Source organism: Homarus americanus, unplaced genomic scaffold, assembly GCF_018991925.1.
Source record: "Homarus americanus isolate GMGI-L3 unplaced genomic scaffold, GMGI_Hamer_2.0 scaffold19117, whole genome shotgun sequence".
Taxonomy (NCBI): Eukaryota; Metazoa; Arthropoda; class Malacostraca; order Decapoda; family Nephropidae; genus Homarus; species Homarus americanus.
Genome location: NW_024754704.1, coordinates 2391741 through 2463829, shown reverse-complemented (window position 1 = coordinate 2463829; position 72089 = coordinate 2391741). Strand labels below are relative to the sequence as shown.

The following is a 72089-nucleotide window of genomic DNA, read 5'->3' as shown; positions in this document are numbered from 1 at the left end:
ATGGCGGAGGGCACGTAGGTGTGGAACAGGTGGTATCCCAGACGACGACGCAGGTTGAACACCACCGCCAGGCACGTGAAGTTACCTGAGGAAGGGCAGAGAACCACCTGTACCAGCTACAAATCTGTTGAACTTCACCACCTGCTTGTGTTAACGGTAAAGTGTCAATAGTCTTGATCTATGTCTGTTTTTATCTTATTCCATCTATGTGTGTTCCTTTTTCCTATCTCTTCCTCTAGCTGTAAGATAAAATTTTATGTTTAAGTGTATCAACGCATACTCACATCTGGTGCAAGAGAGAATGTGTTACTGACCTGTGGAGTAAGTGAGGGTACAGTCCTCGGTGTTGTTGCGGGAGATGTCCAGTTGAGGCAGTTCTATGTCTGGGTTCACCACCAGAGGGTCCGTTTCATTCCACTTGAACACCAGGTCATGTGTGGTGTGGGATACTGTGGGCGCAACATCACACATTTAGTAGGGCACAACACACTATAAAACAGGATATAAATGAGTAAAATAAAACCAAAACACTACGTCAAACATCGCTGGTTATGAATGGAAAATGAAACCGAATGAAAAATTACTACAGTATGTGACAAGACTATGGGGAAGATTTGACATGGATGATAGGAAAACATCACAAGACATATATAAAATGCTATGGTGTTGAAGCTTGTTGTTAAGAAGCTTCAACCCAGTAACAATAAACCTCTCCCACAGTCATTAATAACCAACAAGGCTTCAACAAGTCAAAAAAATATATATATTCTTTCCTCTATTAAAGCCATGGGATATTAAACTGTACTGTCAAGCATTAAATTAGTTTTTTTTTAGCAACAATGGATGAAACAAAGGACACCAGGAGATGACTTACAGCTCTCAATCATCATGGAGCAGATCTGAGTGTCGTGTGGGTAGGCTTCAAACTTCATGGCGCAGGACAACACCAGAGTCAACCTGCCAGTGGGAAAAGTCACGTTACTATACTGGATACCAGTCTCTCTCTCTCTCTCTCTCTCTCTATTTCTCTTATTTTGTATTCGATTTACATAAAATGTCATAAATTACAGACAGCAAACCACTAACCACTTGTTATTAAAAATCGAACCTGAGAAAAGTGGCTAATTAAGAAATATAAGACAAATAAAAACAATATAAAAGCATTTTCTTGATGACGTAAAAGAACACTGCAACGCCACTTCCTTGTTTATATTTTTTATGTTCATTAAAAAATAACCTCCTCGCCCTAATAGCTAACAAATTACTGTATAAAGGAAGTACCTGCTCATATAATAATACATGAACTCCAAACTGCCCTCCTAGGTCATATTTAAGTACAATATAAATAGCACTTCTTTGGCCTTGTACTATGTATGAAAATAAAAGTATTTACATTAACCATATAAAAGAACACCATAACAAGCCTAATCAGAACATAACAAGGAACACCTACTTGGCCATGTAGAGTAGTGTCTTGTCGTGGTAGAGCCAGAGGTAGTGGTTTGGCACGGACATTTCGTGGAAGGTGACCCGCTTAGCGTTCTTGAAGAAGCAGTCGGGCCTCCAGATGTTGTGCAGCCACTCCACGTCCAGGATGCGGTACTCCTCCGTCATGTTCTCCGGCAGGCGCAGACGATGGTCCCGCCAACTCTGAGCCAGGAAGATGTCTGCCACGTATGTCTGTAACACAAGGTAAGTTATCACCATATAATTTTTTTTTGAAGAATTACGGAAAATATTAAACTCCAATCTGATCACACCAGAGTATCAGGAACCTTATATTATTTAAATTTTTGTTAGTGAGGTGAAATAAACACGGACAGCTTAATATTGTATTGAGACCGTCACCTACAGTCCATCCACCTTCTTCAATATGTCTGTAGATAAAAAACACACTTAAATTGTAAAGCTATTTCTCAGAATTCATCAATTTATCATCAGTCAGTATGCAAACCAGGATTCCCAAAGCCTCGTAAGTTATTAGTTTTTCCTTTAGCTGGATAACTGAAAACGTTACCTGGTTTATTCTAGGCTTGGCAAATGGATAGCCCTGGCCCATTGATATTTGTTATTATTCCCTCATGCCTAATTATAATACTAAAGTATCTAATTTTTCTTTTTCTGTACATTTTAAGTATTCCTCTTTAAGTTTTTGGTAACCTCAGCATTTCTTCATTTGTTTTCCTGTTGCAATGTAACTATTCCTAACATTTGCCTACAACACCACATTTCAAAGGCCTGTCACAACGTTTTGGTGTCTGCTGAAAGTGATCACCTTTCTGACCCATACAACAGCCATGGCCATATCCAGGGTATAGCCTTTTCAATCGCATTTTTCTTAAATTGAAGTCAATGTACTTTTTAATAGGTCTTGTTGATTATTAAATGCTGTTGCCTACCATATTTTTTTTAGGATTTATTTCTAATTTGGAAACAACCATTACTTTCGTCTTTACAGCATTAACTCTTAACCCATTGTAATTACGACTGTGTTTACTCACCTCTAATTAAGGGAAATATAATCAAGGTAAGAATCTTTAAACAAAAAACAATAGGAGCTAACACTAACCATTGACTCTTCGTTGATGGAGTCGACGGAGAGGACGGTGACGTGGAAGTAGACGATGGTGGCCTGGCCCTCGTACTTGGGGGGACGATTCTTGTCATACTTCTTGAGGTCGCGTGGCAGGATGTCGTGCAGCACCAGCCCAGTCTGCGCGCGCACCCTAACGAGAGACATCGAGTTGTTGTTAGCTGTGTTGATTCTAATGTAAGATTGAGGAAACACCTGTTTATTACCAAGTACAAAGGTTGAGGAGAAACCAAATTTATTGGGTTTTTTTGTGTTAGCGCAAATAAATGGCCAATTACCATTCCTGTTCTTTTCTAGTGGTTGTTTCACCTGAGAGATGTTGGTTACTGTGAAGGGAGAGTCGTGACCAGGGCGAGGAAGTATGTCACAGTGTTAATCGTTTATAGACAGAGTGTAAGGCTTCTCGCAGCAAGAATTTAAATTTTCGTGTTAAACGCACACGTGTGTCTTAAATACGGCATGAACTGATTAGGCGAGGAACACCTTCAAACGAAATAATTAAATTGGTAAATAACATGAGTAGTGTGTTATACCTCCTTCATGATATTGTTTACCTTTTTTGCTCCTAGTTGTCAGAAAGTTGACCACATGAACTAGCCAAACTTACCCAACCCTTGGATCGATTTGCTTTGCTGTGGTCCACCTTCTCTGCTGTCATCTTGAGGGGTGTTGTACCAATCGATGATACATTACTAGAAACTCAACATCACACGGCTCAGCCAATTACTGTTTCTTTGCCGAGCACTCTCTACCTGTATCGCAGTGGCCCTTGGAGGAGGAATGGAGTAGGGTGTCCATATAGTGTATCCTTGGGTGCTAACCAGAGATAATATATATATTTTTTTTATTTCACTTTTAATAACTAGTGTATATACTGTATTTAACCCAGGGTACTTCAGCATCAAAGGTCTTTTACCTTTGATGCTGAAGTACTTTAATGAATTATAACATCAACAATTCCCTGGTTGATTAATCACTGGCTGGGAGCTGCACTCGTCCTCACACATGAAGCCTTAACAAAACAAGTCACCTCATTGCACTTCACTACTTTCATTTAAATCTGACAATTTTCATTCATTTATTGTTCATTCGTTTTTCTGAAGGATTCAATACTTTTCACTCTTAAACATGCTGAACTAATGTGAACTTGAATGACGATTATATTGAATCAACATCCATCTGGCCATTCAATAGCACCAGATATGAACACTTTACCGTATAATGTCCTTTGGGGTGCTTATAAACGTCTAGTATATCACCCCTTGCCCGGCGATAATATAAACTAGACAACTGAGGCGTTCTAATCTTTCTTGGTAAGTGAGGTGCCCCACTACCTCTAGGCATTAAGATAAATCTATGGTAATAAAAATTAACATTTACTCAAAAAGCTGTCATTTTTATTTGTTTTTCTGCTGCTGAGATTAAAGTATTTAATTACAAATAATTAGTAACAACTCATGTAAGAATATACTGCTATCCAGTGTGAAGTTCCCTGTAATATTACCCAATGAACCATCTCTTATAGCTCTTCCCACAGAAATTAACAAACCAATCACATGTAGCTCCTCCCACTCTTACATGCCACTCCTCCCACTGTTTCATATCTACTACCAATCCTTGGCAGCTTCTACCACTCTTACACATGCCGCTCCTCCCACTCTTACATATCGGTCAATCATATGTAGCCCCTCAGACTGTTCCGTGTGAGCCAATTACACGTATCTCCTTCCACCTTTGCCATCGAACCACTAGCATGAACCACCGCCATCCACTGACCTTTACAGAAAAGCCTCGAAAAAAAAAGCACACATCGCTTTCACAAAAGGGCTTCACAGCAGCCTATGTAACCCACACACTTCCCCAGGTTTTTTCCAGCTCCACGTTCAGCTAATCACATTTTTCTTTGTTAGTCATGTAAGTGAAAACCTTGAGTCGCGGAGGCTCAGTGGGTTGTGCAAACAGATTAGCGGATACGACTATGGATATTTCCTCTCCCTGAATACTCCGGGTAAGGCTGCTAAGGCAAAACACTGTCGCGTTCGAGAATGAGTGAAATTGAATTATCTTCCAACGGATTGTTCATCCTTTCTGTCAACTTAACCACCTGCAATAAATATTTTAATTCCAAGTACAAGCCACATCGATACGTATAACAAATGATGAGACCGAATACCAAGATAAGACCTAAAGTTCTACAAAGAAAAGTTGACGGTATGAACGTCGACAGCCGCCACCAATAGTCTTAATAAGCCTCATCAAAATCTAACTACTGGAATTGGATTCCATCCCTATTGGACCCCAATCTTAATAAATCCCAATCCAAATGGTTAGGTTGGGTTGGGGTCAATAAGACGGACCCCTGCATTTTACCTGCAGCGCCAACACCACCACTATCACTGAGATAGTTTCCCTCCACCATCACCACTAGGGCGTGAAGTCCTACAACCTCCACCACTCACAACACCGCCTTTGATACCACTCCATTGCTCTTGACGTCACAGCCACATCAGCTGTTCCGGAACTAGGAATATGTACATGGCACCAATGTTCAAATAGTGCAAATATTCCTTGTGTGCTAAGTTGCCACAGGGCTGCCAACAACTGCAAACCTCATAACCTCGCTTGATCAACACCCTCAAGACAGCAGTGCCCTCACCTCATACTCTCCTCCTTGATGTTCTCGAGGGCCCTGGCGTAGTCTTCATAGTCGAAGGTGGGCATGTTGGCCTCCAGTTCCATTACCAGGTGGTAGGAGGAGCGACACACTGCCTCACCCAGGTAATTAAGTTGCTGCTCCGGGGAGGCCAAGGTCTTGGTACTACTCCCGGGGTTCTCGGCGGTGGGGCTGGCCGTGCCACACACCTCGTTGGACGCACAAGCCTCATTACTTCGTCCGCCGAGGTCGTACACATCAAAGCCGCTGTCCTTGTTGTAGGTACGCTCTAGGTTACGTGTTATGGAGGCCAAGTTATAGGTGGTGTAGCAGGTCGGGTAGTCCTGGGCGCAGTAGTCCAGGATGGCGTCGTTCAAATTCAGGAGCTGTGTCTTAACTTCCTTGCTCCTTGTCGTGTTAATCTCGTTCGCCTCGGTCGGGATGACAGTATATATGGTCAGTCCGCCTTGGGACATGGACAAGTGATCTAGAATGCGCTTCGTTCGCTCGAGTACAATGTTGTAGCTCTCGTAGTTAACACTCTTGAGATTGAAGTACACGATGAGCTGGCGCATGGGGTTGGACGTTTCCCTAATGAGGTCCTCCAAGCTATAATGGTCAATCAGTTGGAGAGTAACGTGTCTAGAGCAGTTTCTCAGGATGTCCATGATGGTATCATTCCCGACGTGACCGAAGATGACGAGGTTATGTTCCCGGGGAGAGTCGTCAGTTACTCGAGGCGGTATGATGGAAGGTTCGCCGTGTTCTTGGTGCTTTCTGTCGATGAAGGCAAACCCCCCGTGAAGTTTACTGCTTGTAAACATTCTGTATTTGTTACGGCGGATCAGAGGGAAGGATGTATAGGATTCTACGGGGTAACCAACTGTCCTACTGTCAAAGTCAGGCATGAAGGATCCACCCACTTTGTTATAAAGCTCCTCGTTGTGACTTCTCTCGTTGTCATACTCCAGTAGTTTGTGGCCCTTCGCCTTGGTCCTCTGCTGCTGGACGCCGAAAAGTGGAGATAGAATGTTCCCCATCATGTCCCCAGAATTCGGCTTTTTCATTCCCGTCTCGACCTTAGGCATTATGAAGGGTTTGATCTTCTTCACGACGCCTAAGATACCCCTCGGGGTACTGTCAAGTTCTTCCTTCCTCGCGGTGGGGAGGAAGGGACCGAAGGGCAACTTGGCAGGGATGAACGCGGGGTCGTGATAGTCATCGTCGCTGGTACCATTTTTTACCGTCGACGATGGCTCAGTAACTTCAATATCCTCCATGTCATAGTCTTCATATGATACGTCTTCGTCTGTCTCATTAACTCCTTCCGTCCCATTTCCTTTTGATTCTTCCGGTACATTTTCTTCATCTGGGTTTAAAGATATTTTCTCCTCGTCCTTTATACCATTTTGAATAGTAACAATGTTTTCTAATTCCAGAAAAGTCGTAGACTCATCCGTGTTCTCCCACCTAATGGGTGTAGTTGGAATACTGTCATAACCCACGGTGGTTGTGGTAACAACATTACGCCTGCTGGAGGTGGTGGAGTAAGACGGACGAGGGGTAGTAGTGGGGATAGGCGGTGCTTGAGGAATATCCACTTGTTCAGGAGACGATCTAGTTGGTCCTGGCTCCTCCACATAGTTGGTGAACTCCACCTCGACTCCTCCACTGAGATCATTTGATATGTTGTTTGCGTCAGCTTGGATGTCCAGCAAGGTTGCCTGGGAGCTAAATGATTCAGCGTTTACTTCAGTTCTCCTCTGGTAACCTTTAAAGTTCATTTTTCTGATGAAGGTTTCATCCACAGCATGTTTACCGGGATAAAACTTTGCTCTGGTGTTTTTCCCTCTTGGCTTGGCTGGGACAACAGGACCTTCCTCGTAGCCCCGAACTGTTAAATGAGGGGCGTTGGGTGTCTTGTGGTTTTTCTTGACCGTGTTGTGGGTAACTTTATCATATCTATACAGCACCGGTTTGCTCTCAGGTGGAGAAGACTGTGTTGGCGGCGGTATAAGTTGTCTTTGTCGGCCACCTTTACCGTGACGTGTAGTGTATACACTAACAGGGTCTATGTGATAGTCGTCCTCGATGATAATGTTACGGTCTCTCCATATATTGTCTGCTGCACCTGGAATGTGATTTTCTAACGAGTTGTCCAGCTCTTGATCTGAGAATGACGGAAAGAGATCATTGTATATGTTGGTGTCGTGTTCCAGTTGCTGGTGTGCTATTTGTGCTGCTTTGTGCCTGCGATGTCTGATTCTCTTGGTCCTCAAACTGTCGCGGAGGACAGTCTCAGTGTACAACTCCTGGCGACCCAACCTCCTGCCCTCACTGTTCACCCTTGTTGTGTCTCTCTTCACAACGCTAATAACCATTCTCTCTATATTTTCAATTACAGCTTCACTATAACTCTTGTCCTCTTCTCTTAAAACCTGCTTTGGTTCCTGGTTATCTGCCGGGGTCATATTAGTGACTGGTTCAGCCTCTTTCTCTGCAGCGCTCGTGTGTGGTTCTCTGCTAGACGATCTGCCTGCGTAGGGCCACTCGTTATTGGCTTCTAAACGACACCCAAAGGAGTAATGGTGAGATGATAAGGACGGCGCCGTGGTAGGCGTATCTCTGACCTGCACAGTTTTGTCTTCTTGTGAATTTCCTACTTGCTGAGGTTCATCTTCCTGCTGGACACGCCCTGGCTGCAGGAGAGAGGTGGGCGCTGAGTTGGTCCTGTCTGACCGAAGAGACTCTCTAGATGGTAGAGATTCCTCCTGAATTATGACAGTCTCTTCCTGCTGGAGACCTTGTCGTACAACACCTCTCTCCTGCTGGAGGGCCCCTTGTTGAGGAGAAATCGCCTGTTGGGGCACGTGAGGTGTCATGGGTTCCTTCACCAAGTCATGTGGCTGTGACCTGATCTGCTCTGCCCCCACAAACAAGGGTACCATCCCGCCCAAGCCGACGAAGACGCTGTAAAAAAGTAAAATGAGGTTACATTGGGTCATAGCAAGAAATATGCAACTTCTGATATCATGAGAGAGTGACTTTAAGACAGTTTTATTCTTAACACAATATGACCCAGATTTACCTCATTTTACTTTATAAGTTAAGGAAGTTGCATATTTGTATATGCTTTTGAGCTCAGGAGCGTCACTTGCCAGGGAGACATCTGTTGACTGTACGAACATGACGTAACACAGCTCGAGATTTTAATCCATGTTGAATTAATGCGTTCATTTAGGCGCACACACGCACACTTATTTACACACAAATGCTATAAATTCTTTCTTTCCTTGACACATCACACGCTACTGGACACAACTGTAACGACTGCCACGTGGAGTCAGGGTTTGGCCGCCACTACCCAAGACAACCTCGTGATTTGTTACACACCTAACCTAATCCAACCTAACCTAAATTATTTTAACCTTTCCTATTCTAACTTAACCCTGTCTAAACTAATCTAGATTAAATTAAGCTAACTTAACTTAACCTGACAACCTTAAACTTAAAACTAATCCATCCTCACTAAACCTTAACAAGCCTAACTCAATATAAGAAAACCTAAATAAGCCTAACCTAAACTAATCTGATCTAGCTTAACCAAACTTAGCCTGACCTGAACTAACCCAACTCAATCTAGTTTAAATAACCCTGACCTACTAGACAGTTTCCTAGTGAAGAAAATTGCCAGAAGACAATTTTATAGCGGGCATGACCAACAAAATATCTCCTTTTCAACTTTCACGTCTTGATTTGTCCTTTTAGGTTAGGTTAGGTTAGGTTAGGTTAGTTTAAGTTATGACAGGGTAGGTTAGGTTAGGTTATGATAGAGTAGGTGAGTTTAAGTTATGACAGGGTAAGTTAGGTTAGGTTATGACAGGTTAGGTTAGGTTATGGCAGGGTAGATTCGGTTAAGTTGTGACCGGGTAGGTTAAGTTAGGTTACTCAGTATTACAACGCAACACTACGAAAGTGATTAATTCTACGAGAGAGAGAGAGAGAGAGAGAGAGAGAGAGAGAGAGAGAGAGAGAGAGAGCCAGTACTTACGTCATGTTATCTTGTACAGGAGCAGCGGAGAGGAGCCAGAAGAGGCATAAGGAGCGTAGAAGCCAGGTCGAGGTGGCCAGCGGCTCCCCACACACCCTGAGGACATACACACATACACCTGTTAGTTAAATGTACACACCCTGAAGTACATACACACACACACCTGTTAGTTAAATGTACACACCCTGAAGTACATACACACACACACCTGTTAGTTAAATGTACACACCCTGAGGACATACACACATACACCTGTTAGTTAAATGTACACACCCTGAAGTACATACACACACACACCTGTTAGTTAAATGTACACACCCTGAAGTACATACACACACACACCTGACTATACCCATAAATGCTTCACTACACACAACAGAACAAGTTAAAATATAATCAGTTGCAGATAATGAACCTGTGTCCTTCTTACCTGTCTCGTGTACGTTATATATATTTAACCGACCGACGCTGTGAAGGAAGGAGGAAAACGATGTGGTGTTCCGCTTACGATTATTATTACGATTACATTACCTATTGGGGGCTACAAATTGAACCCACTACATCAAAATACTCATGAACTTTATACTATTACAGATTTATAGATATATTGACGTGATATAGGTAATGGTGATCCTTTCTTCTACCGGTAGTATATACTAAAGGTATTTATTATTTTCTTTACGTAACTGGAGTAATTTTTTTTTATGGTTAGTGGTAGTTATAGAGTAAATAGGGGAGGACACCTGTACATACCTGTGTGGACCTATATTATAAATTATTCTATCGGTCTATAATATATAAAGAAAAAGCCTTGATCTCTCTCTCTCTCTCTCTCTCTCTCTCTGTCATTTTAGTCCAGTTTTATTTCTAAATCTACGTACTTACGCAACTCATTTTCGTGATAAGATTAGAGTTCTCCCTTTCTCAAACAATATCAAAGGTAAGTTATTTTCTTGTTACTGAGCAGAGTATAGAATAAATTCATCTGTGTGTCACTACTGTGCACGTAGTCGTCAGAGAATGATAAATGGTTTGAGGGTCCAGCCAGGTGAAGAGGAAGACGAAAGAGAGAGAGAGAGAGAGAGAGAGAGAGAGAGAGAGAGAGAGAGAGAGAGACAACTTCCAGTCAGCACAGAAACCCTCCAACACACTAGCTACTTGTACACCAGGAAGAGGCGGGTTGTGTGGGTGGCTCACACTAGCTTAGTAGTACTCCCCCACAGGAACTATGTAAACCTGACAAGGAGAGTCTTCCACTCTCGTGTGTCTTGTGAGAGAGAGTACAGGATGAGTGTGAGGGACAACAAGATGTGTGTGTGTGTGTCGCGAATTTTTCAATTCCACTAAAATATTTTATGGCCAATCCCTCAAGGCGCAGCCCTCCTCCGCTCATCCGACGGTAACTTTCAGTATCTCGGCTCCCACCTGCCCACCACTGCGGACATTGATGAAGAGATTCAACAACGGATCAGATGTGTATCTCAAGCCTTTGGCTGAAAATAAACAGTTACATAATTTGGGAATGGGTCACTTGATTGACAAATAATATACAAGTAACATAAGTGATACAAATATGATATATAATAACTAGGTGGGGAGTAGGTTACACTACAGGGCATTTCAACATAGCGACAGTGCAAAAAGGTAAGATTGACTGGGAGTGAATACACTGGTTGATGAGGAGTTGTTTATGATTTTTACAATGGTTGGGACTGGGCTGTTCTTATAGCGATCAGTACGTGCTCGTATGGGCTGGATGCGGTTGTGGAATCGAACAGCAATTTGCAGACAAGGGATCTCGGGTGGAAGTAGGAGCCGGTGTCGAGGATGGTGCAGAAGCTTCTCACCAGCTTTGCAGATGAGGTCGTGGTGATGATCAGAGAGAGCCGAGAGGGTCAGTGTGTTAAGTGCTTCTTGATATGTGAAGTAGAAAGGGGAGAGAATAATCTTGCATGCCCTCTTTTGCACTTTTTCTCGGTGTTTACGTTGTGTGGCGTTTAGGGAGGAAGGCCAGGCAGGGGAAGTATAGGTAAGCTTGGGAAGTATGAATGTTGAGTAAACACTGAGGAGCTCGGGTGCAGGAACTCAGAGGGACTTGAGTCGGCGGAGGAGGTGGAGACGAAAACTGCAGGATTTGACAACTTCACTGACGTGTGTGTGTGTGTGTGTGTGTGTGTGTGTGTGTGTGTGTGTGTGTGTGTGTGTGTGCGTGTGAACAAATTACATAGAAGGAAATTTGGTATATAGAGAAAGAAATTTGGTCTTGTCTGTATATATGTTTGGGTGATCTCTTGCTAACTACAAAGACAAGAAAAAGGGCCTTGGAAAATCCCGGCATTAATATAAAACTTCTTAAATTGCAATTCATTTCCTACTGCAGTTGAATATGTAACAAGACTTGCAGTTCATAAAAGTAATATATTCAATGAGGTTTTTAACGTAAGGGATTAGAGATACCAAAGGCAGATAAAATAAAACTATAGACCCGTTAACCCGTGAGTGCATACGGGAGATCAACAGAGGAATAATTAAGATTAACTTCAAAGTGTGGGTAATCTGTAGAGGAATCATCAGGCTTAAATTCGAACTGTATGTCAGAGATGATAAAATAAAGAGATCCACCTTTGCGCTTTATATTGACGAGTTATCCAGGAGTTGGGACACATTGTGGAGTACAGGAGAAGTGAGAACCTTGCGAAGGCTTGAGCGTAATCCTGAGTCACGTGTCGTCAGACCTTGTGAAAAAATGTCCCACATGAGCCAAGTGTCGTTGTTTTCATCTCAGAGTTGAACAGCAGATAAAATACTGTTAGAATAAGAAAGTTGGGATCACTTGAAGATTAACTCCCACAGCTTACTCCACCGTTAGATTAATCACCCTAACCTAACTTAACCTAACACAACTTAACCTAACATAACCTAACCTAACCTAATTTAACCTAACCTAACCCTCCGGGTAGCATTAGAGTGTTTAATCATCATGTGAAATAAACCGGAGGACTAATCTTCAGGTGGTCCAAAAGTTAACTTACTACCACACATAAAGCTTTACCCTGGAAGTAAATGAGTTAGTGTTGTCAGCGATAAGAACAAATGAGAAACGTTAATGGCTGAGCTGTCGTGTTTAAAGGAGGATTTTTAACCTGAGTATGTCATGGGAGGTTCGGCGGGGGTCATAAACAGGACCAAGTCAGGAGGCGGCACCATCCACTTTAAGCAGAGCCCCAGATGTATAAATTAACGTTGTGCTTAAGGTTTGTTTATCCTCGGGCAGGAAAAACTATAAACCCGAGTGCATGGAGAGGGTTATTTTCGGTCTTTGGGAGTTCACTCGTACAATCAATTCTTTCTTCTTTTAATTTCCATTCTCTGGGTGATATATATATATTTTTTTTTTTATTCTTTTTTACGGGGATTAGCCAACCCTGACATAGGTCACGACCCACTTCAGGGCCTGGGGGCGAAAATATAATAATACAATATAAAACATACATACAAATAATAATAAAACAATAATAATAAACATTAATAATTACAAAAATGAAAATAAATAAATGAGGAGTGAGAAACGATATATGTATATGTTGTGTTGCCAATAGTAAGAGAAATAATTGAGACCCTGCAATTGTGTGTAAATGAGAGAAAGTCAGATGAGCAACCTGGAACTTGGTCACAATTTTGTGATGCCATATGGTAGCAGAGTCTACCATTAGACAACACATTATGCTTCCAATATCTTCCCAGGCGGTAGTACCTCCCTGTTTGGTAGCTGCCTACGACCTACTACCCCATTAGTATTTCTCCACTGTTTACAAAGACTTAGTTGTGTTATTATTATTGTTATAAATGATATATTATCACTGCAATTGATTTATACTGATAAATTACTCTTATTATTATCAACGGTATTATCAATATTATCATTATTATTATAATTACCGGTATTATTTAAACATTGAGCCACAAAAATGTGTTCTTGCTGCCCAGAAAAAAGTCACAGAAAAATTCACAATTCTGGCAAAGGAAAAGGCCATAGGATATAAATACATCTTCTGTATAGCCCAAACCAGTTAGGTTAAGGTTAAGGTAAGGTCGGGTAAGGAAAGGTTAGGTTTGTAACTTTCCTATATTCGTGTCCTCAAGGCTCCTGCAACAGACGAGGAACACCAACACTCGTACTTGGTGTTAATTTCGCAGGCTTCCACAACCTTCTAAATGACTTCTGTGGAAAATTCTGAAACTCATACAGGATGAAGCCTTTTGGTGGTCCGAGTTCTGTGATGTCTATGCTGATACTTGAAACCTAACCAACACATGAGTTTCATAACAAGGTGTTTTCTGTGTACAATTACTGTCTTATTATTTTCATCATTATTATAATTACTGCTTTATTATTGTTATTATAATTGTTATTATTTTGAATGTTTTTAATCACTCGAATACACACACACACACACACACACACACACACACACACACACACACACACACACACACACATATATATACACATATACACACACACACATACACATACTGCTTTTACTTTGCTATCACTCGGAAGCGAGTATGACGATCATCCAGCTACTACAGAATAATGAGTTTTTAATGATGTCATCTTGGTTGGTGAGCTCTGAGGTGGCTCGAGAGGCCGATACGCGATCGGCAGGATCGTCCGCAGATGTTGCACGTATGGAGAGCTACATCACACACACACACACACACACACACACCACAACACACACACACCACAACACGCACACACACACACACACACACACACACACCCACACACACACACACATCCACACCACAACACACACACATCCACACCTCAACACACACACACACCCACACCCACAACACACACCACCAACACCACAACACACACACACCACACACACCCACACACACACACCACACACACCACACCCCAACACACACACCCACACCACAACACACACACACACCCACACACACACACACACACCCACACCACAACACACACACACACACACCACAACACACACACATCCACACCACACACACACACATCCACACCACAACACACACATCCACACCCCACACCACACACACCCACACCACACACACACAACACACACACACACCCACACCACAACACACACACACCACACCACAACACACACACACCCACACCACAACACACACACACCCACACCACAAACCACACACACACCCACACCACACACACACACACACACACACACACACCACACACAACACACACACACCCACACCACAACACACACACCCACACACACAACACACACACACCCACACACAACACACACACACCCACACCACAACACACACACACCACACACACACACACAACACACCACACCACACACACACCCACACCACAACACACCACACCCACACACACACACACACACCCACACCACAACACCACACCACCACACACACACACACACACCACACCACACACGCACACCCACACCACAACACACACACACCCACACCACACACACACACACCCACACCATACACACACACACCCACACCACAACACACACACACCCACACCACACCACACCACACACCCACACACACACACACACACCACACCACACACACACAATCCACACCACACCACACACCCACACACACACACACACACACACCACACACAACCACACACACCAACACCACACACACACACCCACACCACAACACACACTCACCCACACCACACACACACACACACCACACCACACACACACACACATCCACACCACACACACACACACCCACACCACACACACACACACCACACACAACACACACACACCACATCACACACCACAACACACCACACCACACAACACCCACACACCACACACCCACCACACACCACACACCACACCACACACCCACACCACACCACACACCTCAACCACACACACCACCACACACACACACCACACACACACACACACACACACACACACCCACACCACAACACACACACACCACACCACACACACACACACCACACACCCACCACACACACACACCCACACCACAACACACACACAACACACACACACACACACCACACCACACACCACACACACCACACACCACACCACACCACACACCACACACACACACACCACACACCCACACCACACACACCACACACACACACACCACACCACACACAACACACACACACACACGTGTGACTTGTTGGGAGGGTTTGATAGAGCACTGAACATCCACACCACAACACACGCACACCCACACCACAACACACACACACCCACACCACAACACACACTCACCCACACCACAACACACACACACACATTAGCGACTTGTTGGGAGGGTTTCAATAGAGCACTGAACATGAAGCCCTTGGTGGTTGGTACAGAAGTTGAGAAGGTGACCGGGACTGGACTCTACGGCCTTTCGCTTTCCCAACTGCTGAACCAGGTACCCATTGTGCAGCTCGGATAAATGGGGAGTTCCTTTCGGTGGCTGGCCGCGGGATTAAACCGAACAACTGGGTCAGGAGGGAGTGCTATATCCAATTGGCCAAAACACCCCTTTTTTCATTAACTTAAAAACATTCTAACACACATACATACACAAACAATTACATTCACACAGTTAAAAGCGCACAACAACTCCTTTTACCGAGCATCAGTGTGCTTGCAAGTGTCAACTAGCTCAGGATATAAAGTCGTAGAACACAGTCATCTGCAGACCGAGTCTTTACACAACCACGACGCAGCGTAACAGAATAAGTAAATAATTTCATTAGTGCTAGAGCTTTTTACCATAAAAAAACAAAACAAATAGAAATAACTACAAAAAAATATATATATAAAAAAAACGTATAGGTATGATGAAAATTCAATAAATATGACCTCAGGAGAAGAGCTTAGTTTTTCCACGTACTGAAAGAAAGAATAGATTTGTCTCAATACGACAGTGATATATTCAACACTGGGCATACAAAAAAAAATCACAATTCATGGAACTGCAATCCAGAGATCATATTTTAAATATTTCTACCAAGGTTCATAAAATAACTGACTACATAAAGAAAGTACAGGCGAACACAGACTCGTCACAATATTATTGTTTCGTGTCGAAAATACAGATCTCACGAAGCCTCGGCCGTCACACACACACACACATACACGAGAGAGGGAGAGAGAGCACGGGGTAACACGTTACTGAAATATGACTGATAAAATCCATGAAAAAAAAAACGTGTCGATGAAAACGATGACTACGATGCCGAGATAGTATATTAACCCTTTGTGGCTCTCTGTGTTGAATAAAATCGTCTGGCGTTAACCAAATAAAATGTCATAAGTGGTGCCCCGTAGTGAAGGGGCAAACAAACTGAAAATCACCATGTGAATACCAATCCAGACTGATTACCTGAGAGAGCTATTTTGCCCAGCCCCAAACTTTCGGAGATTTATGACAAATTCTCTTTCATTGTTATTTCCCCTTCCTCTGAAACTTCTCATTTTATTCTGTGTTATGTGAATTTTCAAGTTTTGGGGAGTGCTTCAATGCCTGCGGGGCAAGGTACAGTATGAGAATACACATGCAGTCGTAACCAGATTTGATACGTTTGCCAGGTATGCAGCAAAACTTCCATATATCCTGAAAACCTTTTAAGAAAAATATTTAACAATGTTTTATTTTCAGGTAGAATAAAATTACAAAACTGTAAGATAAATTCGATTCGTCCTGGAAAAAGTGTGTACACAGTGTTCACTAAAGATGAGTGTAGGCAGTTTTTTTATATACACAACCTTTATCTGGAACACGTTAAACTGAATCTCGCCTTCGCGTTTCACACGGTAATATTACAGTACAATTAGTGTAGTTTTATCATACTGCTTTCAATGGTTACTGAACTCGGAAATATTCTATTATCCGATTAGTGTGATAATCACTGAGCTATCGTCCATCCAACACCTGGAGGATCGCACAGGAGTAAAGTCGCTTACTGGATGCTATAAAAGTCAGATTTGAAAATAATGAGAATTAGGGGAAGAGTTATTTTAGCTTTAGACGACGAAAGTATATCAAGAATAGACATGTCTACTTACCAGTTCATTTTGAAGTCCTCTACTGCCTACTGTAAGTTCTTTGTGGCTGGACATTGAGCGAAAAGTGATTCTTCATTATATACAAACAAAGTGTTCTTCACGTCACCATTGTGTATCTCAAATTACGATAGAACTGTTCTAGTCATGTCGGTGGCTGGCTGATGCTTCACTCATGATCACTCCGTCATTTTCGGGTCAGCTCACTCATCACCCCGTCGTAGTGAGATGACAACATGAACCCCTTCGTTCTTTAGGTGATAAAATATATTTCTTCCTTCGTCAGACACCTTCTATATACATCCCATCCGGTGTATCACAGAGCACTAGGTGTACCAGGCACTGCAGGAGGACGGATGTAGTGTGGATGTCGGCAGATCTTGTAAACTGGTCACCACCGCCACCTCCGCTCGGGATGACCCACACAGCCCAACCCTCCCACTTACTACGGCTTCCACCACCAGCTTGACGTAGGCTCTCTCAACACACCTTACTCTTTATACTGATACACAGTAAAACTGTTATATCGCCACTGAATCTGACACCCACCATTACCTGAACATTATAATCATATCATTAAATATACAGAAATTTCGCAGGAACCTTCAATTGCGATAATATGGTTACCAGAGTATTGCAGAACAGGTTATGAAGACCCTGAAGTGGCGGCAGCTTAACTCATGATTGGATTTAACGTCGCTAAAGCCCCCAGGGGTCACCGCAGATGTCACCGATGTGGTTGGTGGTGGTGGTACAGTCCCCGAGGTTAGAGACTAGATGGTGTGAGTAGAAGATGTATCCCGGAGCCACGCCCGCTCTATAGTGTCCTCCTGACTGGTAATGCTGAGCCGAGGGAGCGAACCTTGTTCCACCTCAATCCTTTTCCCATATTAAAAACAGCGTCAATAAAAGCTATAAGAGCATCTGGCGTTCCCCCTTTTTCCACAAAGAAATAACAAGCTTATGAAAGCAGCGCAACGTTTACGTTCGCCCGCCTTCTGCCAACAGTGGCGTTCTGTACGTCCATCATCGTGTGCTTACAGGTCGTCTTTGTGCCATTACAGGCATAATGGCGGAGCTCTCACAAGCAAACCATAGTATCATTATGGTGAGATGAGGGGCTCAAATACCCCTATTCATGTCATACTAGATGATGTCATATCACTCATGACACTCAGCCACTCAGGATTTATGGAGGCTGCTACTCACAGGTCCAGCTGGCAATAAGGTGACCCATGATGTGAAATCATGCTGAATAATGAAGAAAAAACTTATATTAATGTAATATATCAACCTCTCATTACAATTCCTCAAACACTTCCCACAATAAAAAAAGCTGCTATATAGTGCGCGTTTTGGGTATAGTCGTCAGAGTGAGGTATTACTTACACTGTACCTCCATGAAGATGTTGATGTATTACAGTAAATTAGTTTTTATTTTATCTAAGTCATCCTGCGTTCCCTTAACCAAACGTTAGTTGAAGTTAAGTTTGTTATGATAGTTTATTAAAGTTTCTATTTTTTATTTTTACCTGTCAGAGTGCTTCTGTGTCCTGTACACATCAATTTCGAGATTTTCGTGCTGATAGATATAGTGACATTATTGCTACCATTATGAGGTCCCCCAACGGTTATGGCGCTGCCCCCAGGAACCCATATCCGTTACTGCACCCTATATCTTATCACTGTTATCATGGTACACTTGGCTGTCGTGTCCCCTTCCTCATAACACATCCGGGTCATAATAATAAAAACAAGCTCCAGCAACAACCCGGTATGGGAGAGCAAGGGAAGTAGCGCCTGCTCAGACTATAACCCTGGATTTTGTATCTCTGGGGACACCACAGGTTTTATTAATTTCACTCATTTAGCCTCCCCAAGGTACAACTCCATCTTAGTGCACGAATTTGCGTTACCTTGTCGTGTTGTGGAGACTCGAACGAACCACTTTCAAATATCTGAGATAGGTATAAACTTCCCATCTTGCAACCCCAAATGAGTAAGTTGAAAGTAGATCGTCGCTAAGCACGCAAATTCAATATTTCACAGGTGTTGTGAGCTGGCTCTTTACCACACTCAAAAGTTCATTCCCAACCTTTTCTACTCCCTTTAATTAGTCTTTTGACGAAAAAAAGGTTTGGGGCATCCATTCTCCTGTCCTTGAGTAACCATGAACAGACACAATAAACGATTTTCGGGCGTCCCTGTTGCCGTAACCTAAAGAGGTCCAACCAACTTGAGGGCAGTGTGCCACCGAGAGCTAGAAAGTACTGTCTGAACAAAACAAATGCCTTGGACATTAAAAGCATCTATGGAAAGATTAAGAATGAACAAGCACAAAATTAAAATAGGAACATGAAATGTGAGGACATTATATATAAGGCTGGTAAATATGCAAATGCTTGTAAGGAAATGAAAAGACTACAGTGAGACATTCTGGGATGAAGTGAAGTAAGATGGATGGGTTCAAATAGCATTAGTGGTGAAACTTTTTATTTCATATATTCAGGTGGTGAAAAACATGAGCGAGGTGTTGGTATTCACGTGAGCAGTAGTGTAAAACGGTATTGAGCAGTGTCAGAGTTTTGTTAGTCAAGTTTAATGCTAAATCCATGGACTTGGTAATAATACAGGTTTATGCACCAACAAATGATAGTGAGGATGAAGTCTCAGAATAGTTTTATGAAGATTAAAGAAAGCAAAAGACACCGTGAAGTTTGATGAATGTTTGATTATAATGGGTGAGTTAATGCAAAAGTTGAGCGAGAAATATTAAACAAATGAGCCAGAAAAAAATAAAATAAATGGGGTGGGACTATTAAAAGCAAAGACAATAAGATGCTGTTTGTGGCAAAAGAAGTAAAACAGAGATGGACAGTATTTGTAGAACTATATAATGATAAGGATAGAGTGGAGGTGAGAAAGCAAAAGAAAATGAAGATCGAACTACCACTTCTGAAATCAAAGGTTGAGGCAGAATTTATAAAACAAATGGGCAAGAATAGGATCAAATATTTGACTAAAATATGTAATTTTATATATTTCAAAGGAGACCTTCCCAGTGATTTCCAAAAAATAATATTTGTATTAACACCTAAAAAAAACTGGAGCCTTAGAGTGCACCCAGTTTAGAACAATTAGCTTAATAAGTCATGTCTGCAAAGTATTATTAAACATAATTTTAAGTAGAATAAAATTTAGAATCGACAGTGAGTTATCTGAAGTTCAAAATGGATTTAGAAAAGGAAAAGGAACTAGAGAAGCTGTATTTGGTTGAGAATTGTAAGTGAAAGGGCTTCAGAGGTCCAAGGAAATTTGAATACACATCTGCTTTGTTGACTTTGAAAAAGCTTCTGATAAGGTAAAATTTAATAAACTTATAGAGATTTTGGAAAAAATAGGCATTATTGAAGGAAATATTAAAATTAAAAACAAATCTTTACTGACAACAGGAGGCTGCAGTATTAGTAAATAATGAACTCACTAATTGGTTCACAGTTAGACAAGGTGTAGGGCAAGGCTGTGTTCTATCTCTAACATTGTATAATATATATTCAGAATTCTTAATGACAGACGTATTAAGTGACAATGAAGGAATAAAAAATAATGGTAAAGCAATATCAAATATACGCAATGCAGATGAGACTGCTATTATCACGGATAGTGAAGAGGTGTTACAAAAACTGGTTAACAGATTAGTGGAAAAACTTTAAGAGTTAATGCTCTAAAGATGAAAGTAATGGTTGTTTCCAAATTGGAAATAAATCCTAAAATAAAAATTATGGTAGGCAAAAGGGAACTTAAACAATTGGATTTTTTTTTTTTTGCATTTGGGAAATAACATTAGCTCTGATGCGCAAGACATAATAACAAGAACAGGTCAAGCAAAAACAGGATTTGATAATCTAAAAACCTAATGAAAAGGGACATTAATTTCAATGTGATAAAAAGGCTACTGAAAGTTTATACGTATATATGGCAAGGATTGTAGTGTGATTCAGAAGCGTGGATACTTTCAGTACCAGAAAGAAGTTAGAAGCCTTTGAAATCTGATGTTATAGGCGAATGTAAGTTACACTGACAGGAAAACAAATAAAGAAGTACTAAGGTTAGCAAAAACTTTGAGAAAAAAAACACGTGAAATATACAGAGAAAAGAAAATTGAGATACTCTAGTCATATACTGCAATTAGGGATGAGGGGATAATATAAAAACAGAAATATTAATGGGCAAAGTTAAGGGTCGAGAGGACAGGGGGAGGAGGAAGGCAGAAACTGGGATTGATTAATAAAAATAAAAACTGGGGCCCCAAAGCAGGGGCGGATTCAGGATTATCCAAAAAGTTGTGGGTGAGGGGAACATAGCAAGCGCAGTGAGCCCGCCTAGCTCGAGGGTTTTGGGAGGAAGGGTGCTGTAAGCCCCCCAGATGTTATTTATTTTTTAATCTGACCAACACCATGGACATTTTGAGGCCATTTTGAAGCCATATGCACTTGATATTAGGAGATAGTTTGAGGTCAATAGTAATTACTTTTTACTATACAAAACCGCCTGAGTACAATACTGCATTAAAGAAAAAGTATTGGAATTTTCTGGTGAAGGGGGGGGGGAGGGGTCCGAAATCCCTGGACCCGCCCTTGCAGAGAAATACAAAGCCTTGGAGGATTGGAAAAAACAGCCCGAAAACGTTTAGAATGGAGACTGGGCGCCAACCCTCAGATATAAGGCCGGTACTCTGATTAATTGATTTATCCCACCCAGCCTCTGCGTCCCCTGAACCCCCGCCATCAATTTATGCATTAATACTTCTATCATTATTTCCTCATGCCAATTAAAATATATCGCTTTCCGCATTCTACAAATAAGCATATGATGGCTTTGTTAATTATCCTTGGTGGAACAATTTACTGTTTAACAATGTATATCGTTTACGCACTGTTACTATTTAGAAATACTTTTTTATTTATCATCACCACTTAGCTTACTAGTCTGTGGATATTGTATAATGTTAATCATGTACCTGCATTATCTATACAGTATACATGCTAAATCAATGTAAACTTGCATAACGATTTTACTTAATAAATATCTATCTATGGTAAGAAATTATATAAATAAAGTAAACGTTTTATGAAATATGTTCCTCAGAAATGTGGCCTAGTTAAGGAGGTCGAATACATCTCTTTCATACAATCTCTTTGTAATTTTATAAACGTTTTGTTTATCATCGTATGTTGGATACTTTTCCTCCTCTATTCTGTAATATGTTGAAAAAAATGCGAAATATATATATTGTTCTTCTTAGTTACTGAAGAATTTAATGGCTGTAGTGATATATAGTAATATTTAAAAGGCAGTGTTGGTGTGAGAGGTGGCGGTAATGGTAGTGTAAACGACACATTCTGCGTCCGTGGCTGAAGTGAACAACGACCTAAAATTTAACATCACGTCATTATGAAGTAAGTTTACATAAGAGCGAGTCATTACTAACAATGTTTAATGTACTGTCTATCATTGTACCTTTTTACATGTATCAGATGGTTTTAAAGCCCCACATTTTATTGAAATTAGCTTGTGTAATATGTAGGAGGATGATCGGCTCGGTTAGCTTCAGTACCATTAGCTACCTGTCTACATCCTCATGATATTAAAAAGAAGATGATGTTTCCTATGGTTTATATTAATATGGTTAAGTTTACTTCTGAGGTACTTATATGGTTTAGTACCTTTCTACATAAAAATGCACTAGGGAAAAATGTAGCCATAATATTTGGCATTGGCATAGTTCGAAAGGTAAAATTATAGTTTCGGTTATCCCTGTATTTAAATATCCAAGCTAACCCAACCTAACCTAACTGATTCCTCGTTTGACCGAAACTAAAATAATGGTAAATTTTAGTTTTGGTCATACCTGTATTTAATATCCAACCTAACCTAACCTAATGTAACCTAACCCAACCTAACCTAACCTAATGTAACCTAACCCAACCTAGCCACAGAACCCAGGAACTAAATCAGCAGCTGTGAAGTCGTAAATAATTACCCATGAAAAAACCAGGAAATGGGAAAGAATAAGTTTTTGTAATATTTATATGAAACATCTTAACATATTTACGGCCGCGTGCTACAAGTTACCAGCTATTCCCATATTATATATTGGACATAAAATGAACAAACCTAACCCATCTAATCTAATATACCTAACATAACTTAAGTAGTTTAGGTTGGATCATTTTGTCACTGATAAATCATAATGTAGCAGCAGCAGCTGGTAAGTTTGGAGAAGCGTCTCAGATGTTAATAATGGATACCGGTATGTTGTCTCGCATACGGGAGTAGAATAATGTTTGAGACAAAAATTTTACAAATTATATTACAAAGACTTATTCCTTCTCATTTTGGGGGACTTTTCTTGAAGTAATAAAGGATCTATTATAAAACAAAAATTCCATTAGTTGCTGGCTAAGGCACTTAACCATCATAAAGTATTACTACTCATTAATAATGTACAGTAATATCTCCATTAGCCGGAATCCCTCAAAGCCGGAACTCTCCGATAGCCGGAATTGAAATTTTCTTGGAAAATTATTCCCAAAGCCGGAATTTCCCGGAAAATTTTGGCTTTGGGAAGATTTTTTGAGGAGCACATTTTCTGGAAAATTCTGAGAAAATTTTCCGATACCAGGAAAGTTCCGGGGATGGGGCGAGTATTTTTCTGGGTTTGAGAGAAGGAAATCGGGCGCATTTCTGGAAATTCCAAGAAAAATTAAGTTTTACCCGGAAAATTCCGGGGATGAGGGATTTTTTTTCCGGGTTCAAGAGATGATGTAATGGGTAATTTCTGGAACTTTCTTTAAAAATTTTTCCCCAAAATTTCCGAGGATGAGGGATTTTTTTTCCTGCTTTGAGAGTCGTCTCGTTACCCGGAAATCTCTCATTCTCGGAAGTGCTCTGCACCAATTGTTCTGGCTAACGGAGATATCACTTATATGGTAACACTGGAAGACAGTTAGTGCATTATAACCATGAGCTTTAGGATATATATCTATAGAAGATAATGCTTGAGAGGAAAACCTCTTCCATAATACTGTAATGTTTTTGTTTTTGTTTTGTTTTGTTAACCTCCCTGTGTAATACACAGCCACACACAGACATCATAGCTCCAATATTTACATCCAGAATGTTTTTGTGAATAAATATTTACAATAATACTATAAAAATATATATTTGCACCCTAAATTGCTATTTTAGAGTCTTATATGGAAGAATTTTTACTTCAATAATAGTCTGTATCCACCCCAAGAATTGTGATTTATCCATTTTATCCATTTCTTTTTTCTGTGGCTCTTTTCCCAAGAAATTCAATCGACTTATTTTAACCCTTGAACTACGGTATGGCCATGGAAAAATTGGGTATTCTGTTTATGTGCAAATTTTATTTTTTCCAATTCTTAAAGAAATGCTGTACTCAATTTTCTACCATAAAACTTGTCTGGTGGATGTTTTTCTCCATGCGCAATTCCATTACAGGTACAATATAATAACATGCAATAATAGTCAGGAAATCACTCACTCCCTCTTATCACCCCATACTGAGCATGCTGCTCACAAGTCCACTTTCTTAGACCTAAAGCAAAGCATGGGAACACCACGTTCATTTAAATGTCTTGGTGAGAAATGAGTGTGACTATTGATATTGAAGTGAGCCACAGTTGCCAAATTATTTATTCCATATTACATTTTTGTGCTGAAAATTTATGCATTTTCCAGATGGTGAACTTTTTGTTTTTTATCTTAGATTTAATGGTGCTTTACAGTTGAGTTCTAATTTACAAATGCTATTTTCTCAAAATTTCACAAATCGAATATCCGTAACATATGGAATGACTGTACAGTATAGTACAGTACTCTCACTGTACAGTATAGTACAGTACTCTCGAATGAATCATGAACAGAACTGCAGACGTTTGTTATTCAGATGACATTTACTAATTTGATCCAATATATTGATCTTAAAATTACAACACCATTGGTAAGGTTTGTGTTGTACTCTCAAAGCAAATTAAAGAATACAATATTGCACTCCTGGACATGTTATTTCTTAAGACCCTATTGTGGCATGGATACAGGATCTGGTTGTTTTAAGTGTGACTTCCTTCTACAGTAGTAAGAGATTATTTGATGCTTGTATAGAAAATTATGTTAATGATACTGTATTGGCCTTAACATGTGGTATGGCTGTTATGCTGAACCTTTTGTAGCTCATTAAAATAAACATGTTTATTCTTTTCTTTTTTTTAGCTCTGATGACCTAAGTCTGTCTAGTCTCTCAAATGATGAGATAAAACCAGAGGATCAAGAGAGATCCAGATCCAAAGAACACCGTCACAAGCACAAGAAGAAGCATAAGCGTCATTCTCACAAGCATAAGCACCGTCATAAATCTTCCTCCAGAAAAGAGAGGTAAGATTTGTTTGTTGGGATCATTTAATAAGTTAGTGTCAGGGAAATTGTGTGTAAAGTATGTGCGCTGTATGTGCGCTTTGAGTGTAATAATACATTAAATAACATTACTTTAAGCATACATACAGGTATTCAATTTTTTTACATTAAGTTCACTACAGCTACAACCAGTCTTATTTTAGTCAGTTTCTTATGTAGAACCATCTTCACTCACGAAAACAATGCCGTCTTGTCTCCTCGTGTGTGTTTTAATATTTTTTGTATTATTAATGAATTGCATTGTTCATTTCACATATATAAACATTAATTCAATCAAATACATAGTCATTAATAAACAATAATGAATCTTTTGTACGTATTCATAAGATAAATGACTATGTTTCCTTGAGTGCATACGTATACATTGGCGTTCCACTATCAGTCTCACTTTTTTCTTTAATATCCCAGCTATAAACACAAACGAAAACAATGGCGTCCCATCTCCTCTTGTGTGACCATATTATTATTCATTTATATTGTACTGTACAGTAAATTCTTCTATTTCGCGTTTTGAATTTCGCAAGCACTACCTAATGTAACCAATCTTACATTTGACGTAAAATATCGTGAATTTCACGAGATCCAGCCAGCTGAATGCTGGCCACCGTCTTGAATGACATCACAGCCCTTATACCAGTTACAGTCATTTCTGCTACAATGCGTGTTTTGTCAACGCGAATTGGTTGTAACGCGATTGATGAATAGGGGAACGCTGTTTGTATAACGCGAATTTCGCATACGAATGTTGGCTATAACGTGATTCCATCCACAGTGTTTTGATTCCATCCTCAACGTTTTAAGCGTGGCACAGGGTTATGCAATGTTTACAGTTCACGTTCGACATCACATGTTCAATTGATTCTCGTCTTTTGTTTGTAAAGTGGTTTTTTTAGAGGTACTCTGTAAATTTTGTAATTTTTTTTTTTTTTTTTAAATTTTAGCTGTTACCCATAAATACTGTATGAAAAGAATAGGTAAAAAGGCTGTTTCGCAGTGAGGACTAATAACTGTTTACTTCAGCGCTCTCTATTTACATCACGTGATCAGGTGAATCGCTGGGTTTTTGTTGATTGCTCCGTGATTTTCGCTGTTTTCTCCAATTTTGTAGTGTTAGTGATGAATAAGGAAAGACAAGGTAAGAAGAATGTTTCCAAGAAGCGTTTTGGTGATTGAATTGCCGGTGGTGAATGTAAAAGAGGTTTACAAGAACGCAACTATCTCCTCGTAGCCCGCGCCTTCCTAGCAACCGCCCGGGCTGCTATTGTGTACTTTTTGGGTTGGTACTACCACCTGTCGAGTCAAGATAATGGCCTCTACCTCTACTGGGGGTCGTACTGGTGCTGGTGGGACAGACCCACCTAAGCGGCCAAATAAGGAAAAGGAGAAGCAGAACTATTGTAAGGGAGTTAAGTTTGTCAAGTACTCGATGCAGGATAAGCAGCGTGTGATTAAGTTACACAAAAGATATGAAAAGGTCACACTTGGGAATGCATCTCATTATTATTGCTTTATTTCAATGTTAATTAGTGATTCGCGATACGATGATTCACCTTACTCTGCAATATTGGAGGACACTTTACCATCATTATTCGAGGCTTTACTGTACTCTACCTATACAGTACCTTGTATTAGGAATATGTGTGATGTGGACAAGAGACCAACAGGGGAGGAAATTAAATTGTATAAAGGAAACATGTACTGTAATTCTGAAGGGGATAGTTGCTCATGTATAAATTTGATGTTTCAGGAAACACAAAAAACACCGCTCTAAACATAGGCACAAAGGGTCTGAAAGTGAGAGTGGAGAATCGGATGATGTGGAAGAAGTGCAACTTATTGATGAGCTTCTGGAGTCAGGGCTTGAAGCTATTGTCCCCAATCATGACCAGCCACGTGAGCGGGGGAGGGATGTGGAGATTATGCGAACGTCTGCTGGTAATGGTATGGTGGAGTCTATGAAAATTGTCGTCAATAATCACAATGGTAGCAGAAACCAGGTTAGTGTAGTAATTCTTTAAGAAGGTTTTGTAGAAGAATTGTAAATCATTTGACTTAAACAACTTGGTTTGAATTAGTTATCAGACATTTTAATAGCTATCAACAAATCTCGGCATTAATATTTCCTACACATTCCTTATATTTACTTATTCTTGTAAATTTTCATGTTAAAGCCTGTGACAGTGTCTAGCAGTGATGAGCTTGTTAGTGATGACAACTCGAGAGAAGCTGCTCGTAAGGCTGAAGAATTTTCCTTAGACTCCTCAGACTTCCTCCACATAGATGAGGATCTTAATCTGGAAGAACTCATGAAACAGAAGTTAAGTTTAATTACAATTTTCCAGTTTTGACATTTTTCAAAAGAGAGTTCGCTCTGTTAAGTATATGGAGTACTAGGTCTTCTGCTTTCATTCTTGTTGAGAATAGTTTGTAACACCAAAATTGAAGATTTGAAGAAAAGTAAAACAGAGTTAAGAAATGGTGTTAATCTCATTTTGAAATTCCAACTGTATCTTCAACAGAAGAAAGACTATTAATAAAATTTTAGTTCTTGACCCTTCATTTTGCAGAATACCGAACATATTTTTAATGAAAAGCATACAGTAATTCATTAAATGTAATTTACTTCCTGTTTCTTCATAGTACAGTACTGTAGTATAGAAGCAATATGAGTACTCTATTGATTTCCTGGAGTTGGCTTTCCAATGATATGTTTGCCCACTTGGTACAACAGGCAGCACTGCAGGCATGTCTGGGAGCTTACATGAGTGATGTCGAAGATGAAGAAGAGCCTCAGGAGCCAAAGCCAAAGCCTGTGGTGGTTAAGAAGCCTGAAAATGAAGTTGTAACCATTGAAGATTCTGATGATGCTGAGCCCAAGAAGAAGGAGCGAAGGAGAGAAAGGGAATCTAGGCCAAAGAAACGGAAGAGAAGCAGGTATCTGATTTATGTGACAACAATAACTATCATATTATCTTCCTGTATTTCAGTGACCCAGACTTTCCTGAAACTGGTAACAAAGAGATCTTGAGTTCTAAGTGTTAATAACAGATGCAATGATTATTTTGCATTATAATGATTGAAAGAAATGTAACTTTTAATGGAACAGTATGCACTTTTTGAGGAATTTACCCCCCTTTTTGAAAGAGGTGGCATTAGTAAATTTATTATTATATATATATTTGTGGGGTAAAGTTTCTTGTTCTGATGTAACTGTGATCTTGTTATTGCATATTTTTTTTTTTTTTTTTTTTAGGTGCTGTCAATATAAAATATTTTAATGGGTTGTCAAGAGAGATGAACATGTTAATCAAAATCCCCCCTTGCTGGATTTTGAGGTGCTTAGGTTAGGTTTCTTTTAGGAAACTATTACACTGTTAATGTCATATTTAAATAGTTCACAGTAAGCCTCTTTTTGTATCTCAGTAACTGACATGTGTTTGAGCGTTCTAGCAAGCCTACCTTCCTTGGGTGTTATGAAGCTGCGGTTGGTCGCTGGGTTGGCTCTCTGCTGTACTTATGAGCTCTTCACTGAATTGCTGCTGGTTACCGTTAAGTATAACCAGGTACTGATGCTGTTTTATGAAATGTGTACTTACAGCAGTACTTCTTTTAGTTAATTTTTTCTATAGGAGTAGGATTGCTTTATGAAAGATGATTCCATCCATGACTGAATCCTGATTTAAACTGTCAAAAAATTCTCTTTTATTTTACTTACTATTTATAATTGAAGAGTACAGTAGTTACTGTAGGGAGATTATAGTGTACTGTACTTGATTTCTAAGGGGAAATGTTAGGTCCAGTGAATGTTGTTACCTGAAGCAGGCATCAGTTGCTCTTTATTAGGAATAACTACTGTATTATAAACTAAATGGCTTCTCGAAAGCACAGTATACATAAGTTAAAAAAAAAAAATATATATATATATATATATAATTAGAGGGAAGTATTGAACAATTCTAACAATGCATGGGGAAAAAAGGATTTTGATATTCTTCTCTTCCCAAAAGTTGTTACAAGTACTGTACCCTGTTTTTGAAGGGCATTACAAATGCACCAATATATTATTGACATGCAAAGCTTAAATCTTGGCAGATATTAACTATTTAATCATAATGTTGTAAATGTTGGTAAATTGATTATATAAGTAAGATTGTGGAAAGTTGGAGGAAAAATAACAGTTGTAAACTTGATATAAAAGAACTAAACATCAATAGGATTAAAATACAGGCAGTCCCCACTATGCGCTTTTCCATAATAATATGTGTACAGTACAGTATTTTCACATATACAAAATTCTTAAATAAGTGAACAAACTTCACAAAATGCTACATATTTGTGCTGATACACATTTTTTCCTTTCATACAAATTTCAAAATTGCACTCAAGCTACTTTGGACCACTCCACTCCACTCCAACCTATGCCACTCCACCAAATGGGGTTCACTGCGCAGGTACTATTCTTTTGTCAACCTAAAGTGATTTTGTGTTTGGAATCTTTTGACTTGGTCTTTGTTATACAAACAAACCCCCCAAAGTTAAGATTTTTTATCATTGGATGATGTTGAGGTGCTGACACAGGCATCTGGGTCAGTCAACGGTTTGGGTTATTAATAGATTAGAGAACCGTATCTCCTGAGAGGAGGTATGACTGGCTTCTGTAGCAGTGTCCTACAATCTGCAAGGGGAATGTACAGCCAACTACTAAACCCTGTTCTCCTCCCTCTGAACCACGAACTCCAAAATTCAGACGCGTGAACCCTAAGCAGTAGACTGATGTATTATTCTGTTCATCAATGCTTTGGATTTATGAGTCTGAATCTCAGGGTTTGTGGTTCAGGGGGAGAGGCAAATGGACTTTTAGTAGGTGACTGTATAAAAAGTTAATGGAGTGAGATAAACAATACTGCAAAGGAGTCAAAATCATTAATTTTTATTCCGTTTTCAATTATTTATGATGACTGTTCATTTGATTATACCGTAAATTATGTTCTATATTGATTTATTGATTCATCATGACTTTTGTATATACAGTACAGTAGTCTGGTTAATTTTGGTTGTATAAGGTGTCTGAAAATCAGCCACCAGGAATGCATCCTCCATATATAACACTATGTCTATAAGACTACCTCTTTCACAAAAAATTTTTGCTTTACACATGGACTTTGGCAGAATGCATCTCTTTTGTATAGCAAGGACTGCCTGTATTGGGAGTAAACCAGTTGAATTTGGAAACTGCCATGTTATGAAATTTTATGACATACAAAGTAGAGATGATTAACAATTTAAAATGGAAGGTGCAATACAGTACAGTATCAGAGAAAGTGCCAAGATTAAGGCAGCAATTTGAAATGTGAAATTGTTGAAAGTTAAAACTGCAAGTCATATACAGCAATGAGGATGATTTTGGGCTTGTGAACCGTAGGTGTGAAATGGTGGAGTGATTCTCATTGAAATGGTAGAGTGATCACCATTGCACCATTATAAAACTTTTATGCCTCTATTACTAAAACATCCTTAGCTTTGATGTTTTCCAAAGCTTAATCCAGAACATTTAATTCTAAATATGTAGTAATATATTTTATGGTGTTGTGCAGTTTACCTGTTTGACTTTTGAATTAAAATACAGAAAATATCTGTACCGGGTAGGTAAAATTTTAAACATGGATTCAAAACTGTTGAATTTAAACATAAAAGGGTGTTTGAATGTTTCTTCCTTCATTAGCTTAAGATGTTGTGTGATCACTGGAATAACTTTTGGTAGTTTATGTGATTAAGCAGAAAAAAGTGAATTGTTAAGGAATGTGGAATTTTATATTTGCTTTAGTATAAAAGATGGACATCTTTGTTATGTAAGAAGAATATGACAATGAAAAAATATAAAATCACGGAAGTCCTAAATGACGTGAAGTAAAGCAAAAAGTTGGATAGAAGGAAAGGTTGAAAGAATGCATATATGATAGAGGCTTTTTCAGTACAGAAATTTTGTTACTATCATTGTGTGTGGGAGATGTTCTAGGGTCTTTAGCAAGCCACAGTGTTGTATGTAAGGAGATAATGTATGGTTTAAGCTCTGGAAATATTTTCCTTTTATACATCAATGTAGCAGTTAAATATACTATACTGTACATAAATCTTCTAAAGTCATTTGAAAATATAATCACAAACTGATAGCTTACAAAATTAGGACAAGAAGTTTAACTGGTGAAATTAGGAGGTGGATTCTTAGATTTTTAACAAACATGACTGCATGTGATGATAAGTCAGACAAAATTATAAATAGATTCAATTCTATTTTTATTTTCATATCAAACATCAATCCAAATACAAATCATAGTTTCATATCATCTATAGTTGGACATGATCCAAGTCTTCTAATAGGCAATATGATGATTAATGGCGAGAAGTCCAGCTTTAGATGATAAAGTGAGGTCAGGGGCCAGCATAGCATTCCAGCAGGGCTTAGGGCAGCAATCATCATGGTAAGAATTTTTCTCATCTTTCAAGCAAGTAATGTACTTTTGTACTGTATTTAGATGTACAATAATTAGAATTTTTATGTTTGCTGTGTCAAACAAAGATTTGTATAAAGTTTGGCTTTGAAAAAGAATGTTGTGTTATCACAAGAGATACATTAGAGTTGGTGATAAGAATAATTCTGTTTCCAATGAGATGCTTGAAAAAGAACAAACATTGGATGTAGAAAATCCAATTTTTTTCTGTAAATCAAATGACAGAATGGATAGTACAAACACCACGATCTTTACTTAGTAACTAAACTTTCCCAATACAGCACATGTACAACACCAGAAAGAACTCCTGAAGGGGACTCTAAAACCCTGGTTAGGATGTACAGTAGCTGAAACAACTATCTGTGCTTACTCTGTGGGAAACAATATGAGACCATGGATGATAAATTTTGGTAAACGAGGGCTGTCACTAGTCACACGTAAAATTTCGGAGCATATCGACCCCCACCTGCACAGATAGTTGATTTAGCTACTGTACATCCAAGGTGTTCAGGCAGTGACTTGAGTTTCATAATTAAGGGGACTGTATATTAATACTACTGTATTTTATACAGTATGTAAATGTGTTTTGTTTCAGTAATTGAAATACAGTACAGTATATGAAAGAAATTAAATGAACAAGAGTAGTAATTATATTCTTGCATACAAGTAAGCCATAATAACTTTAGACTTATGAACCAACAGCATACAGTATACTCAAATATAATTCTAAACCCATCCTCCAATTCTATTCAATACAATTTATGCTTCTTGTATTTATTGCAGGGCAACACATACAAGGTCTTCCTCAAACACTCTTGTCATAAAATTCTATGTTTAAAGAATGGATGAACTAATTACTTCAGGTAGCAACATTTTTCTAAGGTTTAATAGGGGTATAAATATGCAGTTGGCAGTAAACAGGTTTACCATCTTTAAGGTTGTGTATGCATTCTACTATAGTGATTAATTGAGTGTAAACTTTGTTGTTACTTACTTTCAGTTATTTCAAATATTTTAATTGGTATTATAGTCCCCACAGGAAGTGGTCTAAAGCTTTGAAACCGAAATTCTCCAATATGTTTTTGACTTGGTATCAGCTAAGAAAGGAGTTAGGTGATTATACAGAACTTAGTTAGAATTTTGGTAAATTACCTCCTAACCAGTCTTTTTTCATAAATCTAAGTACTGTACGTTTAAAACACCTAGCCAAATATCATTAATTACTGGCTGCGGGCTTCACTGTTTACAGGCTTAGTATGGAGCTGATCCAACACCAGCTCTGCCCTGTCTACAGCGGCGTAAGTACCCGGGCAAGGGTAATGGCTTATAGCTTCTTCACTACTCCATTTTGGATACTGTACATGTATATGCTTACCATATGGAGAGAGAAAACCCTGAGTACTTTTTGCAATTATGAATGGTCCCACCCATAACTTTTGCCATCTTTCTCATTTGTGAAAAGGGCCCCTTTTAAGACTGGCATTTACACTTAAGATAATTTGAGAAAATTGCGAGATTAATTTTTGGCAAAGATACAGTAAAATTAAGTTGAGACATTTTCTTCTTGCTAGATACACAAGTTTTTTATTCGTGATTGATCCGGGTCAAGTTAGTCCTAATAACACTGTAAAATTATATATTCGTATATTAATATTTTTATTATAGTTTTGTGAAAGTCTGTATACAAGGTAAAGCTTTTGTGTACAGACAAATGTGTGTCTATCTCAGTATCATGGGAGTTCATTGAAAAAATTATGGTGTAGTTTTCATTGGTAAATGTGATTAAAGTACATAAAAGAGAGTATGGTTTCACTATAAAATTAATGGGTGTTTCTAAAGACTACTTTTTATGGAAATAAGTTTTGCATCATTTGAATACACTTATTACTGTACTGATCACTTCAAACTTAAATATATATCTCTTGCTGTTTTTCCATGCAAGGTCTCTAAGCATTGTGAGTGTTTTAATACAGTACATGAACATATACATACTCTTCCCAACAGTCTTTCATGTGTGCCTGAAGTATGTGACCTCTTGTAGTTTTGCCCATACATATGACTGTTGTTTATTTTTTTCCTTGTCTCTACACAGTTTCGTTCTAAATCCTCAAATATATATCATTTATGGGAAAGGCTATTCTACTACTTATGGCGTCTGTGCCAGCATCCACATCAGCGTCTGCGTCTACGTCTTGGTTGAATTTTCTGTGCGAGGCAAGCAATGTAATCGTAGATTACCCGTGTTTATGTATGTATTTGTTTTTATATCAGTTTCAGCTCATTTCCGAGAACATAAAGATAGAGCAGATGATTAAACATTACAAATAACAAAGTCTGCTTATCCTTAATATCTAAATTAGATGCAGTGCAATATAGTACATTACTGTTATTCTTTAATAACCACTTGCCATCATTATCTCTTTCTTTGTGTTAGACCTTTCTAAAGTGAGTCGTACATTTCCTCAAAACTCTTCATGCTTACACCAAGATTGCTAATACTTCAACTCATATATTTGCATTTGAGCTTGAATAGTCCCCTTACATATTAAACAATGACTCTTTTTTGAAGAGTGTTTTTGCATGTGTACAGTTAAAATTTACAATTCGTTTCACCGTTACCTTTATGATTTTCTTTGCTATGTGCCTCCCCATCGTAAATTCCAATCCGTTGTCCTCGTTAGATACCTTCTTCGTCATGAAAATACTGACTCCTTTCACACTTGGATCACATCCACAATTTTCTTTTGCAACTGTACAGTACTATAGTACTGTACAGACAATGACCATTTCCCAACAGATAGTTTAGTAGCACAGTGGAAAATGTCAGTCCCAAGATAGATGACCATTTGATACTTCTGTAATCTTGTTTTCTGTTGTTGGTTTTAAGGATATGAAATTATTTTTCCTGTTAGGATATGTCAGTCAGTGATAGTTTAACTTAGTATTTATGTGATATACACAAACACCTGTGGAATAATTGTATGGATAACTTGATGCACACACATACAGAGATTGTGCCAGCTGACCACTGGGACACACTGTTCCAAGTATCAGTGGCCTACAATGTATTCAGTGGTAATCCTTACATTACCTTTGCAATCACAGCTCTGTTATCTAGATTTCTCACCAACCACAATAAAATTTATCAGATTTTAAATTTTTACTTCTACTCCATCTCCCACTTTTACACCGTGAATTATCTAATGCTCAAAAAAGGTACCTGAAGGGCAAAAGCCTGTTTCTATCATAAAGTCAAACACACACTCATTGCTGAAGGACCACATCCCCCCATCAAACATTAACACCCAGTATTCCTCATCTTCACAGGAGGGTGTATAGTATACAGTACACGTATAGGGTTTGGGGAAATTTATAGATTTATTAGATAGGCTCAGTTGGTAACAAGTGGATATCCCAATTCAGAACTGTGACTTGACAGGTTTGGTAGGGAGTTATTTTACTGTGGTGCATATTGAACTGGCTGCCAGTCATGTTTATACCCAGGGCTTAGCTACCTTTGTGGAAAATACCATAAAAATGTTGAATAAAAAATAACTGCAGGATTGATGATACATTATGGGCTATTATAATAGAACGCTTAGACATATTGGAGTAATTATGAATATCATTGATTTATTAAAATCTTTATATTTGAATATTCTACTCTTGATTTGCATTCACAATAGGGTGGCATCTGCACCTCCTCCAGCATCATGTTTGACCAGCTTCATAGCATTAATTTTCTAAAGACCCAACAGTATTTTTGGAAGGTTCTATGGGAGGCTTGTGCATGATGGTCTTCCTTTCACTTAGAAAAGGGTTGCCAATTATCCATTAATGATTCATTTACTGATTTTTATTCTCGTTTACAACATGTTGAGGTCTATGATTGTTAAGGGTGGGTATAATTCTGCATAGTCTCTGCTCTGAATTTGAGAAGCAGCTTTTTCAATATACAGTGACAGCTGTAGCAAAGAGTTCAATAACAGGAGATATTAAGATTTTCCTTAGGAAGAGGATGTATGTTTACCAAATTTAATTAATGCCCCCCCCTCCACACACACACACACACACACACACACACACTCTCTCTCTCTCTCTCTCTCTCTCTCTCTCTCTCTCACTTAAAGGAGGCCTGTGTAGGATTCTTCCAATGTTTTTGAGAGATACGGACCTTATTGAAACATATGACAGCTCTTTACTTTCGTTGCATTTTTGTATGAGGTATGAGAAATTTTTCTCCATGTTAGGATAATTTGTAAATACAGTATGTTTTGGCTTGGGATGCAGTATGAGGCGATTGGTGCATGATACAGGGTATTACCGAACCTTGTAATATGCAATAATTGAAAGAACAAATACAAAGCAAGCTTTAACTACATGTTTCTGTCTTTAAAAACCAGAGAATAGAAAATTAAATAGTTTAACAAAGATTCAGGTTATCTGAGGCCCCCAATATTTACAGTAATAATTATATATAAATAGAATATAAAAGTGAACACTTACTCTCGCAGTGCTATAGTCTGATCATTGTTTACTCTTTATTATGATATAACTCACTTGGCCAAGGCAGTCTTTTCTAGTGGTCCTATGTTTGTTCAGTGTTGTTTCTCATGTGATCTTAAACCACAAATCCTGACTCATAGTCTCAGGTTTATCAGATATGGTGTGATTGTTCCTTATGACTAATTCTCCAAAGAAGTTCTTAGGGCATACAATTCATTATCATTGGTAACATTTTCCCATGTGAATGGTCCAGTGTTTTTTGCATAAAGTGTGAAGGAGTTGCAAAAGATGGTGAATAAATTTTACAGGATTTGTGGCAATGAAATGGTACATAAATGGTATGAATGTAGAACAGTATTTTTTGGAGAATTGAGTTTGAAAGGGAGGATTCTAGTAAGACACACAAAGTAGAAAAGCTTAGCAAACCAAAATGTAAAATTATGATGAAAAATGAATTACTGGAGGTTAAATGTTTCAAGTATTTGGGAGAGATGTTAAGTCATAATGGTATATTAGAGTGAAGTTAGGGAGAGAACAATACTGTACATGGAAGGAAGGTTATTGGAGAGTATCATTTATGGAAGCTTAGAGGTAAAGAAGGAACTTAGAGGGAACATAGTACACTTCCTACCTTAATTTATAGCAGTGAACAGGGACTTAGAATGAAGCAGAATGCTCTAAAATTTAACCTATGTAGATGAGTTATCTGAATACTGCATCTGGGCGTTACCACAATGTAAGGAGTACAAAACAGTTTGAAATAGGAGGGAAGATGGAGGGTGTAATGTGTGGAGTAGTAGGATATATGAAGAGTGGTTTACTGATTGGTATAGACATGTAAGAAGAATGCAGGAGAAAATACAGTAGCAAAGATATAGAAGAGGGACAGTGTGGTAGGTGCAGTTTGTAGAGGGAAATAGGCCACATTACGGGAGGGAAAGATGGAATAGTACATTTAGGAGGGAACAGGAGGGGATGTTAAGGGAATAGAGAGAGTGGAGGAAGTACAGTATGTAGTGATGGGCAGCCATGTGGCTCTACTATTGTGGCCACCCCTTTATAGGGAAGCTCACTGGATGATATCAGCATTGTTGCCAATGTATATTTCTCAGATGTCTTCGTGTATTTTACGTAACAGCAAGTTCAGTAATGAATTAATATGTGGGAGTTTAAGAGCAATACATACCCAGTGATTCCTCTTACTTTAAAGGATGAATATTGATATACTGTACAGGTACAATAAATGCCAAGTAAATCTTTGAATTCAGGAAGAACAGCTTCTGTTGACAACACGTCATCCTCATTATCAGTTTCATCATTCAAATACTTATTCATCATTTCTGCTGCCGTTAACTGACTCAGAAATTTACACAATGAAAGTCACAATAGAGAAAATACTTGATCGCGCTGTGCTGGCATGTGTGGGAGATGTCAGTTAGGCTGGGGTAAAGGGCAAATGGAACCCAAGGTTAACTACTAATATATCTGAATCTCACAGAATGAGTCACCAGCTATCCAGTGGAAATTCAAAGAAGTTATTATTTAAGCTGAGCTACTTAATTGTGGAAAAAATTTTGACCTGCAGTATAGATGCAGATCAGGAAATGGGTTAAGTTGGCATGTGAATTTGTTTGTAACTGTCTAGCTGGGTGTTTTATGTCTGTGGGACTCATTTATCACATGATAATGTATATTCTTTTGCTTATACATGAAGATTACTTAATTGACAGAAAATTTATGTAAAGCTCTCACTTACCAGTACTGTATTATTAAATCGCCTATTAACCCATGCCCCGAGAATCACCTTACATACTTATATTTGTGGTGTCACAGTCCACATCTGTTTTGTGCTGTTTCCTTTGTTTAGTTGGTAGAGTATTCCATGTGTAACATGAAGGAATTTGTATATTTTTTTGACTGATGTCAGATATTTCTCAGATAACTTTATACAGGTAACTGTAGTTGACTTTGAAATTCACGACACATGGTATGCAGAGGATTGATTGGTAACTGTTGGTGGTTTACTTAGAGGCCCTCCCTTCCCTTTGACTTAATGTGAGCGAAGATGTAAAATCAATAGTGTGTTAATTCTATATACGTTCACAGGATTTGCCTATAAACCAGCATGGCAAAATCATTGTTTCAGTGTAATGTCTTTGCTGGTTCATATTGCTCATGGAATAATATGTTAATTTATTTGACATAAAAAATAATGAACTTGAATTCAGTTTAATCTTAGAGCTGCTGTACCTATTTCATCACTCAGATGATACACAGTAGTTTATCTTGTTAGTTTAATGATTCATAGTACATAAATGTGGGCCCCTTGAATCTCAGCTGCTTCAGACCCTCTTTGAGACTTGTACTGAAACATTTAGCAGAAACCCTGCATTCATCAGGATGGATGAATAACATTTCTGTGATTGCGGATCAACATAGATGATAAATAAGATGGTTAGAAAAGACTAATAATGCTTGACATAACCAGTAAACCCTATAACAAGATGTATTGCTACATGGTGGTATGAAAGGTGTAGGTTATCAAAAGAACTTATTAGATGTGAAGTTAATGGTACCTTGTAAAGTTATAACATGGCCTCAACACTACTGTATATATTTTATGAAATTTGAAAGCAGCTAAGTTTAAAGACATTGTTTTTATTATAATGGGTGAGGGTATGATAATCCTTGTGTTTGCTTATTATAACTTTTGTTTTTTCCTGGGATTGTGGAAGTACAGGCAGTCCCCGACTTACGATGGGGTTAGAAACCCAAATCCACGTCGTAAGCCGAAAATGCGAAAATAATACACACAAAATCTAAAATGGGTGTCTCTTTTTCTTCTAAGCACCACAAAACTCTCACTTTTAAGCTTGCCAGCCATTTTAAAGGGACTTATAAACGAAAATTTTGTCAGTACACAGTGCAATCACTTACGTCGGGACTCAAAAATATGTAATTTGAAAGAAAAAATTGGTACTACTGGGGCAGTCGTATGTCTGGGTGGTCGTAAGTCGAGGAGTGGCTGTATTGGAAAAAATTATACCCCCCTTTTTTTTTTTTTGGAATTGCTCTATGAAAAACGTGGTTCAAGTTAGGACCATTTCAGAATAATGGAATTGCTCTATGAAAAACGTGGTTCAAGTTAGGACCATTTCAGAATAATGGATATAACTACTGCATGCTCAAAATATGCAATATAGGAAAGTCTCTTGATATTTTATCGATGATTTCAACAAACAAAATCATATAGATAATTAACGTTGCTATAATTTGTTGCCAGTTTCAGAAAAGGTCCTGTTAATCTGTAGTACTGATCATAATTGTTATATTTTCATTTGTTATGGGTGTCATGTGCCCGAAATTTAACCTGTTGGACTTTGATTTTTTATTATTATTATTCAGTGTCGTGACAGTAGAACCTTCCTCTAAAAGTGTATCAGTGCAAGATTTTTTTGTGTGAATAGATATCTTTAATTATCAGAACTTTTATAGATGTTAGCAGTGGACTTGATAGAATAAGCCAGCCTGATGATCAGACCCATGTATAGAAAAGATTAGTACTGACACACACTCCACAGGTCATATGTGCATTTACTTTCTCAAATATATACAGTACTGTATTCAGAAAGTTTATTTAGAAATACAGTTTCTAAAAAAATTAGATTCAGGCTTAAACTAAAAGTACTGTGCAATGATTACAAGAATGGAAGGAAAAAAGTTGTGTAAATTCATGGCCTTCAGTTTTTGAGTCATTATTGGTCCATCTTATAGTTGGTTTTAAGACACCAATTTTATAAGAGCAAATTAAAATAAAATATATTTTATAATTTTAAGTTGATTAATCCCAATAATGCAAATGTAAATTCTGATATACAGTATAGACCTCTTAGACTTGTCAGCAAGTGTCAGATGGTGAAGACAAGCTAATTACGTTCAGCTCCAAAACTATTTACTGCTCTTTTTTTTTATGACAAGCCTTTTATCATACCCACATGTTGACACCAGAAAGTGTATGGAAAACTTATAATTTCCTTCTGTTAGTCAAAAACCAAATACCATGAATGAGTTCTCATTAACTAGCCCTTGATAAATGATTCATGATAGGGAGGCAGCATGTGCATTTACAGAACACAGGCTTGGGTGTATCCTTATTTGCCTGGTTAAATGATTTTATTGTGGTACGTTTGCTGATGGTCACTATATATATATATATATATATATATATATATATATATATATATATATATATATATATATATATATATATATATATATATATATATATATATATATATATATATATTGTGGTGCTGTTCATTTGTATGCATATAAAAGGTTTCCACATAGTAATTATATAAATTATATACCAGTAGGTAGTTCTATTAATGCATTGCAATTAAACATCATGCATATACTGTATTCTTTATACACACTGATTTTTATCTCATTGAAAAGGCTCTAATTTTCTCTTGCATATGTGGATTTTTCTTCACAAATGAGAAACAGCTTACATACTGTAATTGTCTCTTACTCTTTAATTATTTTCAACAGGATCAAATTTGATACGGTTTTGGTTGTTTTATCACATTTCATAATTTTCACGAGTTCAAAAATTTTTCTTTGAAGTTTTATATTAGAAACCATGTTGCTTTTTTTCTACACTAGATGTGATATACAGTACTGTATTGTGTAGTGTCTCCTAGTTGGGGAATATTGCCTAATTGATAATTAGAGTGACACCTTGGCATTTCTTATGAATTAGCTATCTCTGCTAAAATTACCGTACTGTTGAACTTGATATATGGAAAGAAATTATGCCTTTTCAGTGAATCTTATACTATAGTTCAGGTGTTTACATATTTTGGGCCCACATATATGGGGCAGCTTGAAATTAATCCCTCATTCGATCTGTCCATCTTTCTTCAGCTTAGTTACACTCGAGTATCAGAAATCTGAAATGCTAGGAATCAAGTGACTTTTGGAAAGTAGATATAAATTTGGAAGGTTGATATATCTACACCAGGAACCCATACGGTATACTACTTCAGTACAGTATATATTTAATAAAAATCTTAAATTTTAATTTTGATAAAGTGTGACCTGTAGTCATTCAATGGTATGGGATGTGCCCATAAATGCCACTACAAATAACAATACACATACTGTACTGTACTGTACTGTACAAGTATATTTACCGTACAGTAATGCGAAGAAATGCGTAAAGGCATCCCCCGCATTATGAACATTGTTTATGGAAATTCGCTTTAAGAAGTTTGCAAATTATGACTACTAAACTCTGGATGCAAAACATAAAGTGCACCAATCTTGGCTACATCCATAAGAGTGTAACATGTGATTTTTACAGTCTCAGTTCCTAAACCTCCTTATTATGGATATGGTCTTTATTTTCATATTGTGTTACCAGTTAGTGGAGTTTCAAGTTGACCTGACATATTGCTTGTGTTGGCAAAATATAGAGCATCATAAGTGTTTATCAGGGATTCTTTCCATTTTTTCCCTCTTTAGTTCAGTATTTGATGCCATGCATTTCTGGCAAATTAAATTAAAGTATTTTGTGTACAGGTAGCCCCTGCTTAACGCAAGAGATACATTTGTAAAATGTCTCATGCTGTGCAAATTCATGGTAGATGAACCCTAGAAAGCCTTGTAAAATGGGAGAGATGTATGTTGAAGGAAAAGAGAGCAAGGTATGTGACCGCAGTCCCAAAACATGCACGCTGTACACCAAAAAATTCCTTTAGACACCACTGTTTCTCGCTGTAAAACTAATTCCACCATTTCAAAAACAATTACAGTATTAAATTATATATAACTCACATTGATTCTGAACAACTGCTTCCTGGACTGCCATTGTTTGGACTTGGTTTGGGCCATCCTATAAACCTTTAAAAACATACAGTGGTCCCTCGGTTAATGAGCGCCTCGTTTAACGAGATTTCGGTTAACGATTTACCTTCCATTAGATTCTTAACTTCGGTTAACGAGCAATCCCTCGATTAACGAGTTTTTTACGAGCCGACTTCAACATGTTTTCGCTTGCATTTGGCGGTCCACCAGCTGTAGTATTAGTCCACCAATACAGTAATCGGTTTTAGGGCTTAAATTCCTTACTATTTTAGTAAATATCAAGAAGTTTATACTATTCAATAATTTTAAAAGTTTAATATTAACATTTTTAGTCATTTTAACAATTATTGAACATAATTGAAGGTAAAGAAACTAGTTTCTGGCGTGCCATCCAGCCTGTTAACACACCAGACAGGCGTTAGTCTCTCTCTGTTTTCAGTGGAGGTAACATCTTGCTTGAGACTCTTCAACTAAAGCTTTTTTCTGTGATTTCCAAGCAAATTATTGGTCATTTTGAAATATATTTTACATATTGACAATATATAATGCAGTGCAGTGTTGATTTAAAGAAAATAATCTTGAAATACACCAAGAGAACTAAAATTTTATGGGTGAAATGGTGCCATGGGGTGACTTCTCTTCCACCCCAATGCCTTCTCTTCTTCCTTCTCCTCCACCCCCATTCTAATTCCCATCATCATCATCCAGGAGCCTTCTACATACACACTTCAAAGTAAGTGTACTTTTCTACCTTTTTTGTTGAATTTAGGCAATTTTCGGTGAGCTGGAACCAATTACCCAAAAACCCATTGAAACAATGGTTTCGGTTAACGAGCAACCTGCTGGAACGGATTGTGCTCGTTAACTGAGGGACCACTGTATTTTATTAATATTGACGTTGAAACAGTTTATTTAGCCAGAAAAATAGATACGGAGTCGATAAAAATTACAATATTGACATGACTGAGCCAATTGAGAGCCTGAACTCTCTTAACCCCTACGCCCCGGGCTAGGGTGGTGCCGGCCGTACCCCCCATGCGGGATAGAAAGAGAAAAATCTACTTTTCCCCCCAAAATTTTCCGCTTGCCTTTGTGTCCGAGATGGCAACTAATACATATATTTACTGATAAAAATACTTATTTCCTATAAATAATTCATTTACAATTTATTTATTTGCATTACTTTTCATAAAAACTGTTCGGCGACACACACCCAGTCTGTCGCCAGGCTATCTGGCTGTCTTTGTGTTTGGGAGAGCAAGTAAGTCATATAAATAATTATCGGAATAATAATTCCACAAATAAATACATTTATAACATAATCATAGCATTTTCATCCAGTAATACTACACTACAATACAACTACAGTACACTGTTTTATTAGTATTAATTTGATGCAACATGATATAAAGGAAAACAATGTAAAATAAACAAACAAAAGAAGGTACAGTACTTACCAAGAAGCTTTCCTCTGACCACACATAGGAGGAGGAGAGGTGGTGGTGGTGGTGTTGATGATGCAGGTGCTACCCTGATGCCTAGCTAGCTGTCCACCAGCGCTCATGGGTAGTGACGAGTGAATGCATACAACTGTGTACCTTTTCCACAGATCTGTCACTTGGTTCCTTACAAATACACTCGCACTACTATTTACAAGCACGCTCCACATTGTTTTAGAATGTTTTCTTTGAGTGGTATTCCACGAAGCAAGGTCTACAGATACCAACGTCACACTCCTTGCACCACGTTGTCATGTCCTTATGCTTAGCTGCACTCTTTGTGGTGTTAGTGCAGACATAACACCGCCTTTGCACCCTACGACCACCTGGAGCAGTTGGTAGGTCGTCCAGGTGGTGACGATCAATCCAGTCATGTGCAAGCAGTCTGTCAGGTAGGCCTGCTTGGCTGTGACGTCGTGGTACAGCTGCCACAATGGTGCCATATTTCTCCAGAAATTGCATTATCACTTGCTTCTGAAAAACCCTGAGAGAGGGTTTTTTCCCCGGTTTGTACAAGGTACAATTTGTATGCATTCAGAATGGTGATGTCCAAGAGGTGTAGGAACATCATCTTGTACCACTTGAGACATTTCCATACACACTCAATTGTGCCAACCTGCATGTCATTCTTGTCCACGAGGCGCATGTTGACATTGTAGTCCACGACAGCGTCGGGTTTTATCATGACGTCTCCTGTGGTCCAGTCCCTTTTTCCACTGTCAACCATTTCACCCCTGTTAACGGTTGACAGCATCTGCACTTTACGCTTATCATGCCAGCATATTGCAAGCATCTTGTCTGCTTGCTTCGGCTGGATCTCTCCTCGGGCAGGTTTACCAGGAAACACGGGCCAGTGTTTCCTGTTCTTGCGTACAGTCCCACAAGAACCAGTGTCATGTTCAAGTAGGAACTTGGCCAGGGCAGGAGAGGTATAATAAATGTCCGTGTAGAGGACGTGATTCCCTCCAAAGTAGCGGTCCATCAGTTTCTTGACAACAGCGCCAGAGAAACCATGTGGGTCATCCTTGGGTATGTCTACACCACTTGCTGTGTAAACAAAGAGATCTAAGACATATCCAGTATCGCAGTCACACAGCACAAAGAACTCGATCCCAAAGCGATTTTGTTTGGAGGGAATGTATTGTCTAAAAACAACGCGTACTCTGAAAAGCACCAGAGACTCGTCCACCACTACATTTTGAAAGGGTCTTAAAAACTTCATAAAACGTTCCTTCAGCATTGTAAAAACTTTCCTTATTTTCCAAAGTCTGTCACCAGCCTCAGGAATGTTGTTACCTGTATTTACGAAGTGTAGATAAGGTAGGATGGAGGCAAACAGGTCTCTGGACATGAATTTTCAAACAATGGAGTTGCTTTGATGTCATCAGGGAAGATATCCAATACTCCTGAAGTACATATTTTTTCACATGTGCCATCAGCATGAGTAATGCAAAAAACACATATAGTTCAGAAACAACATCACTCCATCGACGCATGTGTGGCGAGCCGAGGGGCCAGGGTCAGCATCACACGTGTAGTCGTGTACTGATAAATAATTTTTGTCTCGATACACAGTAAGCCCATGATTGCACCATCAAAGAAAGCACAAAAATAATCCATCTCACGTGATTCCTCTGTACAAGGAAATTCAGGAGTAATTTCACCTGATGATCGTCTGAATTCAGGGATTATCAGGCTGGAAATTACTGCCATCAGACCAAACAAAGGCATCTATTATCCCTTGTTTGGGTTGCGAGTGCGTGGTGGGGATACGCCGTTCTGGCTGGGCCTCGCTGCCTGCGTCGTCGTCCTCGCTTGTCTCTACAACATCGTCTAACTCGACTCCATCCTCAGGATCACTAGGCTGATAATCACTGCCTTCATCACCACTTTCATTCACTACAGCACTCACATCAAATAGTTCTGTCCGTATCTTGCTATCATCCAACCCCTGGCGACGATGCTTAATTGGGATGGAAGATGCCGGGAGCGAACGCACACGAGAACTCTCCATGACTGCAGGGGAATGGTTATTGACCGCGCTGGGACTTCCCACGCTCCCCTCCGTGTGCCGGGAGAGAAAAATAGTTATGCTGATACCTGTTAACCCGGGTTGGGCATTTAAACAGAGGCAGGAAAAAGCACGTGTTCTGGAACGTCACCTGGGGCATGCCGGTCAACCGTTTTGGAACGTTACCTGGGGCGTAAGGGTTAATGTCACCTGATATATACTGTACCTTTATCTCTAGGAAGTATTATGTAACATTTAGCATCACCTGGAATAGTACACGTAACAGGATGGTAGTAAGAACATATCAGAATGTTATCACGGTTATCACTTCGTTATTTGTTTATTTTATTTTACTTTTAACTTTTATGTATAAGTATATACATATTTTACAGTTGAGTTGATATACATTAATATGAAAAGTAAGGGAAGCAATACAACATGAAAGACAGCCTCAAGTTAAAGAAGCCAGAACATTGTCAGAATTGTGAATTGTTGTACAGTAATAACCTGCCAGGGAATGTTGTTACAGCAATGTCAACAGTGTGCTCTCCCTTTTCAAAACATTCAACCACATTTTATTTTTAAGAGAGTACATTTTCTTTGGCTCTTACTAGTAGCATCACTTGTTACTTTTTGGTCACTGCATTCACAGTGGTGAGAGTCCACTCTTTAGAGCAGGGGTCACCAAACTACGGCCCGCGGGCCGGATCCCAAGTCCTTCCCCGGCTCGTGGTAGCTCCGCCTACGCTCTGACGTTACCAGAGCTTTCGTTCTGGCTTGCAAGTATTGAACAGAATGATTATGCGGTCCGCGCTCGTCATTCTTTCAGTTATCCGGCCCACTGTGAAAAAAGTTTGGTGACCCCTGCTTTAGAGGGAAGGGGGTTAATAAAGACAAACCAAGAAACAGCAGAGAATAGCCAGTCTCTACAAAATGCATTTGTTTTGAGTTATTTTAATGGTAGTATGCCTAGATAGGTTGGAATGCACAATGCTGTATGAGTGACAAAAGAGTAATGCGGGCAGCTTGAGTGCCCCCTCAGCTGACTGTCCTAGGTTAGGTCAGCTGATAAGATATGGAAGAAATTTTTAATTTGAAAATACATTATACCGTAGTATTTTGGAAAATTGGTTATTTCCAAATATTTAGTTTCAGATTCGCTGATACTCAGGTGTACCACCATAACTTGGCATTCTCTCTCTCCTTAGGGTGTATATGGCCCTTTTGGAGTTTTCATTAATTTTTATCTAAAATCAAAATTTTTCAAAACTAACTTTGTGACCAGCATTGGAAATGCTGTATGTGAGTGTACTGTACAGTACCTCATATAGTCAGTCCCACATACACTCATACTATTCCAAGCAGTCCAGGATACACTCGATCCCAGCCATGGAACTGTAAAGTACAGCTCCTCTCCTAAAGTATTATTGTTATTATGTTTGTGAAAGTCATAATATATGGGCATTTTAATTTTCTCTGTAGTAGCTGAAATGCTGACTCATCTATATATAAATTTAATTAGACCTGTTATATATGAAATAGAGAGGCTATTCATTAATCTACAACTTCTTGTTACAGATAAGCAGTGAAATCCACTTAATGCAACTACTGTACAGTATTTTCAATATAAAGGAGTCACTCAAAAGGAATTTTGTTTTTCCCAAATCCCTCTCAACAGATCAAGAAGTGAAGCAGAGGAAAAGGAGAAGAGATCACGCAGAGACAAAGAACGAAGAGAAAAGGAGAGACGGGATGATGGATCAAATCGCCGGGATTATAGGAGGGATCGTGATAAATCTTCTTCAGCCCTTGAGAGGTCCAGATCTAAAGCTGAGGAACGGGAACGTATGGAACGCAGCCGTGAGAGGAGCCGTGAAAGAAAAGAAAAAGAAAGAATTATGAGAGAAAAGGTAGGTTTTTATAGTACCGGTAGTTTTACAAATAATCATAACTAACCTAAGTAACATAAACTGTAATTACTACTATATATTTAGAAAGTTAATTTCCTTATTTAGAGCACTACCAGTCAGAATCATACACATGTACCAAAATTATTTCTGGTAGTGACTACCACATTTGCTGACATTCTTCCTGGCTGTCATACCAAATATGGTTTGCTAAGGTGTTGTCCTTCCACAATAAGACTGCATTATATCCATTTGAATTACTAGTTGCAACAAGTATCACTCCACCATTACTGTTGTGTACTACATCTCTCACTGTTCTCATCTGGTGCACTTCCTTTTTTATATTTCCTCATAAAAATAATCACAAACCACTTCACTTTGATGTTCAAAGTCTAAACATATACTACAGTTATGGATGCATACCAGTATGTGTTGGAAGTGCAGTACATATAAGAAACAGTGGCACTTGTGGTTGCACATATTCCCTCATTTAAACCTAGAACTACAAGTTTTCCTAATATTTCACCCCCTCCTTTTTACTATCCATTCCTTCTGAACATCCTTAACAAATGGTTCCTACCATATGCTACTGTATGTCCTCTCTGTTGTGCTTTGTTCTCACTCTGAAACAAATAAATTTCGTTTTTGGTAGTCATTGCCTGGTGTGCACACAATAAAATAATTCAATTCATTTTCACCCTTACCAAAGTGTACAGCTAATACTCTAGAACACGGAAAGTTACCGGTACATTTTACCTCTTCCTATTGTGCTCTGTTGATATCATTCATCCTTTAATTTTTTTTCCAGATGATGCAAGAGCAAGAACAGAGAGAGCGTGAATTTAAGGAAAGGGAAGAGCGCCGGAAGAGAGAGTGGGAGAAAAGGATGGAAGAACGGAAAGAGAGGGAGAGGTTACGCGAAGAGCGGTTAAGGGAGCGAGGAGACAGTAGAGACAAAGACAGAGACCGGCGCAGAGATGACAACTTCAGAGATAGAGACAGAGACAGGGATAGGGACAGGAGGTGAGCTGTTGCTGTGACCTACTTGTGTGTACTGTATAGCCATCTCTTCATATTTATTTATACAGTATAGACTATTTAAATAATGAAACAGTATTATGATTAAGATAATAGGAATATTTTAAATTCCATATAGTATAAACCAAACCTTTTCTTTATGAATGTAAGGTATTAGAGTGAATATGTAAACATATTTATATACAGTACTTGCATTACTGTCCATTATATAGAGATAGAAGTAATATGCATTAATTTATTCAACAGACAAGAGGCTGACTATTGCCGCAGCCGAGAAATGGATCGTGAACGGGAGAGACAAAAAGAAATTATATTTGGTAAAGCCAAAGAATCCTCTTCTGACTCTGAACAAGGAGACATTGACTTTGATGAAGATGAAGAGGAGGAGGAGCAGAAGATTGAACGAATGAGGAAACAGCGAGAGGAGTTGTATAAGGTAAGTACTTTGCTTAGTGTACAAATACTGTACAGTACCTGTACCTCTTTTGTTAATCTCTGTATTTTATCCTAAACTGTTTAAATTATTACATTAAATTCATAATCGTTGCATAATGAGAATCATATACACTTTTCATTATTAGAGAAACTTTGTGTTAAACTTAAAATACAATAATCAAAACACAATACGTAGAGGTATCCCCCACGTTACAGAAATTCGCCCATACAAAATTTGTAAATAATGACAAACTCGTGATACGGCTCGTAAATTTGACTTGACGGAAATGGGGTAAATTTTCATCACAAAAATCGTGATATAGAAAAAAATTTAATGAATAAAATTAAATATTTGGTGTGGATTTCTTGGTGTTTACTACCACCAAACGTGGGTACATCGGTATACTCAAGCATGACAATACTATTGAGAATTAATACAACTGTAATCAAGTAATCTATTTGAACAATGAATATTGAAAGGCTGTAAATGGGCATTATATTGAATAGGGATGAAAAGATCTGAAAGATTGTTGAAAACTAAAAACTAAGGGATTAATACTTCAGTTATCCATATAATACATGAAACCGAGATAGGTGCTCGGAGATTTAAATTGTAAAGTTAACGTAAAGGGAGTATGGTTAAGATGCATTGATGATGAAACTTGCTACAAAACTGAAGAACCCAGGTGGAAACAGGTTGGAATTCCAAGCGAGATAAATCAGGAATGATTAAAGAATATTTAGAAAACACAAGTAGCATTTACCATACTACAGTATATAATATCCCCCCTCCCCTCCAGAAATTGGGTCTAGAGCGTGACTCGTCACAAGTGACTCCTGCCAGTAGTGAGATCCCATCCATCAGCAACACTCCCAGAGATTCTCCGGTTCCTACATCAAGGTAATTTTTTTTTTCCAGATAGATATTATTGAACGAACGGTTGAAAGAAGATGGAGTTGGACTGTTTTACTAGTTGGTTGAGTGGAAATCAGATGTAGATCTGGTTTTGTTGATAGCAAGGAAGTAAGAGAAGACTAGGTACATATGAAGAGAGAGTATCTAATTGAAAAAAAAATAAAAATAAAATATATATATTATATATATACTGTAATATATATATATATATATATATATATATATATATATATATATATATATATATATATATATATATATATATATATATATATATATATATATATATATATATATATATATATATATATATATATATATATATATATATATATATATATATATATATATATATATATATATATATATATATATATATATATATATATATATATATATATATATATATATATATATATATATATATATATATATACTGGGAGGTAGTAGATATAGAAGAAAATGAAAGAATAGAATACGTATAAAAAGGACAGGATAGAATATGTATGAAGGGGACTTAACAGTAAAAGAAATAGTGCAAAGCTTTTATGATAGGATTATACGAATGAGATTAAATGAGGCCTTCCTGGTGTGTGTGTGTGCAGTGGACACAGTTCTGTATATGGAATGCTTGTATTCACAAAATTTCCATGGTAATACAATGTGATCTCTTGTGTAAATAAGAAAAATTCTTCAAAATAATATGTGATCTTTTTTCTTTAATTGTAGACCGCCGTCACAAATGAAATCAGAGGAGCCACCAGCATCCCCTGCAAAATCAAGATCGAGGTCTGGTTCTCCACAGTCTCGTGCCTCCAGTAGTGCCAGCAGCACCAGGAGAAGGAGTAGGAGCAGTAGCAGGAGAAGCAAGAGTGGTAGCACTAGTAGGAACAGTAGTAAGAGTAGAAGTAGTGAAGATAAGGAAAATCAAACCACAAAACCAGCTGATGATAAAAGTGAAAAGACAGAATTAGAAACAGATACCAAGGAAGATGAAGATGACGGTATTCCAGAAAAGGAAAAGAGAAATAAGGACATGTTTTCTGATATGTTTGGTGACAATTTTGCAGTGGACAAACTAGATATTCACTCCGGGGCTGCTGAGAACCCCAACCTCACAGACAACTGGGATGATGCAGAGGGCTATTACCGTGTTCGTATTGGAGAAGTACTTGACTCGAGGTTAGTAAGCAGGGTTTTTTGTAGACATTGACTGTAACATAATGAACAAGTACAAACTAGTTACTATAAACTGTGCCAACATTGAAAATTCTCTATCTGTGAGTGAGTGCCAATTTTTCTTCATCAGGGAGGAAGTAAGTAACAGTCACTTTCTCTATAAACACTCTTACAAACTCATTCACTGACATTTTAAACTTTTTGGAATCATTCATTAAAGTAATGTCATATACAAACAGCAGATTTTTTTACTCCCTTATTATTTCTATCAAACTTGCATCTTACTCTTTACTATTTCTACTCTGAAAATATAAAACAACCATGGAAACGGTACACACCTTTGATATATTCCTTGTTTCACTCAGAAAAAGCTTTTTCTCTTCATGACATTAATATGCTTCATTCTCTTGATCAAAACAAGACAGCACTCTACAAATTCCCATTTATCCCAGACTTATAAATAAATTTTCAATGCTTCCTCCCATCAGTGTCGTATACTTTTTTCACTCCATGTGCAAACACTTGATTCATACACTTTCCTTTTCTTAGCCACACTCCTGTATTGTACTCTCGTTTCTGCAACAGTTCTATTTATGATAACTTTTACCATACACTTTCCCCTAAATACTTAAAAAAAATTCCTGCTTTTTAATAATGTTTTTATTTTTTCCTTTATTGTATGGAAACGAGGCATATTCTCTGCCATCCATCTTGTACTCTTTCTTACATTATACTGATACACTCATACCATCCATTTATCACTTTCCAGTCTCCCATCCCTAACATTGTAACAGTAAGTCTAAACACTCCCGGTGCCTTCCCATTCTTAAGCTTGTGTACAACATTTCCCCTCTCTCAGACTTAACATTTCTTGCTCTGTCACTTAGACACTTAGTTCCTCCAATTCTCAACTTGATAACACCACCTTTTTTGCTTCTGTTCACATAGCTAGTGTTCAAGAAATTTCCTAATCTCCCATTTGCCAGTACAGGGTACTTTCTTTTTTCCACATTAAATCCCCCTTTCATTTCAAACTGGTATTTCTATTTACTCTTTAAGTTATTCAGTTCCTTTCAGAAAGTCTTGTTCCTTTTAAGTTTTGTGACATCCTTTCTCCATCGTTCATTCAGTTGTACATTGCATTCTTTTTACTTTCCTTTTACCATCTCCAGGGCCACTGAGAGCTGGCCAGGGCCCCAGGGAAGGATAAATTTATGGGCCCCCTTTTGGTCTTTGGAAGGTTTTGATTCATAATTTAATCTACCCTTTTCCCGTCCCCCAGGATTTATCCCGGCTTCCTTGCCCTATCGGCAGCCCTGACCATCCCTTCTACCCTCACACTCCTTACTGCTGCTGTCACTCATATTCTCTCTTCATCACCTTAACTAGCACCTCCAAATTATTATGCCATCATTCTTTTCAGAATGTTGTTCATGGCTGTTCTTTAGTGCTTAAACAACTTGGCTACACTTTTGTGGACAGCCCTCTTAATCTTTAACTTTTCAACCCCTCCCTCTTCACCCCATTTATTTTTCTTTACAGATACACTGTGTTTGGGTACACAGGCCAGGGAGTATTCAGTAATGTTGTACGTGGTAGAGATGCAGCCAGAGCCGGACAAGATGTTGCAATCAAGATCATTAGGAACAACGAAGTTATGTAAGTCTGTCATAAAACTTAGTTTCTCAATCACATTTCTCTAGGTTGTAAATTAAACTCCTACATTGTATTTATAAAGAATTGTTTGGTTTTAGATTGTATGAGAATGGGATGACGGCTGTATTTCTTGCAATGTATAAAGGATTCTTAAAGTCAATTTCTTTATTTCAGGCACAAGACAGGCAAGAAGGAATTAAATATATTGAAAACTTTAAATGATGCTGACCCAGATGACAAATACCATTGTTTGCGCCTTTTCCGACACTTTTTCCACAAGAATCATCTGTGTATGGTGTTTGAACCATTGTCTATGTCACTCAGAGAGGTATGTACCCTTTGATAAACTTAGGACTATAACAAATTAAGTTTTTGTCCTCAACAAAATGGTTTGGGATACACTGGTACAGAATAGTCATCTTTTTCTCTATTTATCTGCCTAATGGACACACTATAACTACGGAGATGCCTCAGACATGTGATATGTACATAGGACCATTAGAACCATTATTCATGGCTTACCTTAAGCTAGGGGGTTCGGTGTTTGCTTTCAATTTTTATTTTGCATTATTTCCAACTTTTTTTCCAATTGACTTTCTCCCCCACACCACCTTCTTTCTGAGACTTATGAGAGACTTTTGGCATGATATCTGTGCACAGTACAGTAAGAACTTGTTTAACATTGCCCCCCGATAATGTTGTTTCATTATAACTGCGCTATTCTTTAGATATCCATGACTCGAATAACGTCCCGCCGGTCAGTATAGCATTGTCACAGACTACTTTGTACGGCACATCATCCTCTCTCATCTTGGCGCACTACGCTCTCACCTGCGGAGCATCACTGCGTCTCCAAACGTCGCCAATCTTTGTTAAGCTACCACAGTGTTCGTGCGTGTTTAGGTATTTTTCTCTTAATACTGTACTCTAACCATTAAAATGGCTACCAAGTGCCCATGATGTTAGTATTGTGAAGAAGCAATGTAAGACCATTAGCCTTGCTACGAAAATGGAGGTTTTAAACCGGGAGGAGGATCCACCCACTGGGTCTCAGTGACTTACCACCCTCCTCCGTTCCCCATCACACACTCGCTCCACCACCTCCATCCGTCAGTGAGTACAATACAAAATGATTTAGTTTATATATATATATATATATATATATATATATATATATATATATATATATATATATATATATATATATATATATCCTGTACTATTTTCTATAAAAATGCCATTGAATTTCTGTATATGTTATGTATTTTATGGGCCAATGGGAGGCTGGGGAACGTAACTCCTGTATTTTATCTATTTCTTGTGGGGAAAATTGATTCCGTTAACGTCTCGGTTTTCAGGAACGGAGCCACGACGTTAAGTGAAGACTTACTGTAGTTAGTTGACCAAGGGGTAGACCGAGAGGTAGCAGTGAACAACTCACAAGGTGGTGGCAGGACACAGATGAGCGGATGTAAACAAACCCCACCTGCCAAGTGGCACATTTGGCACGGAATTTAATGGAATCACGCCCGATTTAATGATCTAGTTCGCTAAATCAAGCGAAAATAACGGAAATTCGATTTAGCGGAAGTTTTGATTTAACTGAAAGGAGTGGCTCAAAATAGTTGGTTAAATCGAGAAAATACTGTGTGTATATATATATATACGTATTCACAAGGCTTATGTTTATCAAAATATTAATTGCATAAATTGTAGTAAATATATGGCATTGTCACAAAACTTAATCATTACACATGTTGTCCCACACACCACTACTGCTACAAGGACCCCAAACTCTCCTGCCTTTCAGTATTCATTTATACTCATTATTTTAATTGTGAAGGCTGGGTAGAGGAGGATGAGGGAAGGTGGTGGTGTTGTGTGAGAGGTGTTTACATGATGAGACCTCTTGTTTTCTCTTTTTAATAACTTGGTGCAAATGAAGCAGGCTACTTCCCTTTAGCTATACAGTACATACAATATACTGTACTTGTAATTTACATATGCAAAATAAGATTGTCTGTGAAACTCTTTCTTACAAAAATATTATATTTTATTTTTCCTTCTAAGCTTGTTACAGTACATTAAATTATGAATATTCAACTTTTGTTAATAAATTTAAATAGGAAATTTTATTATATTATTTGTTTACTTCTTACAGGTACTCAAAAAATATGGTAAAGATGTGGGTCTGCATGTAAAAGCAGTACGTTCTTATACACATCAGTTGTTTTGTGCACTTAAGTTACTTCGCAAGTGCAATATCCTCCACGCAGATGTTAAACCTGACAACATTCTGGTGAGTGCAATATATCTATGAATTATAGCTACTATGCCTGCAATGCTCTTTTATAACTGGTTTTACACAATGATGTATTATAGTAAAGTATATCTTTCATTTTATGCATCCTTGTTATTTGATCCTCTACTGTGTATTACTCATATTTTACCACTATTAAAAAAATATTTTATTCCCATTTCCTCATACAGTATTATAATGTTGCCATGATTATTAATTATTTTCATGGGTTGGTTAGTAAGAGAGGTGAAAGGGAGATCACTGGAGTGGGGTGAAAGTTTGAAATACCTGTACTGTACTGTCGTATAAGGATACAGATATACTCACTTAAATGTAGCTTCATTAAATGTAGTTTCACTATAACATAGTTGAAAAGTTATTTATATTCTTTGCTAAATATAGTACAGGGTACAGTACTGTATTGTACCCCACTACAGTAGAACATACTTGGAAAGTATGCACCATATATCTTTGTAAAAAGTGATACAACATAACCAAAGTTACAGGGAAAATTAGATCTCTTCTTCTTAAAATCATTGTATTGAGAGTGATTTAATTGTTTTTTTCACTGTGTTATTGTATTTGCAGGTAAATGAGAAGAAACTTGTACTGAAACTTTGTGATTTCGGCTCAGCATCAAAAGTAACCGAGAATGAAATAACTCCATACTTGGTTGCAAGATTCTACAGAGCTCCAGAGATTAGTAAGTATAATTGGAAAATTAATAAATTAAAATGTTAGATTTTGACTAGTAGAATGTCTGTACATTACTGTATATGTAAGTTTCACCTTGTGTTATAAATACATCCATCTCAAATATTGCAGTCCTATTTGTACACAAGTTAACGATCTTTACATAACTTTATTTATAAATTTAAACTACTGAAAAAACATAATCTAGTTCTAAATGTTAACTGGTAGATAATATACTGTATATTAATTATGAAAAATTTCCATAAATACAGTCACCAAGACCAACTATACATAATCTATAGTGGTACAGTGTTTCAGTTGCAGGATCAAGGTAATTCAGCAGTGTGAAGTCATGCAGATTCATTTTGGAGTACGAAGGCAGACTTACGAACAAGATAATTTTAGTTTAACGAGTTTAATTATAGTTTTTAGAAATGGCAACCAGATGAAATTTTCCACATTAATGTTAGATCCTGAGTCACCTTTGTGTTATAAATTTACTGTACTGTACTTCTTTTATGGTAACCTATATACAGTACTGTACTAACCAATGGGCCCATAATAAAAAATGCCAGCATCCACTTATATTAGTAGGGTCACTTTTACAAGTCCCAGATTGAAATTTATATCTTGCCTTCATATGACTTGATATATAATTTTGCATAAAATGCATATTAACAGTGGTCCCTCGGTTAACGAACACAATTCATTCCACAGAGTCGTTCGTTAACTGAAAATTTTGTTAACCGATTCCATTGTTTCAATGGGATATTGGGTAATTGGTTCCAGCTCACAGAAAAGTACATACAAAGTAAAAAAAAAATGCAGTAAAATACACTTGCTTTGAGGTGTGTATGTAGAAGGTTCCTGGTTGATGATGATGATGGGAATTAGAAGTGGGGGTGGAGGAGAAGGGAGAAGAGAAGGAAGTGGGGATGGAGAAGAAATCACCTTTCAGGGGACCATTGCTTGATGCAGTAATTTCACCAATAAAATTTTAAGTTCACTAGGTGTACAGTATTTCAAGATTATTTTATTTAAATCAACATTGCACTGTGATATATATTATCAATATGTTAACTAAATTTCAGAATGACCAATAATTTAAATATAAAAATGCAAAAATATTCAAGACGCCAACAAAATCGATGTTCACTCCACTGTAAACAAAGCCACACTGACGCCTGGTGGGTGGGTCAAGCGGCTAATGGGCGCACAAAAAACTAGTTCCCTGTACTGTATATATTATCAGTATGTTAATTAAATTTTAAAATGACTAATAATTTTAATATAAAAAATGCACAAATATTAAAGAGCACAACTTTCTTGATATTTACTCCACTGGAAACGAATGTAAACATAGAACAGATTACTGAATTGGCAGACTAGCCCATCAGCTGATCAGCTGATGCTCACAACAAAACGTGTTTGTTGTAAGGGTTTCGTTAATCGAAGTTTTGTTCGTTAACTGAATTGAAGATCCTTATGGGAGGCAATTTGTTAACCGAAATTTCGATAATTGAACCGTTCATTAACCAAGGGACCACTGTACTTCATAATAATTTGAAGCAATATGAGGATGTAGAATATTATAGCTTCTACCTGTTTTCTTCTTGCACTCAAGGGCATTCCACAAATTACTGTATATCATAATTTCACTTGTACTGTTTCCATTTGTGTTCACATTATTATAATGATACACCCACTGTGACTTGGAACAGCACAATATTTCTGAGGTGTCATTTATATTTACAAATGTTGTAGTGATGACTGACTGACCAATCGCTAATGTCAGTGTAAGCATATTGATGTCAAATGAAAACTGCTTAGATCAGCATGATTACATGATACAATAGATTATAAAGTACGGCATGTTCCGTAAGTAATACAACCATATGCCTATTAATTTAAAAATGTTAATGCAACCTATAATTTTTTACTTCAGGTATAACAAAAAGTAATATGCTGTGTAAAGTTGAACAAAGAATATTAATAATGTATCAAGAAACATGGCTATTGTATGGGACATTTTTAAAGATAAAAAATCAATTGCAGGAGAATATAGAAATGTTTTGGATTAACTCATCCTAAAGCATTTTATCTGGAGCCTTTGTAAAAAAATTGCATTGAACACGGTTAAAGAACAGATATAATTAGTTTACACTTGATCAAGGTCAGAAGCAAATATCCAGATGAGTGTTTCAGTAAATCTCGCTAAACTGACTTAAAGTGAAATAAAGGAATTTTTCTATCATGGTTTCTGTCTCATTACAGTTTTGGGGATGACTTACGACTTTGGCATTGATCTTTGGTCGGCAGCATGCACCATTTATGAACTCTACACAGGAAAAATCATGTTCCCTGGAAAGACTAATAACCAGGTGAGTTGCAGGTTAAGTAAAATGATTTTATCTATCATGTCTTCATGAAGATATATAGTGGAATTTGCTAGATATAAAAGATATAAAAAAGATGAAAATGTATAATTTATCATCCAAAATGTAATATTTTTTTCATTATACCTGTAAAGGATGATTCAGATTGAAATGGGTTGAATGATTTTTCATTGATAAAACTAACCAATACTTCTATGCACTGTTGATCAACCGCTCTTTGATCTAAAATTTTATTTGCACATTTTAGAGTATTCTTTTAAAACAAAATTAATAACCTAATTTTATGTAGAATTTGGTATCAGTCCTAGATTATCTCCAGAGATTCCTTGTAAGATTGTGTTTTCACATACTTCACATTACAAACATAAGTCTCAGTATTCCAAGGTTTTAAGTATGTTTTTTATTTTTGCAGATGCTAAAACTCTTCATGGATTTGAAAGGAAAAATGCCAAATAAGGTGATCAGGAAAGGAGCTTTCAAAGATCAGCACTTCGATGCAGCTTGTAACTTTCTTTACAGAGATGTTGATAGAGTCACAGAAAGGGTAAGGACAGCATATGTTATACACATTCAATTGCTATACTGAAAAAGACATAAGGCCTATCAATTATATTTAGTTTCTTTTAATTTTGTTATCTTCATATGTTCTTATGTCATATTGCCTCTGAGAGGGATAATGACCTCAAATATTTTTAAATCTATACAGGCTAGTTATACAAAACAATGAGAGAATGTTACTCTAGACACGGACACAAAGGACACTTTGTAAGTTATTGACAGGAGGTTCTATTTCCCTGGTAGGTAAAGTACCTCAGAAGCTAAAAACTTTAAATTTTCATCATCGTTCACTTCTAATATTTATAAAATATTGAAACATAATTAATTGTGAGTGTAAACACATCTTTGTAACAATACAAACATTGAATGAGTGTACTCGTATTTTCAAACATGTCTCTGATTGTTTAGACATGTTTAATGGTTGCTGCCAGATCCTGTATACAGTATATGACTGTTTAAGAATAGTACAAGAGTTCTACCTACTTTTAACCTTTCAGGAGAAGGTTGTGGTAATGCCTACAATTAACCCTACAAGGAACCTACAACATGAATTACTTGGGGAAGGCAACCTACCAGAAGATCATGCCAGGAAGGTGGCTCAGCTGAAGGACCTGATGGAAAGGTGCCTCATGCTGGACCCAGTTAAGAGAGCCACAATAGACAATTGCTTAATGCACCAATTTATTAGGGAGAAAATGTGAATTTCGGGTGATGAAAGATTATGGTTGTGATGTGAAGTTTGGCTGAATTTGAAACTCATTGACTTGCTCATATTAGTTTACACAATACCTAAAGAAGACTCTTTTTAATTATGAATACTGTATGTGGAGCTTCATAAATTGTATTATGAATAATATTGTATTCTTTAGGATGTACAACAATCAAATTAGGTTTACTACAAAGATTTTTTGTTGACATCACTGATAATTAAGGTAAACAAAAATTTCTGACTTTAATTACTTCACTTGTTGAAGATTGTAAAACACGTGATATTTCTTATAATTGTCCTCATTCAACCCAGATAATGTAATAAGTCCTTACTGTTGCAGATGCAGAAAGTTAAGGTAAGCCTTTTCAGATTATGGAATTGTGTGTTGGAAATGTGTGCGTGAACCTTAGAACCTTATTCAGGTAAAACTTACAATAAGTAGGAAGTGGATTTTTCAAATCACCTTTCTCTTACACATCAAAGATAATTGATTCACATCATTTTCATTGAAGAAAGTTGGTCTTGAAACATTCTTAAATGTGGGTAAAAGTAGAATTGTTTTAAAAAGTTTGCTTGTGTATGGTATGGATTATGTTGTTTTATGTAGAATGTAATTTGTAATACAACTAAAACATGTTATTATTACAGAGTAAAAAGTGAAACATTTGATGTGTGTGTATGCTTGGACATTTTGGGTGAGCCAGTTAATGTCTTTGATTTTATTTTTATGCATCTTGAAGGGTTAGTTTATGGTCAAACTTCAGTTTAATTTGTCAATACAAGGGTCTGCATTTCATATTGTATTTAAAAGAGAGTAAATGAAGTATTTTTTTTTTAGTTAGAATAATAATTTTAATACGTATTTGTGTTATACACTTTTGAGGACTGCATTTTGCTGTAATTTGAGACAAGGGGATAACTAATAATAAAACCTAAAATTGTATTAAAGATTTTGTTTATTTTTATTTTTTGTTTTTTAAAAAACAAATTATGCATTGTTTTTTATATAACTATATGCAATGAAAAGGCATATATTGCTTATTTGTGTAAAATAAAGACAAAATATATGCACTATATACACTAAAAGTTTTAATGACTTCCTAAACATCAATACAGCACAGTACATATAAGGGATTGTCATACTGTTGGAGAAGGAGCTGGTAAATGGTAAAGATGGTAAGGGACTTATATATGGACATGAAAAACAGGGTAAACTGATGTTATGGACTATAAGTTACTGACGATCACATGAGTATGAAAAGGGTTGTGTGCTTCTCGTTAATAAATTAACACAAATGTTGCTTATGATGTGTTATCAAAACAAACTCTTTTTTGGCATTATTGTCATTGTTTTACATAAGATCTGAGATTTGATTGGCAATAGTACAAAATTAACCTGAGAAATCTTTACCATTAATGATAATTAAACCCTACCATGTTTTTCAAGAGAGTAGTGGACAAATGTTGGTGGGACTGGATAAGTAATTACAACAGTAATGCTATTGTTCTTTTTATACACCTATTACTGTAGCAATGAATGAACAGATGAATATCTGGATATGTGAGTGAAGATTTCTTATCCAGAATATTCCTAATGAACAAGAAAGGAAGATTCCTTTTTAAGTTCTGTAGATTATTCAGAATTTTTATAAACTGTTATCATAATTGAAATTATGAATTCAGTCTTACGAAGCTTCAAATGTTTGAGGTAATAATTAACGAGTTGGAGTTAGTGAGTGTTCAAGAAGCAGGTGAACAGGGCCTTATATGGGCCCTCATAGGAAAACTGAGAGCTTGTGACGTCACATTTTATATGCATGACGTTGATTAGCACGAAAGGTGACGCCTTCTCCTGCTTTAAGCCAGCAGTAAAGGAAGGTGGGCGGGGAAGATGTCGGGATTGGCACCAGTGTGTCTGCAATGGTTTTCCCACCAAAATGTGATGGAGAGACGTGACACTTAGACACCTGCTTATAAATGTATGAACTTACAAAATAGCTTGTAATTTTTTATTTTAACACTGGTGTAATCAAAAGTACTAACCAAACAAGTGACCTATATCAGTATACTGTATCAGTAATATCTAACCTACATGAGGACCTGTTGCTAGTATGGTTATAATAAGCCATACAGATCACTGTATTGTGATATTTAAAGCAGTGATTGATGACATAAGCAACCTGTTATTTGTGGACAAGCATAAATTGTGATAGGTAGAAATGTACAGTGATATACTAAATTTCTGGACTTGCACATAGATGAGATATTCAACTGCATGTGTACAGTATTGGTATGCCCTTTATATTAAGTATAACACAGCCAATATATGTGGTATACTCTTGTGTATTCACAACTTATAGATAGAAAAAGAGTCACTATAATTGAGGCATTGCGAAAGAGAATGATGAGCCCTCCATGGTTGAGAAAATCCGTTTTATATGGTACTGTACCAGAATTCCCTGGCCTTGCATTAGAGAGTGGTGTGGGTGATAAAAGCACTGCTCATCATTATCCTACTGAAATTCAACATTGTGAAGGGGTTCGAAATCCACCAATATAGACACTGACGAGCAGTCAATTCAGTGAGTCTCTACCAGGTGGTTTAATGTTTACAGCATCTCACGTGTTAGTGCCCTATGTGCTGCAATTAAGGTCCACTCATGCTTATTTTGTTTCCTCGTGACATGCCTTTGTCTCAAGGAGGGAGGAGCGCCTGGTGCTGTGTGGCGCTGGGCCTGGGGCAGCTTGGAGCTGTGCACGCAGGGGTGTTTGACAGCTGATAGGTGCTATATGTTAGTTTGGCATGGGATTGGTTACAACAGTTGGGGCACAATGCCATCTCAGCCAGCTCCTCAATTAGTCTGATGCCTGCAGCCCACCTTCAGAGCGCATTATATCCTGTGGGTAGTGTGTATTAAATGATGAGAAAATTCCGAATCGACTCACGGGTGTGGGCCTCGCCGTGCTTGGGTCAAGGCAGGAGTTATAGTCTGGGTATCAGTGTATGAAGTGGATCTACATTGGGACATAAGCAATTGTACGTGAGAACAGACATTGCTTCACTGACTCTAGACACTTGGTTGCCTCGTCTAGCTTGTTGTTTAAGTGTGTGAAACATTATTGTGATTACAGTATATTGCCACTGAGGCATTGGCTTACTACACATGGTAGAATCACATCTTTCTCTAAATGTAACCTAAATCATTTTTTTTTCAGTTGGTTGTACTGTATAACTATTTATAGCTTACTCTCTCTTAATGGCAATTTATTATCACCAGCTGCCATGGGACACTTTGCCTTTCTCTGATGTGAAGTACTGTACTGTATTCCACGAAGGAATTCCTACCTTCAAATACATCTCTGGCAGAATTTGTTCCAATTTTCATTAACCTTTGCAAATTCTCCCCTATTCTCTTCATTCTGAACAGTAAAGTTAGAGGGTAAAGTCTACCCATTTCCTCTTTTTCTTGGATAGTCCCAGTGTCAGCACCAGCTTTTCCTCATTTGAATCATCTCCACAATATGGAGCACAACTTGTCATCTTGACTGATGGAACATAACTGAGAGCATAGCTTGTGACAAGGTACATAGGAGGGCTTGAGATATGTGTCTTCTGGTGTGAGGACGACATATCATGTATAGCTAGCATAGCATGCATAGCTTCTGGTGTGAGACAGCCTTAATTCTATCTCTGCTAGGCCAACCCTGTTATTTCCCTGTAAATAACAAACAGTGTGGACATATTTGGGGATTATTTGTGTGTTTTCTTGTAGTTGCCACAGGTGTATACTGTACTACGCCATTTCCACAAAAACAAAGCTGGCTTTTGTACATTGGCTTTCATTTAGCCCAACAGGAGAGCTCTGCTGTTACATCATGTTCTAGCTATTTTACTCACCCCTGGTGTATTTGTACTTAATATTCATGAATAATGAGTTCCTCTGATAGTGATAATCAACCAGAACGGTCGGAGGAATGTGGAGCAAAGAGAAAAAGGAACAGAGGTGAGGTGTGCAGTACAGTACAGTACATTAGTTTCCAATTTAAACAGTCTGTTACTGTCCATGTCGTAGGGTCTGCATGTGCTTGGGCTGCTTCAAAATTGCAGGCAATGTTATTTTTGATGGGTTTTAGGCTACAGGCCTCAACCAGCAAAAAGCCTAACTGTCTAAGCTTGTAAATTCAAATATATACGGTATATAATGTGAAATGCAGCTGCATCATGGACAGGCCTAGGACACTGCTTCACAAGTGGACGAGCATCAGCAATCATTGTAAATGTTAGTAGTAGTAGTAGTAGTAGTAGTAGTGATTTTTTATAACTAAACTTACATCAGTGCGACCATAGAAATAGTGATTATTCCTGCCATAGATATACAGTGAACCCTCACTTTACGCGGTTAATTCAACCCACGGCGGCCCGCGTTAAGTGAGAAACGCGTAAAGTGAACAACATAACATATGGGATTAATTGAAATAGAGACCGGGCCGACCCCCAAACTCCACTTTTTCCCAACACAATATGTACGTTTTACTAAAAATAACATCTTAACTTTATGATGGTATTCACCCACACATAATATAGAAGGGAACAGTCAATAAGAGAAGAATAAACTGAAGGTTAGGTTAGAAAAAAACAAGGTTGGGGTTAACACTTACGTTAGTAGAAGAGATGGGTCGGCGTAGGGGAATGGAGGCTGGTTCCGAGGCAGAGGGCAGGCTACTGGCCCTCAGGTGAGTCTTCATCGGTGTCATCCACACTTACTAGTGCCTCCCTGATAAATCCCTCAAAGTCATCATCACTGTCTCTGCCTCTGTCACTATCACTGGCTTGGGCTGGCTGTGGTGGGTTGCGGGCGAAGAACTCTGTTATGCTTTGCTGACGGCTGGTGTTTATGTTGTCGTGATAAACCTTGAAGTAGGGCTCCATAGTCTGCAACAACTAGGTAGTGAAGATTTCATACCTGTTTGCGTCAGGGTCGTCGGAAAGGAGGAGCTTGACTTTCTCAATACACTCGATGGCACCCCTAACATTACTATGGGATAAGCGGCGTTCTTCTTGGGATGACGCACCACCTGCCTCTTCACTGACGTCATCATCATCATCTACCATTTCGTCGGTAGTCACATCACGATCCCTTATCACCTCCAGGATGTCGTCGTTGGTGGTCTCGGAGAAGCCTGCAACTGTAACACTCTGCGCAGCTTCTCTGGCAAGGTCCACTGCTACTGCAACAGTCTGAACCTCACAAGTCACAGATTTACTCTGCCTAACACCCGGAATGCCTTGCAACACATGTCTCCATGCGTGACGAACAGTTGCTACAGACAGCTGATCCCATGCCTCCACGAAGAAGTCCACAGCTTTCTTGACGTTGAATGTTCTCCAGAATTGTTTTAAAAGTACTTCTTGCTCTGCCAACTGTTGATTCTCGTCGTCTTCGCTCTTGCTATTGGTGTTGGTGTCACTTAGGTTACGCAACTCTTCCTTGGTGTTGGTGTAGTCGTTCAGGAGGTTGAATTTTTTAGCAAAGAATGCAGCTTTTACATTACAGATCAATTCTTGGTCCATGGGCTGTAATATAGACGTAGTGTTGGGAGGAAGGAAGACCACTTTTACGTTGGGGTGACGATCTAACAGTAGGGGCGAGTGTCCTGGTGCGTTGTCCAGCAGCAACAAAATCTTGAATGGCACATTCTGTTGCTCACAGAATTTCTTCGCATCGGGAACGAAACAGTCATCAAACCAGGAGAGGGGCAGTGTAGAGAACATCCACGCCTTATGGGCGGTCAGCCAGTGGACATTTAGCTTGGTCATGTCCATGCTCTTGTAGGCGTGCGGCTTGCGTGCTGTGTGGATCACCGATAACTTGAGCTTACAGGTGCCGGAGGCATTGGTGGTAAACAGGACGGTGATGCGCTCCTTCTGCAACTTCCGGCCCCGACACTTGCTGGCATTCTTCACAACGAAGGTCTTGGAAGGTAGCTTTTTCCAAAAAAGACCAGATTCGTCCATGTTAAACACCTGGTCGTCGGTGTACTGTCCTTCCTCCATAATCTCACGACGGAGGAAATTCCCTAGCCGCAACACAGTCAGCACTAGCTTCTTCACCACCAATGTTGATATTGGTGATCTTGTTTCTCTTCTTAAACCTCTGTAACCACCCAGAGGAAGCATTAAAAGGTTTGGGCTCTGTAATTCCCATCTTTCGTGACACTGCAGCATACAGTTCACGTGTGTACTCCTTAACTGAGCGCGTGTCCACCGCCATGTTCCGTCGCGCCTGACGCACCAAGTAGCTCACAAGTAATTTTTCTGTCTTCAGAAGCACCTGGTTGTGGCAATACTTGATCATAGAAGCACCTGTAGACTTTGTGATGTTCATGTGCTCCTTTATCTTGGCTGCATCCTTCTTAATTGTCCTGATCGTAGACTCGTTAACACCATGCTGGCGCGCGAGATCAACCTGTCTTGTTCCTTTCTCCAACTCTTGTATGATCTTATATTTAATTTCGTAGCTTAAGGAACGTCATGTCTTCTTTGGCTTAGGGCGGCTGGGTCCAGGTAATGCAAGGTTTCTTTGTGGTGGTGGTCCGGTGGCAGCCATTCTTATGGAACAATGGATACCGATATACACGGTGTAGCCTGGAGGGGTGTAACTGACGCGGGAGGTCGAGGGGCTTGAACGATCCCGCGGCGGGGCACGTCATAGTACTACATTAAACCAATCACAGCTAGCAGGGAGGGAGGTAAGGATGCTTTGCCCAATCACAGTCCGCTACGTCATATGACGTCACTGATAACGCAACAAAGACATACACTGTGCAACCTACTCGCGCCGCTTACACAACATGGCGGATGGCGGGAGAGATGGCGGGAGGTTTGGATTCAAAAATGGCGCGGCGCGAGAGGACCGCCAGCCGCTCTCTGCATAAAGGGGTACACGCACCGCGGAAAGTGAGCATTCCGGTTTCGGCAGGGTACCGCGTAAACGTGGAAACGCGTAAAGTGGGACCACGTAAAGCGAGGGTTGACTGTACTGTATAAGCAATTGTTAGCTGTGACAATTCCTGCTCCCAGTGTATCACTCTGATGTGTTGACTGTCGCCCCCACCCACCCCAGGGGTGGCTTACACACCCACGCGTGCATGTATGCCCCTACTACCCAGACACAGCAGCCCAGCCTATCACCTCTCCGACCTTTCCTCATAAGAACTAGTTTCTTCATCTGTATGGGACCAAAGCAGATGTCGGAGGTGGATGTAACTGGCGCCCAAAGTGTGGAGCACTATGCCGGGTAACAGACATTGTTGCGTCTGTGCTAGTCAGAACCAAAATTGCACTAGCTGTGATTGTGCGAGAAACAACCGACCATGTATGGTTTGCAGAAAGGGAAACAATTGCCGGAATCCATACGGCAGGGAGCCGACACAGGAGGCTACAGTGGATATCGCCCAGACACAACCGCCCGACGATATCCTAAATGATAGCAGTGAGTCTTCTCCACCTTAAAATGTAGTACCAATAAACGCTGCTCCAATAGTAGCAGATGTCCACGAGGTGAATGGCAGAGAGCCACCACAGTGGAATGGCATGTCGATGGAAAATGCGGTCATATGGGTTAAAGAAACTTACTCAGAAATTGTCAGGTGGTCGCCAGCTAACCTTTTTGAACCACCCAAGCGTGTGGCCACCAAAGAAATGATTCGGGAGATGACTCGCCTCATAACCGAGTACACCCAGGACTGCTTCCTTGCCCCATTAGCTCTTCAAATACTGGCAATAATACCCCATCTATTCTGTCAGACGACACACGCAAGAACTAAGCACAAAGAAAATGTGGCAGCAATGAAGAGAAGATTGACAATGTGGCAGAATGGGGCCCTTGATGATCTCCTATGTGAAGCAAGAACACTGCAGGAAAGACTAAAATTTATATGAGACGGAAAGCAAAACACCGATGACATTGCAAGAAATTTTGGAAACAAAATCTGTGTGGGAAAAGTGTCTTTGGCGATCAGATCTCTCACAGAGGAATCCTCCGATGGTGTTCTGCCGATAAACAGAGAGACATTAAAACAACTGAAGGAAAAACATCCTCCAGCAAATGAAGAGCAAGGCATCAGGTTCCAGGGTGACCATAACCCACCAAATGCTGTCCTGTTCGAGAAAATGACAGGATGGATGGTGTGGAAAAAAGCACTGAAAACTCAGGGAGGGGCTGGCCCTTCAGGCCTGGATGCAAACGGTTGGAGAGTCATCCTCAGCACTAACAAGTTTGGCCCCGTAGCAAGTGATCTCTGCACTGCCATTTCCGCCCTTGCAAGAAAGCTAGCAACCTCGAGCTGCCAACACCTCCATGCTCTGACGGCCTGCCGCCTCATTACCCTGGATAAGAATCCAGGATTTAGGCCTATAGGTGGTGGAGGAAGTGCTGAGGCGGATCATCGGAAAATGCATAATGGAGGTAGTAAAGGATGATGTCAGGGCAGCGACTGGGAACCTGCAAGTTTGTGCTGGCCACCAGGCTGGAAGGGAAGCTGCCATTCACGCCATGAGAACGATATTTGAGCAGCGTGATTCTGAGGCAGTTCTCCTGGTTGATGCTTCCAACGCATTCAATATACTTAACCGCAAGGCCGCACTGCACATCATCAAGATCAAGTGTCCAAGCTTTGCAATGTATGTTGAAAACACCTATAGGAATCTATCAGACCTCTATATAGTAAACATCAAGACTCTAAGAGGTGATACCATCATACAGTCAACTGAGGGAACAACGCAGGGGGGCCCTGTTGCAATGGCAATGTATGCAATAGGCCTATCCGTACTCCAACACACAATAAAATTTGAAACAACCGAGGTCATGCAAGTGTGCGTATGCTGATGACCTTACAGGAACAGGAAAAGTGGAGGACACCAAAAAGTGGTGGGACCTGATAACATCAAATGGTCCACAAATAGGGTACCACCCAAATACCAGCAAGTCCTTCCTCATTGTGAAGCCAGAACATTATGAACGGGCAATGAAGGTGTTCGGTGGAAGTGAGGTCAAGATAACAATGGATTGCCAAAGACACCTAGGCGCAGTAATCGGCACGACGGACTTCAAGAAAGGTGAACGAGTGGGTCAGGGAAATCCAAGCTCTGTCTGAGATTGTTTAACACAGAGGCACATGCGGCTTACAGCGCCCCCCCCCCTCAAAAAAAAACAAAAATAGGTGGGTAATTTCGCTGTACACAGTACTCACCATGTCCTCCCACCCACAACTTCTTGGCCCCCCCCCCTCCTTGACAGTCCTGGATCCGCCTCTGACTGCATATATAATTCGTCCTCTTTACATGTAAAAAAATAACTGCTAATCTACTAGATTAGCCACATGTACTGTTATCTACAGTACAGTACTGTATAAATAAGCCGCACAAAGATCTATTACATACAGTACAGTATTAGGTGCGCCTATTCTGGAGCTCTACCAGAATACCTAAAGAAAAATAATCTGACATGACCAATATTACAAAAAGCACATGTATGATACCATTCTTCCTATATGGTTGTGCTAAGATTCAGAATCTATCATGGAAACGGTAAGAAGCATTGATTTCACAGTGAGCATACCTGTGAGTAGACAGTCGGACAGTACAAACACTGCCCAGAACCTCGGCAGTCGTTGATTTCAAATCTTCATGCAAGCAAGAAATATATTCTTTATCACTCACTTAAACACCATGGAAAAGCTCATGAGCCTATCAACAGTGCAAAATACATAAAGCGTTATCGGCTAAAATCCTCGTAAAGAGCAATACAGTGTACAGTACTTATAATCTGTCTCACGCACCACCTCATCACCATCTGACAATGCAGGGGCTTCCATAAGCAATGGTCCGTCTTACCCAAGTTAGAACCAGTTTTACCCTAAATTCCTACCTTTTACCCTAGACATGTATTTGCACGTATTTTGCACTATATACCGTGTATTAGAAGAATGAATGTAACAATATATTTATTTTAGCAAATGCTATTATCATAAAATCAACATCTACACAAAAATCAAATTTCCGTAATAATCGAACCAGTTTGCATTAACGTTGTAGCACTTTACTGAAACAAATTAACACAAATAACTTTATACACTGGCAACTAAGAAGGTACCTTTTCTTAGGAAATAAAAGCAACAAATATTATGAGCATTTTGAGGCAATGTGCACTTGATATTTAGAGATATTCTGAGGTCAATAGAAAAACTTTTTTATTATACAAAAACGCCTGAGTACAATACTCAATTAAAGAAAAAAAAATAATTTTCTGATGAAAACGGGGGTCCGGACCCCCAGGATCCCTAAAAATAAGTGGCTAGATGCAGGAAATAGGATTTTCCAAGGTCATTGGGGGAAGAAAAGGGGAACACATACACTGTAGTCAAACTGCAAAAAAGCGAATCTGAGACTTCTAACATGCCTTGACTGTAACACAAATGCAAAGAGAATCATTCCGTTTATGTTTACTGGAAATGACTGGGTAATTTTCACATGTTCCTGCTGCTTTGACTATTTCCTGTCCGAACGGACTCTTGATACTAGTCAACGAGTGAATAGTTCAAGAGCCACCTGTTAACAGGGCCTTTTAAGTTCTTACCAGTACGTATTTCTTAAAATCCTCTTTGTTTCTTATCTAACGTAACTCAGTTTGAGCTACAACTTATCATTATTCATTAGATCGAAATTCAGAAAGAAATATTGTCCCATAACAACAAATAGGTGGGAATGTTGTCTTGTATAAAATGTTCATTATTTCCCGGACAGGAACTAGTTCATCACATTGGGTGAACAAGTGTATCCCTGCGGGTAGCAAGACACGAGCGCGGGTCCACCCTTGTGGATTTTTATGTAATTAATGGCATATATAATAGTCGGCTTCCGGGAGTGTTGGGAAAACCTGCCACTGAGGAGGCGACTCAGACGAGGATCTTCCCCTTTCTCTGGTCAGGTTCACAAGGTAATGCAGGTGTGTTTTGGTGTCTCCTCGTGCACGATCCGAAATCTGACGTGTTTAAGTAATTTTTAACCCTCAAGAGAAGATAAAGCATGTAGTTAAGGCTGAGTCTCAGTTCAGATTCGACGCCACTTTGATCGTTATATTTGCAGCGTATCTCAACTGACCCACTTAAATGTGTGCTCTGGTCTCCAGTAATGAGGAATAAATTAACGTAAGAAAATATGAGAATCTGTGCCCAGGATTTAATGTGTGGCTAGTGTTAGTAAACGTGTACACTCGCTTCCACATAATTACTTTCAATATTTTCACCCTTTAACCTGAATACAGAATTTCCAGTCATCACATTCGTGGGTCCGTCTTTCTGCGCGTCGGTTGTGTGCGATACCGGTCCGATTGAATGTTTCGTCAGTATTTTCTCAAACTTATTACTCAGGGAGACTGGTATAAGTTAATGTCTGGGAACATCTAAGACTAATACACCTCAATGTTCAGAGTAATGTTCAGTGTGCGGCCGAGCAGCAGGGCCCCACATTTTCGGGACACCAACTTTAACTATAGAAAAGAAACTATAAAAAGCGAGCTTCTTTAGGTTTAATTTTATCATGCCACAGGCGAGTTAGTTTGTCCGTTGTTGTGTGGTTGGCAACCGGGGGGGTAATATAAGTTAAGATAACCCGTAGCTTACTCAGAGGTTTAATTAAAGTACAAATAATTCATGACAAACTACATGCTGCGTGACCCGGCATAACTTTTCTGGACCACAAATTAATACTTTTATAAAATTAAATAGTGTGGGGCTCAGGGCCTTCACACCTCTCAAATGCACAAGACCCCACAGGCAATCCTCCGCTGTACACAGGCATTAACACCAGGATTATCTATTGCTGCTCTTACAACACTTATATAATCCAAATTTGAATTAATATTACATTTACTGTGTTCCACACAAGTTTATTACCATCTGAAAATC

At 38.6% G+C, this 72089-nt stretch overlaps 2 protein-coding genes across 3 annotated transcripts in view; one reads left to right on the top strand and one right to left on the bottom strand.

The window, feature by feature from the left end:
- LOC121856030 overlaps positions 1 to 8210 on the bottom strand; it is a 10848-nt gene extending 2638 nt beyond the window's left edge. Inside the window, exons 1-6 of the mRNA XM_042351293.1 lie at positions 5250 to 8210; positions 2570 to 2726; positions 1454 to 1680; positions 875 to 957; positions 315 to 449; positions 1 to 85 (exon numbers count right to left, since the gene is read on the bottom strand). The exon at positions 1 to 85 is cut by the window's left edge and continues 92 nt beyond it. Of these exons, the coding sequence (XP_042207227.1) occupies positions 1 to 85; positions 315 to 449; positions 875 to 957; positions 1454 to 1680; positions 2570 to 2726; positions 5250 to 8194 (3632 nt within the window). The 5' untranslated portion in view covers positions 8195 to 8210. The remainder of the gene's footprint in view (positions 86 to 314; positions 450 to 874; positions 958 to 1453; positions 1681 to 2569; positions 2727 to 5249) is intronic.
- A 14574-nt stretch (positions 8211 to 22784) lies between these two features.
- On the top strand, positions 22785 to 61202 carry LOC121856023 (serine/threonine-protein kinase PRP4 homolog). Of its 2 annotated transcripts, XM_042351282.1 has the most exons (17): positions 22785 to 22897; positions 25740 to 25901; positions 27688 to 27937; positions 28112 to 28258; positions 28672 to 28874; positions 48015 to 48246; positions 49052 to 49266; positions 49528 to 49717; positions 50517 to 50617; positions 51362 to 51814; positions 53354 to 53470; positions 53642 to 53795; positions 55629 to 55766; positions 56355 to 56469; positions 58734 to 58840; positions 59268 to 59399; positions 59911 to 61202. In XM_042351282.1, exons 1-17 carry the CDS (start codon positions 22893 to 22895, stop codon positions 60112 to 60114), a joined length of 2925 nt encoding a protein of 974 aa, XP_042207216.1. In that variant the 5' UTR covers positions 22785 to 22892; the 3' UTR covers positions 60115 to 61202. The 2 variants fall into 2 exon arrangements, with proteins under 2 accessions (XP_042207216.1, XP_042207217.1); XM_042351283.1 differs by lacking the exons at positions 22785 to 22897; positions 25740 to 25901; positions 27688 to 27937; positions 28112 to 28258 and adding exons at positions 29391 to 29503; positions 30327 to 30391 and having other exon boundaries at positions 28675 to 28874.
- The last annotated feature ends 10887 nt before the right edge of the window (positions 61203 to 72089 follow it).

What these genes read in the sequence shown, in the direction of transcription:
- LOC121856023 (XM_042351282.1), top strand. An exon ending in GACAGGGATAGGGACAGGAG is followed by an intron (nt 49,267 to 49,527) that starts GTGAGCTGTTGC and finishes TTTATTCAACAG; the next exon opens with ACAAGAGGCTGACTATTGCC. An exon ending in AGCGAGAGGAGTTGTATAAG is followed by an intron (nt 49,718 to 50,516) that starts GTAAGTACTTTG and finishes CCTCCCCTCCAG; the next exon opens with AAATTGGGTCTAGAGCGTGA.